Consider the following 72,089-nt stretch of genomic DNA (forward strand, 5'->3'; position numbering starts at 1 on the left):
AAGTTTAACTGCATAAATAGTCACGGGTAATGATGTCTGCACTACAGGAAGCAGCTGACGCTGCCATCCCCTCGCCCCTCACCTCCCCAACCCCTCGTAAACCTATCGTTCCCCACAAACACCGCGCGATTCGTCGACAGGCAGTAGTGGGAGGACTTAAGGTTGACTGAAGTTAAGGGAGGGTGAGTGACGTAGAGCCGATGCAGTGGGGGAGGGAGAGGGGAAGAGAGAGAGTGAACTAGAAAAAAGTGTGGATTGTGCTATCTGTGAAGAGTTTGAAGTACCAGTTCATTGAAATTGAGTGGTTAGTTCACACTTCACTGGAGTGAAGCGTTCATTTGAACGACTCATTCACGAGCTCCCCATCACTACCTGACAGTAGAACTGTCTTGTGAGCTGTGCAAATACGCAAGACTCTTCTGTGTACAAAACATGGATGTGGAACGACTAATAGAAGAAGTTCATAAGTTTCCTGTTCTTTACGATCAGGGAAGTGAAAACTACAGGAATATCTAGTGCAAAGGCAGAGTTTGTCATCAAGCTAAAAGAGGATTTTTTCCAATTGTACAAGACTTTGAGGTGAAGCAACTCATGAATGACGTATCAGTCCATCAATTCACTCCATCGTCCTCCAATTCCTCAGCAAAATCTGCTTCACCACCATATCCTTCACCTGTGGAAAACGAGTCAACAGAACCTACACAGCAGCTTTTGGATCTGCAAAGGGATTCCCACAATTCGTATATAAATAACCAAAGCGATCATCCTCCAAGTTCCCCTGCATCCTCATCAGCTTCAGAAACTAATTCACTGAATAGTCCTCATTTGTTTTTCTTAGGGTAGTAGAAATTTAACTGTATTATTTACTAACTTATGTATTTATCTTTCAATTACTAAAGTAATAAAATAAAAATGATGTCCTTAAAACTTCATATTTATTTGTGTTCTGTGTACTTTTCTTTAACCTACCTTAAAATTCCAGTCGTTCTTTGGGTGAAACTGATACTCTCCAGAAAGTGTCGTATTTTCTCAGTCTTGGTTCTAGTTTCTTTAAAAGTTCACAGAAGCTGTACTGCGTCATCCTATAATATTCATAAAACTTAGTCTCATCATCTATGAGATGAGAAAATAATGTTCGAAACTCTCCCTGTACTGGTCTTGTTTTCTAGGCACTGTGGATCCATAATTTTCTTCTTTTTTTTTTGCCTTGGTTCTTTTTCCTCTTCGTCTAAAGGAATTGCTATAAGTCCTAATTCACTATTACGAAAATTAGTGAACATGTTTTACAGCTTTCACAATCACAAACACAGATCACCGCGTCCGAGTCACTACAAGGAACAAGAGAGACACGGGCGTGCCCCGGTCATGTGTGGCCCCTGCAGGAACGGACCGGAGCACGGCCGTCACTCGTCCGACGCTCGGCCCTGACACGGCCCGGACGTGTGTGTCCCGACCTTTATGGTTCCAAGGCCCTGGATCCGACCAAGGGTTTTGGGAGGTTATTGGTTGTCAGGCGTAGGCTGAAACTGGTAAGCCGCTCTCATTAATTTCCATTTGAAATACTTCGTTTGTTCCTCTATCATCTTGAATGATAATTGACTGACTAGAACCGCGACTCTTAATGGGTGAACCTCGAACAGACCGCTCCCCTTCTAGGAGTGGGAAAAAGGAAACTAGTCGGACAATGAGCCAATATACAGGGTGTTAGACAACGATACCGCCAAAGTTGAGGGGCTGTAGAGGGTTTCCTGAAGTAAAAACTGAGGATTCGTGTCCGGAAACGTCATCCAATGACGTTACAGGGCGTTGAAGTCATGAGTGCGGGGGCCTGCCCCTAGCCAACCTGTTAGGCAGCAAACGTGACTGTATGCTGGCAATATTTTCTCATGTAGAGATCGCCATGATAGCCAGTAGAGAAGGTGGAGCCAGGTAGCTGTTACATAGACAGGCCAGGGAATGCGATGTTCTGTTGCCTTAGCTGATAACGGTTTCGGGCACAGACTTCCATCCACACTTCATTTTTCTCGTGTACAACCTCTAGTACATCCATAAAACGTAGCAGATTTTAGAGAAAAAATAAACTGCAAATGGAAACACATGTCCAAAACTGTTACCCACTGAGGCAACAGAGCATGACATTCATAGGAAACAAGGGCTCTCTATGCAGCAGCAGGAAGATCCATCTTCTCCACTGGCGAACATGGCGATCAGTCTCAACCTCTGAGTAAACAAACAACGTTGAGAGATGTTCCACCTACGGTGCGTCAGCGTGAAGTCACATTAGCTGTCAAAAGGGTGGCCTAGTGGCAGGCGCCGACGCCTATAACTTTGACACACTGTGGCGTCGTTGCATGACGTTTCCGTACAGGGTATCCTAACCTCAAATTGTTCATCAATACACGCTCTACAACTCATCGAAGTTCGTCGGTATCATTTTGTAACACCCTGAAGAATGCAAATACACTACTGGCCATTAAAACTGCTACACCAAGAAGAAATGTAGATGACAAACAGATATTCATTGAACAAATATATTATACTACAACTGACATGTGATTACATTTTCACGCAATTTGGGTGCATAGATCCTGAGAAATCAGTACCCAGTACAACCACCTCTCGCCGTAATAACAGCCTTGATACGCCTGGGCATTGAGTCAAACAGAGCTTGGATGGCGTGTACAGGTACAGCTCCCCATGCAGCTTCAATACGGTACCATAATTCATCAAGAGTAGTTGTAAGTAGGCTGTTTATGTTTTCTTTATGTAAGTTTGCTGTTTATGTTTTCTTTTTGGCAACGTTATGTAGCGCTCTCTGTATGAAAATCACTGGCTGTGCTGTGTGCAGTATGTGGCTAGTTTGCATTGTTGCCTGCCATTGTTGTCATGAACTGCTATAGCTGGATGTGAACAGCAGATTGCGTTGGGCAGTTGGAGGTGAGCCGCCAGCAGTGGTGGATGTGGGGAGAGAGATGGCGGAGTTTTGATAATCTGTAAGACTGAATGTCAATTATGAATATTAAGGTAAATACATTGTTTGTTCTCTATTAATATCTTTCATTTGCTAACTATCCCTATCAGTAGTTAGTACCTTCAGTAGTTTGAATCTTTTATTTAGCTGGCAGTAGTGGCGCTCGCTGTTTTGCAGTAGCTTGAGTAGCGAAGATTTTTGTGAGGTAAGTGATTTGTAAAAGGTATAGGTTAAAGTTAGTCAGGGCCATTGTTTTGTAGGGGTTATTGAAAGTCAGATTGCGTTGCGCTAAATAATATTGTGGGTCAGGTTAAGCACAGGCTTGTGTAATTGTTCTAAGTGGACGTTTCACATGTAAAATTGTTCTAAGGGGACGTTTCATATGGCGACCCTGCCAGGATACCTCACTGGAATCTTCTGATTTTTTCTTGTAGTTTGTGTATTTAGTGTAGCTTTTGTTTATTGCTAGTGCGTAATTGTAGAGAGAATCTCCTTTGTAGTTGCAGTCTTTCATTGTTGTACAGTAAAACAGTTGTGGCATGCATGTAGCTTTGCGCCAAGTATTTCGCTGCTGCAATTAACTAGATATTATTTTCAGTGCTATGTTAATGTGTTCTCTTATTTTTGCTCTTCAAATTGTGCTTTTGTGTGTTATCGTGTGAAATATTGTCTCAATAATGGCGTGTGAAAAACGTAACACTCGGCTCCAAAGTAAACTAAGAAACGACAGTGAAGACGAAAGCAATGTGTTAGCGCCACTGTGTAATGAGTTAACTAATGTTCAAAGTAGTAATTTGGTAACTGTGCATAGGGAAATGGAGCGGGCGTCAAACAATGGCGTAGACAGTCAAACAGGTAGTGAACAGGGAATCATTATCGATCGATCGGTCGGCAACAGCTCGCCTCAGGAATCCGAAATGGTAGGACACAATTTTGGAGGAGGAGGAGATTAGTATTTAACGTCCCGTCGACAACGAGGTCATTAGAGACGGAGCGCAAGCTCGGGTGAGGGATGGATGGGGAAGGAAATCGGCCGTGCCCTTTCAAAGGAACCATCCCGGCATTTGCCTGAAGCGATTTAGGGAAATCACGGAAAACCTAAATCAGGATGGCCGGAGACGGGATTGAACCGTCGTCCTCCCGAATGCGAGTCCAGTGTGCTAACCACTGCGCCACCTCGCTCGGTACACAATTTTGCAAATACTGTAGATTCAGGTTTTGCGTCCTCACCGGTTTCTCAAATGAGTCAAGACACATTTTCTGCTTGTCAAAATGTGAATGCTGCCGGTGAAAACGCACTGCCAAAGAGCATAGAGAAACAGATTCCAGACACTAATACATTATTATTGCAATTAATGCAAAAAAATGGAACAAAATCAGAAACAAACGCAGCAACAGTTAGATACAATGGGACAAAATCTGCAAAAGTTAGACACAGTGGAACAAAATCAGAGACAAACACAGCAAAAGCTTCAAAAGTTAGACTCATTGGAACAAACGCTTGAACAAACACGTGAAGATTTAACTACTGAGTTACATAAAATCGAATAGAAATGTCAAAAAGTCTGTAATGACGTAAAAACACAAATTTGTGAGCATTTCCAACCTATTTTTTCGCTGCATGAAAATGCATTACAGAATCACGAAGCAGCCATAAAAGAGCTGCAAACCATTGTTCATGAAAATCATGAGACCTTGTGGGCTAAAATTGACTCAGTTGCATCTACCGATTCGGTAACGCAACTTGCAAAAACTCAGGAAAACTTAAAGGACTCAGTAGAAAGACACATGGAGGAAATTAGTTCATTATCAGAGAAAGTAGCCGAACTTTCGGATCAGGTCACTAATTTATCTACAAAGGTAGATGATGATCTGAATGACACAAGACCCGTAGCCTTCACTGACACAGAAGAGTATGAACAAATAAGAAAATTCAAACAAAATCAGAATCAAATTAATACGCAATACAAAAGAGAAATGCGGGAAGTACAAGATCAGCTGACACAGGTAATACAAGAATTACGTATTTCAGAGGACACTCGCGCCCCAATAAGGGAAGAGGGACATAGAAATACGGAACAGCCACAAAATAATAACACAGGGCATTTCGGTAATTATGAAAGAAATTGGCAAGGTACACCGAATTTTGAGATGGAACCGCCGACACGACGTAGCAATGACCGACATGCTACTCGCCGACATGATGATTTTGACTATAAGCTGTTCATTACTACACGTAAATTCAAAACATTTAAGAATTCTGGCAACGACATTCATCCACAAGCATGGCTCCATCAATTCTCTCATTGTTTCCCTCCCAACTGGTCATTGGAGCACAGATTAGAATTTATGTGTGGCTACTTGGAGAATGAACCAGCTGTAAGAATGCGATCGGTCATTCACGATTGCCACAGTGAAGGAGAGTTTTACCATGCCTTCCTCTCAGCATATTGGTCTCAAGCCACACAAGACCGCGTAAAACATAGCATCATGATGATGAAACACTTTGAACAATCTGAATTTTCCAGTCTTGTCAAATATTTTGAAGACATGTTGCACAAGAATCAGTACCTGTCAAACCCATACAGCCCCTCAGAACTCATCCGCATTTGCTTAATCAAACTGCCTGAACATTTACGACATATTATTTTAGCAGGACGTTGCAAAGACGACATTGAAGCTTTTCAGGGACTGTTACAAGAACTGGAAATTGACACAGACAGTCGCGGGATGCGAAAACGGGAAAACAATCACTACAGGGCACATCCGTCACAATTCCGTGACGACAGAAACAATAAATGGCCACGACAAACCTATTCTTACAACGTAAATCTTGACCAAAACAGACACCACCCGTATGACAACCGTTGGCAGAGTAGTAATAATTACAGGGAAAGATCACCTCTCCGCAGTAATGACTATCACAGAGACAATCAGAGAAACAGACAATATGGGAACCAAAATAACTATTATCAAGGGAGACAGAATAACTTTAGACGCAACGGTCCAGCGCGTAGTTACGATTCAAGGAGAAATTCTCCACCACGTGACCGACAAGAAAGAAACTATGGAATCTACCGACAAAACGACAGACGTGAATTTCATCAGAACTGGCGAGCTTTAAACAGAGCTGGGCCCCCTCGGCAAGGCGAATTTGTGGAAGTTAGGCCTCCTAACCCCAATAACGGCGCGCACCAACAAAGAAACAGACAATGACTCACACCGCAGGCAGCTGCGTGCGCCGGCTGGCTCCGAGAAAAATAACATTGACGCTAACCTTGAGCAAAATTCCCGTATTCTTTACGGACGAATACCGCATGATAATTGCGTTGAAGTTGAAACTCTGCGTACTAGGAAGAGTAAAGGTTTACACCACATTTCTCATGTAAAACCATTTATTGACAGATAATCTGCTTTTTAACTTAGTCTTTGCAATTGTCACTTCACGCTACTTGTACAATTTGTCCCACTGAGAAACTGTTAACATGCAACTATGTTTTTAAAGTTAACTAACCATCCAGTCAAGAACATAGGTAACTTAGACAAGTAATTGCGAATGCATTGTTATTGCGAACAGACGACACAGTGTTGTTATTTATACATTCTTCCTTGTTAGTTGCACGATTACATAACGAATATACGGCTTACATACTTAGAACATATACCAGCACTGCTAATGAAATTTTCATGCAACATTTTGGTTTGCTTACGAGTGGATTCTGGATTTGAGGTGCTTTGTGTGAAATGCCAGATGACACAGTGGTTAGTTTATGTGACAGCTACACGATTTTATCACGACGCTGCTAATGCGTGACAATTTACAATGTTGCTTTTGCGGTGTATCTGTTTTATATCTGCACAGTTTTTTCTGAATTCTTCTATAAAGTGAGACATGTTTTAGTAGTAACTTTTGTGGTATAGCTACAATGAGACAGCCTTTTCCGTAGCACAACAATACTTTACAGCACAATAATTCCTTCATCGCGGCAATAAGCGTAATAACTAAGTTATCTATACGCAAAGCATTTCACTTTGTTTATCATGAGGTAAGTACATTGACTTCTGCAGAACTTAGCTTTCGGAGGACAATAACTACGACACTTCCCAGAGATTATCTTACAGCAAGACGCACATTTAGCGCTACAGGACACGTATTTGAGTGATTAATTTTGTACTTAAAACATTTATTTTTACAGATTTTTGAATTACAAAGAAAGTTTTTCGCAATACATTTCATTCCATTGCTGTAATCTGTAACACCTGAGGGTATAATTACAATAAACCTCAGGGGGGTACACGCCTACTTTGTGTACCATGTGTCTGGCAAGCACAAGGAGCCCTAGCTAATATGGTATTTGCTTATACAATTTAACACATCGTTACCATATTTCTCTAACACATAAATTACACACCTATCTGATCATTTAACAGAGAAACAAACATCCTTTTACTACGTCAGTGACACATGTTTACGCAATTACAGAGTTGGATTACTTCACACTTAAGAAATTGTACTTTGTCTGCACTTTGTGAACTGTTCATAATTTTTTTGAAACCATTGTGATACTATGAGAACTTTGAATGATGTATTTGGTAAGGGAGTATGATTTTAAAGTACGTTGGAGGCAGATGACACTTTTGACATGAGCAGAGAATTTTGTTAGGTTTTGAAATTATTGGAGGAAGCTACGACGATTTTGAGATTTGACTGAGGTGTTATGGTGTTATTTTTACGATGACTATGTGTATTATGCTGTTGCGGTATGTTTATGATCAATAAGCTGTTGCTATATGAGTTATTTGAGTATGCTATGTATCTGTTATGATGAAATATTGAAGAAGTGTCGACGAATAAGGTAAGGAATAATGAGTAGTGGTTAGGGACTCTGGTTTGTGAAAAAGGTTGTTGGAAACCAAGAATCGTACTTTAAGAGTTATGAAATGTATGTAAATGCGTGAATGTATTACAATGCCGACGAAAATTTTTTGGACTCTGTTATGTCAATTGGATTTTGTCTCTACAGATTTGTAACGCAAATTCTTGACCTGTGAAATATTTTTATATGAGACTGTCACTGTAGCGGAAACTGCTGTCGTAAATATTTCCGTAAGAAAGTTAAGTGACCACCTGCACATAATGCGACGTGGGCACCCAGGTGTGTCAGACACCTGGAGAACAAGCCTTTTCAGACGCTCAGGTAGAAAAGAAAGCCATTAGGATGTGCCTTTCATCGCTAATGCGACACCCTCGTTACTTAAAAATTTATGATATTTACTGAAATGCCTAACAAAATGACAAGAAATATTTTTACATCTGCACACCTGATTATGACAAGTGTCTTTCTACGAGAGTTGAGAGCCATTAACTTATGAAATGAAATGTCACATAACTACTGAATGATATTTTTATGCTTTGGTTTGTGTAATTGCTTATTTCATTTGATATCTGGTTTCCAGCTGTGTTGCAGCATTGCTTTTATAAAATGAGATGCATTTGCTAATGTGAACTCTTTCTGTCAACAGATCTATTAAATGATAATTTTGTAATCCACATTCTTTAAAAAAGGAGCACTTGGAAAGGAAAGAACAATAAGAAGTAACTAGTAACAGTAACACTTAATTTTCTTTTCAGGTACATGGTAATATTTTTTTTACAATCAGTCGTTATGGTGCACCACTTTAATTACATAGACATTAAGATGTGAATATGCATTTCCCTTGTCTGCATTGTTGTTTTTACTGTAATATTTTTTCTGCTTGAGCTATGTCATGTCTAGATATAAGTTGCTGCTGTTTGCCAGGCATAGTGTTATTGAATTTGACTTTTGCTAATTTCTTAATGCTGCTTGCTTCGCAAATCTGCGTTTTTTTTCATTGCTGTTTATATTAACTGTGTTATGTGATGCTGCATTGCCTCGTCCCTTGGTATATATATCTGAGCTCAGTAGATTTAAGTTAGCTTAAGAGGGGGTAGACTATAAGAAACTGACTATGGAGAATAGGTAAAGAATGCATTGCGAAGAAAGATTTGGGCCCCAATGAGTATTGTACAATCAGAAATAATTATTTTGAAAGAAATATGAATCGAATACAGGAAGGAGGTATAGGTAGGATTTTCTTGGAAATAAATGATGAGGTAAGCAATGTGTGAACATATAAATACAGAAAGCATGCTTAGATAGAATTTTTTTGGTGGAAACAAAGGATGAAATACGAGGAAAGATATATGAAATGAAGTTTTGGGGTGGACTGCAGTACCAAATGTTACACTGAAAACAAACCCTGTCCTTTCCTTTTGTGTTATTCCGCTATATGTTTGTGTACCTTTGTGTATTTGTGTTTTTCCTGTCTTTATGTGTTTAGCTGATGAGAGCTATGCTGTAGAATTTTTCTAATACTCTGTTATTTTCTTTGTAAAGATGTTAGACATTTAGACATTATTTATTCTGTTTTGTTTTAATGCTCATGTGTGAAGTTGACGTTTCAAAAGTGATTCTGATCTTTTATTTTTGTACTCATGTCATCATTCCTGTAACACTGATGTATATGTTTATTTCTATTCTTTTGTAAAGCCCCTATTACTACAAATGTTATCTGTATTATTATGTTTTTAATGATGTATTTTGTACCTTTGTAATTGTATTCTTATGTTATAATATTGTGATTGACACCAGTTCATCTAATCAAGTAACTTGGAAGTTCCATTTCACTGCACACATTTCTGTTGGTCATAGTATATGGACAATATGTGAGAAGTAGGGACTGATAGTGTTTGCACATGTGTTAATAATTCAGCAAGGGACTGGATAACAGCATTGCTGGTTCTAAGGACAATTCCACAAACTTTGTGAGTGCACAAGTGGGGGTATATGGACTTGCTATCTTCTCTGCAAGACTCTTCGATGGTGATTGTGCACCTGCACAGTCGCAGCAGATGGCTGCTGGCCGTCTCTACAAGGACTACAGTGGGTCTGCATCTCTGATGACCCACCAATACCATTATTTCTACAAGGACTGCAGTGGGTCTGCATCTCTGGTGGCCCACCAATACTCTCTACCAGGACTACAGTGGGTCTACTCTGTGATGACCTACCTACCAATATTCTTCGAAACGTCGACTGACTCTGCTGGGGGTTTGCTCTGTTGTGGCCCATTACCTGTCAGCATGTCAAGAGTCAGCACTGTCTTTCCGTTGGAAGGACAACACTACTTCTTCAAGACTGCATGGAAATCCACTACTTCTGTGTGCAATTTCTTTTACTAATGAGACTTTGTGAAAAAAACTGTAATTACTATTATGATGAACGATCAGGACTGTCTTTATGGACTGTGAGAAAATTTTAGCTGTTGACCAACATTGTATCAATAAGTGTGTGCATTGGATATCTTTGTTAGTGTAATTATGAAAAATTTTATCAAATCATTATTGGCCACTGGCCAAAAACATTTGTAAAATTTTTTGTGGGGAGCATGGGGGCTATGTAAGTAGGCTGTTTATGTTTTCTTTATGTAAGTTTGCTGTTTATGTTTTCTTATTGGCAACGTTATGTAGCGCTCTCTGTATGAAAATCACTGGCTGTGCTGTGTGCAGTATGTGGCTAGTTTGCATTGTTGCCTGCCATTGTTGTCATGAACTGCTATAGCTGGATGTGAACAGCAGATTGCGTTGGGCAGTTGGAGGTGAGCCGCCAGCAGTGGTGGACGTGGGGAGAGAGATGGCGGAGTTTTGATAATCTGTAAGACTGAATGTCAATTATGAATATTAAGGTAAATACATTGTTTGTTCTCTATTAATATCTTTCATTTGCTAACTATCCCTATCAGTAGTTAGTACCTTCAGTAGTTTGAATCTTTTATTTAGCTGGCAGTAGTGGCGCTCGCTGTTTTGCAGTAGCTTGAGTAGCGAAGATTTTTGTGAGGTAAGTGATTTGTAAAAGGTATAGGTTAAAGTTAGTCAGGGCCATTGTTTTGTAGGGGTTATTGAAAGTCAGATTGCGTTGCGCTAAATAATATTGTGGGTCAGGTTAAGCACAGGCTTGTGTAATTGTTCTAAGTGGACGTTTCACATGTAAAATTGTTCTAAGGGGACGTTTCATAGTGACTGGCGTATTGTGAAGAGGCAGTTGCTCGGCCACCATTGACCAGACGTTTTCAGTTAGTGAGAGATCTGGAGAATGTTTTGGCCAAGGCAGCAGTCGAACATTTTCTGTATCCAGAAAGGCCCATACAGGACCTACAACATGCGGTCCTACATTATCCTGCTGAAATGTAGGGTTTCGCAGGGATCGAATGAAGGATAGAGCCACGAGTCGTAACACGTCTGAAATGTAACGTCCACTGCTCAAAGTGCCGTCGATTCGAACAAGAGGTGCCCGAGACGTGTAACCAATGGCACTCCATACCATCACACCGGGTGATTCGCCAGTATGGCGATGACGAATACATGCTTAATGTGCGTTCACCGCAATATCGCCAAACACAGATGCGACCATCATGGTGCTGTAAACAGAAACTGGATTCATCCGAAAAAAATGACGTTTTGCCATTCGTGCACCCAGGTTCGTCGTTGAGTACACCATCACAGGCGCTCCTGTCTGTGATGCAGCGTCAAGCGTAACCGCAGCCACGGTCTCCGAGTTGATAGTCCGTGCTGCTGCAAACGTCGTCGAACTGTTCGTGCAGATGGTTGTTGTCTTGTAAACGTCCCCATCTGTTGACTCAAGGACCGAGACGTGGCTGCACGATCCGTTACAGCCATGCGGATAAGATGCCTGTCATCTCGACTGCTAGTGATACGAGGCCTTTGGGATCCAGCACGGAGTTCCATATTACCCTCCTGTACCCACTGATTCCATATTCTGCTAAACAGTCGTTGGATATCGACCAACGCGATAGCAATTAGCAATGTCGTGATACGATAAACCGCAATCGCGATAGGCTACGATCCGACCTTTATCAAAGTCGGAAACGTGGTGGTACACATTTCTCCTCCTTACACGAGGCATCAGAACAACGTTTCACCAGGCAACGCCGGTCAACTGCTGTTTGTGTACGAGAAATCAGTTGGAAACTTTCCTCATGTCAGCACGTTGTAGGTGTCGCCACCGGGACCAACCTTGGGTGAATGCTCTGAAAAGCCAATCATTTGCATATCACAGCATCTTCTTCCTGTCGGTTAAATTTCGCGTCTGTAGCACGTCATCATCGTGGTGTAGCAATTTTAATGGCCAGTAATGTATAACAATGACAATACCTCATTTGAACATTCAGTTTCATAATTATAATAGTATTATCGTAGTTTAACATATAGAGTCATGACACTCCCTGCAGAAAAAACTGTTACTATCTGATAAATCGAGCCAAACCAGCACACTCAGCAGCGAGAAAGCCTGCCTTTTATTAACGAGAAATGTGTCAAAATAATTGTGTTTCTCATTAATTCTTTTTCTACTTCATTTACGAAATAATAGTTCGTTTTTCAATGTCCAGTGGTAATAAAATATCAAGAAACATGAATAACAGTAAAATAACTGCAAACGGAGCAAATAATTACGAATGAAATGATGTAAGCTAATTGTACCTTACACCGAAGTGAATGAGAATATAAACACACTATTTGTTGTAACATAAACATACCTTACACATGTAAAAATGATCGATAGCAAAACGAAGTTTTATAGTGTTTTATAGGGGTTAACATGCCTCCTGCCAAAAATAAAGCTTTTCCTTTTATTATTGTGTGTGTTCTTCCTGTTAAATGTAGAACCTTGATTCAGACTTCGGTGTAACAGATAGAATACATTATAGTTAACAAAACCATACATATTATGTTAATGGTTCTCAGACACTGCATAATGTCCAGCAGGAAAGAGACAAACATTATCTTTAAGGCAAGAAAGAAGTTAGCAGCATAAAAGGAATTAAGTACACACACACGTACCTAACAATTTAGCAGCTTAGATGTGCCAACCTCATCTTTTTATGTGTTTCACTCAAATAGAAAAGTCTCCCTTCTTCGATTGGTTTGTATGATACCACCTTCCAACTCTGATTCTTCGAAGAATCGAACTTCCATGTATAAAACAGCTTTCGTTCCTGATTACGTTAGAAATGAGTTACAGTGATACATATCTGACGTTAAGCTTGTAAAATACTTGTAGTTTTCACTCATCTCAGTGTTTATGACGTCGTATCTCCTGATCTATGAGCTGTACAATGATACAGTTTATAGCTACATTCGGTGATATATATAGATACAGTCTGCAACGTGTTTTGTGAAGTGAACATTGTTTGTAGTAAAGAAAAAATAAAGTAAATCATGATACCTCATGCTGCAGTTTTACTGCATCAACAGCAAAAATGTACAGGGTGTTTCAAAAATGACCTGTATATTTGAAACGGCAATAAAAACTAAACGAGCAGCGATAGAAATACACCGTTTGTTGCAATATGCTTGGGACAACAGTACATTTTCAGGCGAACAAACTTTCGAAATTACAGTAGTTACAATTTTCAACAACAGATGGCGCTGCAAGTGATGTGAAAGATATAGAAGACAACGCAGTCTGAGGGTGCGCCATTCTGTACGTCGTCTTTCTGCTGTAAGCGTGTGCTGTTCACAACGTGCAAGTGTGCTGTGGACAACATGGTTTATTCCTTAGAACAGAGGAATTTTCTGGTGTTGGAATTCCACCGCCTAGAACACAGTGTTGTTGCAACAAGACGAAGTTTTCAAAGGAGGTTTAATGTAACCAAAGGACCTAAAAGCGATACAATAAAGGATCTGTTTGAAAAATTTCAACGGACTGGGAACGTGACGGATGGTTGTGCTGGAAAGGTAGGGCGACCACGTACGGCAACCACAGAGGGCAACGCGCAGCTAGTGCAGCAGGTGATCCAACAGCGGCCTCGGGTTTCCGTTCGCCGTGTTGCAGCTGCGATCCAAATGACGCCAACGTCCACGTATCGTCTCATGCGCCAGAGTTTACACCTCTATCCATACAAAATTCAAACGCGGCAACCCCTCAGCGCCGCTACCATTGCTGCACGAGAGACATTCGCTAACGATATAGTGTACAGGATTGATGACGGCGATATGCATGTGGGCAGCATTTGGTTTACTGACGAAGCTTATTTTTACCTGGACGGCTTCGTCAATAAACAGAACTGGCGCATATGGGGAACCGAAAAGCCCCATGTTGCAGTCCCATCGTCCCTGCATCCTCAAAAAGTACTGGTCTGGGCCGCCATTTCTTCCAGAGAATTCATTGGCCCATTTTTCAGATCCGAAACGATTACTGCATCTCGCTATCTGGACATTCTTCGTGAATTTGTGGCGGTACAAACTGCCTTAGACGACACTGCGAACACCTCGTGGTTTATGCAAGATGGTGCCCGGCCACATCGCACGGCCGACGTCTTTAATTTCCTGAATGAATATTTCGATGATCGTGTGATTGCTTTGGGCTATCCGAAACATACAGGAGGCGGCGTGGATTGGCCTCCCTATTCGCCAGACATGAACCCCTGTGACTTCTTTCTGTGGGGACACGTGAAAGACCAGGTGTACCGCCAGAATCCAGAAACAATTGAACAGCTGAAGCAGTACATCTCATCTGCATGTGAAGCCATTCCGCCAGACACGTTGTCAAAGGTTTCGAGTAATTTCATTCAGAGACTACGCCATATTATTGCTACGCATGGTGGATATGTGGAAAATATCGTACTATAGAGTTTCCCAGACCGCAGCGCCATCTGTTATTGACAATTGTAACTACTGTAATTTCGAAAGTTTGTCTGCCTGAAAATGTACTGTTGTCCCAAGCATATTGCAACAAACGGTGTATTTCTATCGTTGCTCGTTTAGTTTGTATTGCCGTTTCAAATATACCGGTCATTTTTTAAACACCCTGTAGTAAGGGCTTGGCGTTTTCCCTTCCATCATTTTGTGAGTGTGACAACGAGAAAACATTTGCAGAGGTTTTAAATCAGATTTAAGGATTTTTGGCAGTCGCTGTCAAATACTATACGAATATCTTCTTCTTCCTGTAACGTTTCTGTTTATGCAGTTCGTTCACAGAGCCTCTTACAAGTTTCTCTTTTCTCTCACAGTCTGTCACTTAGCATGTCCTCCCACTGAAGCCCTCTGCGGCTCACATCATCCTTTACTTGCTCTCCATCTTGTTCACAGTCTTCCAATTCGCCTTCGTCCAGATTCTGTCCAATCTAGGGCTCTCCTCGGAAGTCTTTCTGGTCCAATTCTCCTGAAGTGGCCAAACCATTCAAGCCTGTTACTCTCCATTGTTTGTTTTAGAGCTTTGATCTGCAGGGTTTTCGTACTATTTTATCTCTTACCCTGATCCTTTTCATCTTACCGCGGAGTGGCCGCGCGGTTTGAGGCACCATGTCACGGACCGCGCGGCCTTCCCGCCGAAGGTTCGAGTGCTCCCTTGGGCTTGGGGAGTTAGTGTGTAAGTCTAGGGACCGATGACCTAAGCAGTTTGATCCCTTAGGAATCCACAAACATTTGAATATTTTTATTACCGAGGATCCCTGGTAGAAAGCGCACCTCTTTTGTTTGTATTCAGCTCAGATCAATAATAAAATTTCGAACAATTTATATGGTCTGCGAAATTCGATTCTTGCTTAATTTACTTCCTAGATACTTCAAAGCATATACCACATATACCAGTATTTCTTCAATAATATTTCCATTGCAATTCATATCCTTCACTTTTTCATTTTTCCTGATGGCTTATTACTTCATTTTTTAAGCTCATTTTCATGCCTGCTTCCTCATTTATTCTCTACCAGGTGTTTAGATGTTCTTTCAATTTCTGCTCATTTTCTTCCCAAATCATCAAATCATTTGTATATGCTATGATTTTCATGTCATCAACTGTTGATCCTTGGCGAACTTTCGTTATGATTTGCACGATTAAAAAAGCTTTCGCAAAAGCACACTTTCTTTCCGAACCTCTCTGTCCTATACAAAGCATCCTGACTTTTGCCGTCTGTTATAACACAATTCAGGCATTTTTGTACATTTTTCTCAAAGAATTCACACTCATTTGAACAATTTGAGTTACACTGCCTCAACATATGCAAACAATTTCTAACAGCAATACTTTCGTTACTGTGTCAAACTTTTAACAAGAGATTATACCTATAAATGAGTAGATTATGACAGAGTTTCATCCGGCCGCTGTGGTTCTAGGCGATTCAGTACGGAACAGAGCGGCTGATATGGTCGCAGGTTCGAATCCTGCCTCGGGCATGGATGTGTGTGATGTCCTTAGTTAGTTTTAAGTAGTTCTATGTCTAGGGGACTGATGACCTCACATGTTAAGTCCCATAGTGCTCAGAGCTATTTGAACCATTTGACAGTGTTTTAAGTTTTTAAACTCGAGCAATATTCGTACGAAATATTGAAAATTAAATGTTTTCTTTTTTGCTCGTGGTGGCCATTAGATAGGCAGCCTGCAAGTAGGATGATGCACCATGATCGCCGCACTACGTTATTAGTTTAGTAACATACATACCATAACTCATAATGTATCTGTCCTGTGGGGGTCACGAAGACAATGATACGTCACACACTGAGGAATTTAGTCAGTAATTCTTCTCGCCTTCCATACGCGAATGGCAAGGGGAGAATGCCCGAATATGCTATGCACTTCACTGCAATTTGAGGACTATATATGTAAATACACCGATGAGCGAAAACGTAATGACCACCTATTTAGTAGCGTCAACTTTTCAACCACAGTACAGCAGCGATTCTGCTTGGATTCCAGAAGTGTGTGGCATCGGATGTCTACCCACAGGTCAAGTAATTCCCGCAAATTATGGGACTTTTGTTTGCGGGCGCCCGATATGTGGTCCACAGGCATTTGCAATTGCAATTGCATTTGCAATCGATGTGAATCCACTATCATGCTCTTCAAACCACTGCAGCTCGATTCTAGCCTTGTGTCGCGGAGGGTTATCCTGCTGGAAAATGTCACCGCCATCAGAGAAGACTTCAACCATCAAAGGGATGCAGGTGGTCTGTAGTAATGTCCACGTAGTTCCCTGCTGTCATGATACCTCTGGTTATCACCACAGAGCCCATGGAATCCCAACACAGTGTATTCTAGAGCATAATGCTGCCCTCGCTGGGCTGAAGCTATAGGGCAGTGCGTGTTCGTGCAGCCATTCGCCTGGATGACGCCGTGTAAGGAATCAGCCATCGACCCGGTGTAACTAGAAATGCGATTCATTTGACAGGCGACACGTTTCTATTGATTCACGCTGGAAACTCAGTGATGCTGTGCCCTCTGCAGTCGTAGCTGGCCATGTGGTTAGGCCAACACAGGAACACTCAGGGGTCGTGTGATGTTGAGCTCCATGTTTGACAAAGACCTTTCAACAGTAAGCTCCGAAACAACCAGCATTGTATTCTATCGTCAGACCTGCTTATGCTGAATTACACAGTGGGTGAACCTCCCATCTTTACGTTTTGTGATGCGTTTTGGACGTCCAGTACATCTACATCTACATCTACATTACTACTCTGCAATTCACATTTAAGTGCTTGGCAGAGGTTTCATCGAACCACAATCATACTATCTCCCTACCATTCCACTCCCGAACAGCGCGCGGGGAAAACGAACACCTAAACCTTTCTGTTCGATCTCTGATTTCTCTTATTTTATTTTGATGATCATTCCTACCTATGTAGAATGTGCTCAACAAAATATTTTCGCATTCGGAAGAGAAAGTCGGTGACTGAAATTTCGTAAATAGACCTCACCGCAACTAAAAACGTCTTTGCTTTAATGACTTCCATCCCAACTCGCGTATCATATCTGCCACACTCTCTCCCCTATTACGTGATAATACAAAACGAGCTGCCCTTTTTTGCACCCTTTCGATGTCCTCCGTCAATCCCACCTGGTAAGGATCCCACACCGCGCAGCAATATTCTAACAGAGGACGAACGAGTGTAGTGTAAGCTGTCTCTTTAGTGGGCTTGTTGCATCTTCTAAGTGTCCTACCAATGAAACGCAACCTTTGGCTCGCCTTCCCCACAATATTATCTATGTGGTCTTTCCAACTGAAGTTGTTCGCAATTTTTACACCCAGGTACTTAGTTGAATTGACAGCCTTGAGAATTGTACTATTTATCGAGTAATCGAATTCCAACGGATTTCTTTTGGAGCTCATGTGGGTCACATACCATACGGCCTACTCGTTATTTGACCTTTCTTTAAGCACGTTCCGTAGGTGCTCACGACAGTAGTACGCAAACACCTAGCCGCAGTGCCACAACAGGTGACCTTTGTGAAAACCGCTCGTATCAGTGCGTCTCAACATTTGTGGCCCGTATCTTCACTATAATAACTGGTTATTCGTCTCTCTTCTGCTTACATTCCTTCCTTCGCATGCCCGGAACACCACCAGAAGCCATTTAACCACGTGGTCGGCGGTGATCATAACGTTTTAGCTTATCACTGTGTAGTCGTACTGAACCTTGGATAAATGCGTTGTAAGTTGCTACGGTGTCTCCTGATCCCCTGGTGGGGAGAAAAAAAACGCATGTCCCCATCGCTTCCTGCGCAGACAGCCAAACGGTAAGAAACGCCTCTCCCTGCTGGAAGGACTTCTCGAATTCGAAAATCTTTTTCACCCGATACATCGCAGCGGGCATTTGACGTAACAACTGCTACTCACATGCCGCTTATTTTTACGCTTTCTTCCTCAGCGTTAACTTCGCTGAAATGTTTACGAATGTCAGCAGCCTCTCTAAATAGACGAGTGAGGTAATCCTCAACTTTAGGCAGGACTCGCGATTGCCACCACACGGTGTACGTTTAGACACGACAGAATTTTTCGCTTGTTCTTGTCAGCGATGTATACTGCGCTCGCGCCAAACTCTTCTGGGGCTTCCAGTTGCGTGAAGCAGTTGATCCCCCACTCCTCGCCCAGATTCCAGTGTCCAGTGTCAAATCACTGTCGTTTCTCCGATGACATTTTGTTTTTGTATACTTATCGATAAAAATGTATTAATTGAAAAGCTCTAGTTTGCTTTTGTTGTGAAGTGTTACTTTTATTGTGTTAACCACTTTTCGGCTTACAAGGCCATCTTCAGACATTTATGAGATGCATTCAAGTTCTAGGGCCTCCGATATTTTTTCTTTGGACTGGAAAGAGATAGAAACCAGCGCATTGCTTTAAAATGAGGCCGCGTTCATTGTCAATACGTCCCAGAGATGGCAGCACCGTACGGCAGATGGAATTTTACCGCCAGCGGCGAGAATGAGAACTGTTTTAAATACTTAAAATGGCACATTTTTCCTTACTTGAACAGCGTGCAATCATTCGTTTTCTGAATTTGCGTGGTGTGAAACAAACTGAAATTCATCGACAGTTGAAGGAGACATGTGGTAATGGAGTTATGGATGTGTCGAAAGTGCGTGCGTGGGTGTGACAGTTTAATGAGGGCAGAACATCGTGTGACAACAAACCGAAACAACCTCGGGCTCGCACAAGTCGGTCTGACGACATGTTCGAGAAAGTGGAGAGAATTGTTTTGGGGGATCGCCGAATGACTGTTGAACAGATCGCCTTCACAGCTGGCATTTCTGTGGGTACTGTGCACACAATCCTGCATGACGACCTGAAAATGCGAAAAGTGTCATCCAGGTGGGTGCCACGAATGCTGACGGACGACCACACGGCTACACGTGTGGCATGTTGCCAAGCAATGTTGATGCGCAACGACAGCACGAATGGGACTTTCTTTTCGTCGGTTGTGACAATGGATGAGACGTGGATGCCATTTTTCAATCCAGAAACAAAGCGCCAGTCAGCTCAATGGAAGCACACAGATTCACCGCCACCAAAAAAATTTCGGGTAACCGCCAGTGCTGAAAAAATGATGGTGTCCATGTTCTGGGACAGCGAGGGCGTAATCCTTACCCATTGCGTTCCAAATGGCACAACGGTAACAGGTGCATCCTACGAAAATGTTTTGAAGAACAAATTCCTTCCTGCACTGCAACAAAAACGTCCGGGAAGGGCTGCGCGTGTGCTGTTTCACCAAGACAACGCACCCGCACATCGAGCTAACGTTACGCAACAGTTTCTTCGTCATGACAAGTTTGAAGTGATTCCTCATGCTCGCTACTCACCTGACCTGGCTCCTAGTGATTTTTGGCTTTTTCCAACAATGAAAGACACTCTCCGTGGCCGCACATTCACCAGCCGTGCTGCTATTGCCTCAGCGATTTTCCAGTGGTCAAAACAGACTCCTAAAGAGGCCTTCGCCACTGCCATGGAATCATGGCGTCAGCGTTGTGAAAAATGTGTACGTCTGCAGGGCGATTACGTCGAGAAGTAACGCCAGTTTCATCGATTTCGGGTGAGTAGTTAATTAGAAAAAAAAAATCGGAGGCCTTAGAACTTGAATGCACCTCGTACTGAGTGGTGTATTACACCACCCGTTCATCTCGAAATTCATGACTCCGAAAACAAAAACTGGTTCTGTGTGTGTGTGTGTGTGTGTGTGTGTGTGTGTGTGTGTGTGTGTGTGTGTGTGTGTGTGTGAAGAACACCACAATTATAATAATAATAATTTGATAACCGCCTCTTCAACCCTTTAGATCACGTAACATCAACAGATACGAAGAAAGTAAATTGGAAAAAGAAAACACTACATGGCAAGCACCCGTATCATCTAACACAGTCACACATCGATCAAGACGCATCCAACACATGGCTAAGAAAAGGCAATATATACAGTGAGACGGAAGGATTCATGATTGCAATACAGTATCAAACAATACACACCAGATATTACAGCAAGCATATTATTAAAGATCCCAATACCACAACAGGTAAATGCAGATTTTGCAAACAACAAATAGAAACAGTAGATCTCAACACAAGCGGATGTAAAATGCTAGCAAATACAGACTACCCCAGAAGACATGACAATGTAGCAAAAATAATACAACATAAACTAATAAAACAACACGTTCCCACATACAAGTATGCACCACAAAATGTACTGGAGAGTAATGAATACTAATTATACTGGAACAGAACCATTATAACAGATAAAACAACACCACATAACAAATCTGACATCATACTCACCAATAAAAAAAGAAATTAACACAACTAATCGAAATATCCATACCCAATACAACAAATATACAGAAGAAAACAGGAGAAAAAATTGAAAAATATGTCCAACTGGCTGCGGAAGTCAAGGACATGTGGCATCAGGATAAAGTTGACATTATACTAATTATACTATCAACTACAGGAGTCATACCACGCAATATCCACCAGTACATCAACGCAATACTGCTACATCCGAACTTATATATACAACTACAGAAATCTGTAATTCTTGATACATGTTCAATTACCTGAAAGTTCCTAAATGCAATGTAACATATACCGCATAATTAAAAAGAAGTCACGCTTGATCAAGGTCCGCGTCGCTTTCCGTTTTTAACCAGACATAACGTCTCAGAAAGGGATGTATAACAATAATAATGAAAAAACACGTTTGTGTAACGAAAAAATAGTCTGTTTCCGACGGGGAGTTCTAGTAGCACTGCTCAGCAACGTCAATAAGAGCTTGATGAACCCAGTGAAGGGAAGCAGGCTTAAATGCGTCGCGGCATACCATCTATGAGAACGTAAAATCGTCCCCGTCTTCAACGGCGATTTTGCGTGCAGAGTACGAGGTCGCTGACGACGTCGACAAGCATCTCGTATCAATCGATCCCACGCATGTTCGATTGGGGTCGTTTCTGGGGAACAGGGAGGTCCACTCGATGCCTGAAGGAGCATGTTCACGAGAACACGAGTTGTCTGTCATCCATCAAGACGAAAGAGTCACCGAAATGTTCTCGACGCGATCTCACTATTGGTTGCACTGCCCTACCGCCGTCACTTTCTCCTCAGCGGGTATGCATGACGTTTGTCTGTCATACGTGGCCACCCATCCTATACCTCCTTCTTTGATGACTCCTTTGATCGCCTGGAGTCCGCTTTCGACTCTTGCTCCTTCAGGCTTCACGCTACCAGCCACTTTCCCGGTGGGTGTGAAGCACCCACCACCTTGGCTTCGTGCGGCTGCCCGTGTGCACTTTGTCTTTCACTTGCTTCCTAGGGACACCACTCCAACCTCGCTCTATCGCCTCCTGTTTCTCGACATTCGCATGGAACTTAGCGATAGTACCTTTGGCTCTCGGACTGACTGCTGTGTTGGATGTGCCTTCGTCACTTGCACCAGTATCTGCTTCCCGAACGCTGCTCAGTATTTACAGCAGTGCTCTTCGCCCTGTATCAAGCCACGGAGTACATCCGGCGGCACAGGCTTCTCAATTGTGCCCTCTGCTCAGACACTCTGTTGTGTACATAGTTCCTCGTAGTCAGCGCGTACACAACTTTCCCACTAGAGCGCGCCCTGCTAAGCACAACAGCGAAGGCGCAGCGCTCGTCCGTCTCTGCACTACGAGATGGCGCTGCTTTAGAGACGGACCAAATTCTGCTTCCGCCGATCCACATATTAATATGTAACGCAGCCAATGAGATTGCTGCTAATGTAGAACCATTTCCCCTCACGGATCACACTCGCGCAGTAATACCTGAAAGCGCGAGGTATTATAACGAGTGTACAGACCTCCGATCAGTCAGTCTGCATTTGTCTGCATTAGTCTGTACCAGTCTGTATTAGTCTGTTCCAGACTATAATCAAGTTTCAGTCTGCGCCTAATAAGATTACCATATTCCTGTATATAGCCATGAAGATAAGTCAATAGACACTTTGTCAAGTATCAGAGATATGTGAGAATAAGATTAACATACCAAAACCAAAGAAACTTCAGATTGTCAATTGTAAACAGCATCCAGAATCAAGTTACGTAAGGTTTATGCTTGTTACTATTTTAATAAATGTATGTGAAAATTAATCAAGTTCTGTTTAAAGTTGGTCACCGTCAGTCTGCTGCTCTAAGCATTCAAGTGGCATTTCTATTGTCTGACCTAACGGCAGAAGATAAACACGCCACGATAAGACCACGAGACATATTGCTGACACTCGCCTACGTCGTTAGAGAGACAAGTCAAATAATCTGATGGTGTGTGTACCGAAGGTCCTACAGTACGCACACCACACACAGCGCCCTTCGAAGTCTTAGTGCGCTGTGCACTGCCCATTCCTTACTGCAACGGGTGCAGGAAGACTGCCACTTGCTCCCTCTTGATGGAGCCACTGTGATGTTTACGTGGGTTCCTGCTCGCGTCAGTCTGATAGGTCACGTCAGGCTGCTGACGCTGTTGCAAAGGCTGCAGGCCTCGCACCTCATCCCACTAGTTCCCATATTCCCTCCAATGACGTGTTTCGGCGTGACAAGAGGTACTGTCACTTCGACATCGCCATTGGCCCTTCCTTCATGGCAATAACGTCCTCAATATTAAGGATCTGCCAGAGGCTTGCACCACCTCCTCTCGGCCCTCCCGCCGGGAGGAGCGTCATTTTAACTACGTCTGAGTTATCGGCTGTTTTAGTGAACGGCGCGCTGGCTGTCGGCTGTCGACCGCGTTTTAGTTTTTATCCTTCGTAGCAGTATGGCGAAGGAATTTAAAATTTTTAGTTATGGACCTCCAGTTCTCTATGGTATATGTTATAGCGCTTTCTCAACGTCCCTGTTTTTAGCTTCTTACGTCGATTGAGATTGACGTAGTCGCTTTTTAATTCCTCTCTGCTCTATAATTTTGACGTTGGGAAAGCGCTATGACATACACCATAGATAACTGGAGGTCCAGAACTAAAAATTAAATTTCGTTCGCCATACTGCTGCGACGGATAAAAAGTAAAACGCGGTCGACAGCCGACAGCCAGCGCGCCGTTCACTAAAACAGCCGATAACTCAGACGTAGTTAAAATGACGCTCCTCCCGGCGGGAGGGCCGAGAGGAGGTGGTGCAAGCCTCTGGCAGATCCTTAATATTGAGGACGTTATTGCCATGAAGGAAGAGCCAATGGCCGTGTCGAATTGACACCACCTCCTGTCAGGCGGAAACACCTCATCGGAGGGAATATAGGAACTAGTGGGATGAGGTGCGAGGACTGCAGCCTTTGCAACAGCGTCAGAAGCCTCGTTTCCTGTCAGACTGACGTGACCAGGAACCCACGTAGACATCACAGTGGCTCCATCAAGAGGGAGCAAGTGGCAGTCTTCCTGGACCCGTTGCAGCAAGGAATGGGCAGTGCACAGCGCACTAAGACTTCGAAGGGCGCTGGGAGTATGTGGTGTGCGTACTGTAAGACCTTCGGTACACTCACCATCAGATTACTTGACTTGTCGGTCTAACGACGTAGGCGAGTGTCAGAAATATGTCTCGTGGTCTTATCGTGGAGTGTTTATCTTCTGCCGTTAGGTCAAACGATAGAAATGCCACTTGAACGCTTAGAGTAGCAGACTGACAGTGACCAACTTTAAACAGAACCTGATTAATTTTCACACACATTTATTAAAATAGTAACAAGCATAAACCTTACGTAACTTGATTCTGGATGCTGTTTACAATTGACAATCTGAAGTTTCTTTGGTTTTGGTATGTTAATCTTATTCTCACATATCTCTGATACTTGACAAAGTGTCTATTGACTTATCTTCATGGCTATATACAGGAATATGGTAATCTTATTAGGCGCAGACTGAAACTTGATTATAGTCTGGAACAGACTAATACAGACTGGTACAGACTAATGCAAACAAATGCAGACTGACTGATCGGAGGTCTGTACACTCGTTATAATACCTCGCGCTTTCACGTATTACTGCGCGAGTGTGATCCGTGAGGGGAAATGGTTCTACATTAGCAGCAATCTCATTGGCTGCGTTACATATTAATACGTGGCTTGGCGGAAGCAGAATTTGGTCCGTTCTAAGGCAGTGCCATCTCGTAGTGAGGAGACGAACGAGCGCTGCTCCTGCGCTGTTGTGCTTAGTGGGGCGCGCTCTAGTGAGAAAGTTGTGTACGCACTGACTACGCGGAACTATGTACACAACAGAGTGTCTGAGCAAAGGGCACAATTGAGAAGCCTGTGCCGCCGGATGTACTCCGTGGCCTGATACAGGGCGAAGAGCACTGCTGTAAATGCTGAGCAGCGTTCGGGAAGCAGATACCGGTAATGGTGCAAGTGACGAAGGCACATCCAACACAGCAGTCAGTCCGAGAGCCATCAGTGTACACAAAGGTACTATCGCTAAGTTCCATGCGAATGTCGAGAAACAGGAGGCGATAGAGAGAGGTTGCAGTGGTGTCCTTAGGAAGCAAGTGAAAGCCAACGTGAACACGGGCAGCCGCACGAAGCCAAGGTGGTGGGTGGTTCACACCCACCGGGAAAGTGGCTGGTAGCGTGAAGTTAAGCTGAAGGAGCAAGAGCCGAAAGCAGAGTCCAGGCGATCAAAGGAGTCATCAAAGAAGGAGGGATAGGATGGATGGCCACGTATGACAGACAAACGTCATGCATACTCGCTGAGGAGAAAGTGACGGCGGTAGGGCAGTGGAACCAATAGTGAGAACGTGTCGATAACTTTTCGGTGACTCTTTCTGTTTGATGGATGATAGACAACTCGTGTTCTCGTGAACATGTTCCTTCAGGCATCGAGTGGACCTCCCTGTTCCCCAGAAACGTCCCCAATCGAACATGCGTGGGATCGATTGATACGACGTCGTCAGCGACCTCGTACTCTGCCCGCAAAATCGCCGTTGAAAACGGGGACGATTTTATGTTCTCATAGATGGTATGCCGCGACGGATTTAAGTCTGCATCCCTTCACGGGGTTCATTCAAGCACGTATTGACGTTGCTGAGCAGTGCTACCAGAACTCTCCGTGGGAAACAGACTATTTTTTCGTTACACAAACGTCGTTTTTTCATTATTATTATTTTTATTATTATTATTCTGGTGTTCTTCAGTCACAAACACAGAGTCAGTTTTTGTTTCCGGAGTCATGAATTAAGAGATGAACGGGTGGTGTAATACACCAGTCAGTAAATGTCTGAAGATGGCCTTGTAAGCCGAAAAGTGGTTAACACAATAACAATAACACTGCAGAACAAAAGCAAACTAGAGCTTTTCATTTAATACATTTTTATCGATAAGTATACAAAAGCAAAAAGTCAACGGAGAAACGACAGTGAGTTGTCACTGGACGCTGGGCGAGGAGTGGCCCTACGACCAGTTGTTTTTACGCGCTAAAACAAAAGAAAACAAACAAACAGAAAATCGTCCCTGTGCCATAGGGCAGTGTGATTACCCTCAACAAACGCTAAAGGTGTACGGTGGCCCCATGTAATGCCACAAGAGAACATTACTCCGCCACCATGATGTACCTGTGGGACAACATGTTGTAGGCGTTCTAAAGTATCGGGTTGTCTCCAAACACGTTGTCTGCGATTATCAGAGTACAAGCAGATCTAAGTTTCGTGTGTATAAGAGGCTTGTTCAAAAAAATTCCAGAACATTCGTAATTTCGCGCCAGTGGTGGGTGTTCTAACAACCCTACCACAACAAAGGTCAAAATTTAACAATGATTGTGGTGTTGCTCACGCTGCTAAATACTGCATTTTAGGGCAACAACAAAGTTATTATGTGGCAGGTGTCATTAGAGCACAGTTAATAAAGTCATTTCATGTAATAATGAATAAACTAAGCACTCATCTTTTCGTGTTTCCCACGCTTGGTCTCGTTGGGAGCTCATGGCTCAATCGTCGAAAATCTAGGTAGTGATGATTCCAAGCTCGGATGCCAAGAGGTCTAGGTGTTATTCTGCTATATACTAAAGTTTTGTAGATGCGCTTTACAAACCATTCTTGAAGATTACACTTTTGCAGGACAATGGTGATGTAAAAAAAGTAATCAGCACTCCGAATTTAAGTTACACTTCCTTTTAATTACTTTTTTTGCAATATCACGTAACACACAAAACATCAGTTCACAATACAAAACATACTTGAAAACATCTTCCTCACTGTTAAAGTTCACATTTTATAAGCTGACTACGTTATGCGTCTTTCCAACATGACGTCCAAGACTTGACTTTTTCAAGGTCCGACTCTAACTAATAATCGCTTACGCGCCCAAAAATCAGAGTTACAAGTACGTCAAAGATCATAGTGACAAAAGAAAGAATACACATAAGAATAATATCATTCCAATATAAACATATCGACGTATCAAAAATGAAATCAAATCTGAATGTTGTCTCAGAAATATGTTAAGTAGTTAACAGAAACACAGTAGAATATTGCTGGTATAGAGAGGTTGAGTTGAGGTGCCGTAATGGTTGCGTAATTCAAGTACCATTACAGTGTGTTGAAGCGAAATGCGGTTGGCATATCTGCACACGCCTGTGTTTAATGTGTAACTGCCGGAAGTTTCATTGTTGTATATCTGTTAGTTATTATTCAATGCTGTACTGAGTAGAACATTATTTCGCATAGTTTGCAAATTTCGAAGAAAAATTTGGAAATTTGTGGTAAGAACTATGGGGACCAAACTGCTGAGGTCATCGGTCCCTAGGCTTACGCACTGCTCAATGTAACTTTAACTTACGCTAAGGACAACACACAGGCACCCATGCCCGAGTGAGGACTCGAAACTCCGACCGGGGAGCCGCGCGAACCGTGACAAGGCCGAACCGCACAATAACCCTGGGTTCAGCGTGGGTCGGCGGTGGGGTGGATGGACTGTTGTTGGGTTGTGAACCACAGAGGCCTACGGCGGGGACGAAGCCTCTCCGTCGTTTCTAGGTCCCCAGTTCCATACAATACAATACCTTTATCTACTTGTACCACTTTAAAACGGACAAATTGACACGAGGAATAGAGTTCTTCAACGTCGATTTCCACCCTTTAGCACTGACTGTTCGCAATGCCCTAAAAGTATTACGCTCCCCGGTTGTAACATGATTCTTGAGCAGAGTTTCAAACAGCTGGAATCAATAGTGAAATACACGGATTTTTTTTTGTACACTCCTGGAAATGGAAAAAAGAACACATTGACACCGGTGTGTCAGACTCACCATACTTGCTCCGGACACTGCGAGAGGGCTGTACAAGCAATGATCACACGCACGGCACAGCGGACACACCAGGAACCGCGGTGTTGGCCGTCGAATGGCGCTAGCTGCGCAGCATTTGTGCACCGCCGCCGTCAGTGTCAGCCAGTTTGCCGTGGCATACGGAGCTCCATCGCAGTCTTTAACACTGGTAGCATGCCGCGACAGCGTGGACGTGAACCGTATGTGCAGTTGACGGACTTTGAGCGAGGGCGTATAGTGGGCATGCGGGAGGCCGGGTGGACGTACCGCCGAATTGCTCAACACGTGGGGCGTGAGATCTCCACAGTACATCGATGTTGTCGCCAGTGGTCGACGGAAGGTGCACGTGCCCGTCGACCTGGGACCGGACCGCAGCGACGCACGGATGCACGCCAAGACCGTAGGATCCTACGCAGTGCCGTAGGGGACCGCACCGCCACTTCCCAGCAAATTAGGGACACTGTTGCTCCTGGGGTATCGGCGAGGACCATTCGCAACCAATGAAGCTGGGCTACGGTCCCGCACACCGTTAGGCCGTCTTCCGCTCACGCCCCAACATCGTGCAGCCCGCCTCCAGTGGTGTCGCGACAGGCGTGAATGGAGGGACGAATGGAGACGTGTCGTCTTCAGCGATAAGAGTCGCTTCTGCCTTGGTGCCAATGATGGTCGTATGCGTGTTTGGCGCCGTGCAGGTGAGCGCCACAATCAGGACTGCATACGACCGAGGCACACAGGGCCAACACCCGGCATCATGGTGTGGGGAGCGATCTCCTACACTGGCCGTACACCACTGGTGATCGTCGAGGGGTCACTGAATAGTGCACGGTACATCCAAACCGTCATCGAACCCATCGTTCTACAATTCCTAGACCGGCAAGGGAACTTGCTGTTCCAACAGGACAATGCACGTCCGCATGTATCCCGTGCCACCCAACGTGCTCTAGAAGGTGTAAGTCAACTACCCTGGCCAGCAAGATCTCCGGATCTGTCCTCCATTGAGCATGTTTGGGACTGGATGAAGCGTCGTCTCACGCGGTCTGCACGTCCAGCACGAACGCTGGTCCAACTGAGGCGCCAGGTGGAAATGGCATGGCAAGCCGTTCCACAGGACTACATCCAGCATCTCTACGATCGTCTCCATGGGAGAATAGCAGCCTGCATAGCTGCGAAAGGTGGATATACACTGTACTAGTGCCGACATTGTGCATGCTCTGTTGCCTGTGTCTATGTGCCTGTGGTTCTGTCAGTGTGATCATGTGATGTATCTGACCCCAGGAATGTGTCAATAAAGTTTCCCCTTCCTGGGACAATGAATTCACGGTGATCTTATTTCAATTTCCGGGAGTGTAGTATTCGTCCTCTAATCACTTTTCGAGAAAAGCACCGAACGTTGAATGGACTAAGTTTCCTTTTATTTTACTATTTAATTTAATATTGTGATTGTATGTGTCTTCAAACTGAGTCAAAATTTTTCAATCTGTGCTCGGTTTCCACGTTTATTGCAGGAAATTATAGTAATACAAAAGCGAAAATTCTGTTAACCTGTTATGTTGAGCGACATTAACAGTCAGATTAAACTGGCGTGGAAAAACCGTTATAACCGAAAAGCGAATGTTTCTGCGATAACCCCCATCCATAGTGTGCAGTCGACGTTCGTAGACAACGTGTGACACTCTTCGTCGACCCCAAATACTGTAGGCTCACCATTTATCAAAACTGATTTCATTATGCCCTATTCTGTCTTTTAATTCGGCAAAGAAGTCGTAGAGCGTTATTTGGAGAGCGCCCCATAGGGTATGTTGAGCCGCTTATTGGGAAAGGGATTTCTTCTTCCGCGCTCAATGGTCCCTTCCCTGACGGTGTGTGGCAGCTGTTACGTAACCTACGACATTTTGAAGATTATGCAAATGTGTAGAACGAAATACTATTTGGAACAAGCTGGAAAAATACTCAAAAAAATGGTTCAAATGGCTCTGAGCACTATGGGACTTAACATCTGTGGTCATCAGTCCCCTAGAACTTAGAACTACTTAAATCTAACTAACCTAAGGACATCACACACATCCATGCCCGAGGCAGGATTCGAACCTGCGACGGTAGCAGTCGCGCGGTTCCGGACTGAGCGCCTAGAACCGCGAGACCACCGCGGCCGGCGAAAAATACTCAGATGTTTGTAAGATTTCAACGCGGTGCAACTTCCTTTAAATGTTACAACTTGCTTTAACGTTCACAAATGTAAAACTGCGCGCTTTAAAAAATGTGAAAATATGATGTCCTACCACTGAAGTAATTATGACTCTCATTTGGAATATTGATATGAGAGAGCTGACGAATACTCTAAAAGCAACAAAGAATAGAAAAACCACTGATTTAGATGGTATTAAAACGAAACTGTACAAATATGGAGAATTATTAGTACATCTAAGGTTTCTTCACATTTTTAACATATGTTGTCGACATAAGAAAATACCAAATGACTGTCTAAAGGCCAGCTAATACCTGTCTTTAAGAAGGGAGATAAAAATAAATTTAATAACTAGAGAGTTAGGCCTGTGGAATACAATATACAAATTATATCCAAAACACTGAATGCAAGACTAAAAATTATCGTGGAAAATCTAATATCTGAAGAACAATCGAGTTTTAGAAAGGAACGATCGACTATTGACAATATTTTTGCACAGCAACAAGTTATAGCAAAGAGGCGAGAATTTAATAGGGAAAAACATCTTGTTTCTATAGATTTTGAAAAGACATTTGATAATGTGAACTGAGAAGTGTTATGCATTACAATGGCTGAACTAGGATAGCCATCACATTTCACAAATGCTATCGAAACACAAATATCGAAACATTAAGGGAAACGAAAACACGAACCTATGAACACAAAGCGGTAAGACGAGGATGAATTGAACAATAGAATTTTGAATACAAAAAGAGCATTTTAAATCATGTCTCTAGACGAAATGCAATTCTATATGCAGGTGACCTGGCATTGACTCCAGAGAATGAAGATAACCTTCTCATGGCATAATGTAAGTTACAACAGGTAGTCTCAGCATTCTACTTAAAATTGGTTGTAGATAAAATGAAAGTCATAGAGTTTCAGGGCCTACTGCTGTAACATCAAAAGTGGTCTTCAATAGTAAAATGTTGGAGCAAATTAAATATTTCAAATACCTACAATGCGACGTCACATATGAAAACAACTATGATCTAGACCAAAAATTAAATGAGTTTACTTCTATATGCGGAATGATTCTAAAAAATTTGAAGAATAAAACAAGGAAATAGAGACGGGTGAATTTCCATAAAATCAAATCAGTCTCCACTCTTAGTCGAGTAAATGAAGCATGGCTGGCAACAAGACACCAAGAAAGTAAACACAGGGAAGAGGAAATCGTAAAAAAAAACGACGATATAAGCAAATATTTAGGAATATATGATCTAAACCAAAAAATAAAAGCAAATAGAGAAAATGGAAGGAACATGAAGACCTGATGGGTAGGCAAAGACTCCCAGTAAAGACACTCAACTATAAGTACACTGGAGGAGTAAGTGTATATGGTCATACGACAAATGGAGTACCACAACATGTAATTCGCCTATTACCTGAAGAAGTAGTTGGAATTAGTCAATTAATGCAAATACCTGAGAATAACGGTTTGTGGGAATCAATAATTGTGGGAATCAATAATTTTATTTTGGAACTCTTCCATGGGTCCGCATTTGCGTACAAAAACAACAGTTAGAGAATTTTCGGTCCACCTTGATGCGAAACACTTTTGTTATTTATTTATTCCCAAAACTAGTTTCAGCAACAAACATCGCCATTATCAGTGGGTTTTTTAATTATAAAACATGCAGAAATAGAATAGTTATAAAATGTTGTAAACCATTATTACGTATGTACTGTTTATTTTGTAAATATAGTTTTCTGTGAATACATTGATAACACTTTTTTTCCTTCGCTTGTGCCCTATCCTGCAGTTTTGGCAGGCAGGGTCGGCATTTTTACAATCAGGTTTGGCATGATTAATTGGAAGGAGTAGCTGGATGTCCTTCCTGCCACCACCCTGTATCCCCTGGGACGGAATCAGTGTATCCTAGCTGTCTGCATCTAGTGTAGATTATGAAATAGTAAGAACGTGTTACAAAGGTCTGCTAGTCGTGTAACTGAGGCGGGACGTGGGGACCAGCCCGGTATTCACCTAGTGGGATGTGTAAAACTGCGTAAAAACCACATCCAGCCTGGCCAGCACACCGTCCCTCGCCGCTAATCCGCTGGGCGGATTCGATCCAGGGCCAGCGCGCCTACCCACTGAATACATTGATAATACTATATTTACTATATATCACAGCATGGTCTTAAGAATTGTTGTCGCTGTTGTGGCATATTTTCTGTATTTTTCTGTTGCCATTTTCTCGGTATACATCGTGTCATCAGCAACAGTGTGAGCGGCTGTTAGTAAACGAACACAAAAACGTGAACCTACACTCAGTATGTTAGCGTCCTACAACTGCGATTACGGTAATGTTGTGGATACAGTTTTGGTGTGTACTAGGTTCTTACGTAGTTTTTCGTGTACTTACGTTCGTTGGACGGTTTGCAGCAATTTTTTGCTCATATACCCCGCATACGGCGACAACAATCTTAAAACTGTGCTGTGACGTACAGTATGTGACAGAAAACGATATATAAAAAACAAACAGTACATACGTAATAATGGTTTACATCCCTTCTTCTAGTCAAGTTGTGCCACAAGCTCCTCTTCTCCCCAATTCTAATCTGTTGTGGCGAAGCAAAACAGCCACGCCACTTTGAGGTAGCCGAAAGGCACGCGTACACACACGCCGGCTGGCGTGAGTTCTGGAACAGGATACTTGATGAATGCTATAGAGAAAAATATGCAGCTCCTTGAATACTTAACTTTAATTCATCCTTGTGGTACATCGCTATTGACGATACAAATGAGTATCTCCAGATACGGTTAATTACAATCACTGTAAGGCTAATGGCGCCTTGCTAGGTCGTAGCCATGGACTTAGCTGAAGGCTATTCAAACTGTCTCTCGGCAAATGAGAGGAAGGCTTCGTACGTCTAGTCGCTAGCAATGTCGTCCGTACAACTGGGGCGAGTGCTAGTCCGCATCTCTACACCTGCCATGTGGTAGCGCTAGGTCTGCAAGTACTGACAGTGGCGACACGCGGGTCCGACATGTACTAATGGACCGCGGCCGATTTAAGCTACCACCTAGCAAGTGTGGTGTCTGGCGGTGACACCACATTCCTCCCCCGCAAATCGGCGAACAGTCGTGTTATAAGGCTTCCGCCCGCCGTGGGGAGGGCCCCATGTTGACGTATGCGATGAGGTGGGGAGCCTAACAACAGGCGAGGCTGTGCCACCCGCACCCGGCCATTCGGTCCGAGGGGAGCTAGGAAACGCCTGGAAACCTACTCCAGGGTGCACGTCAACATGCGGCGTATGCGCCCGTAATGAGACAGGAGGTGCCGAAGGGTCGACCTCCATTGCGTCGGGGTATCCGACGCGCGATGACGCCATGTGGTCCGGAGCGGGCAAGAGTTCAATGGCGGAGGACAGCTGGTCACGGGAAGCGATCGGCGGCGCGTGACCCAGGGAGGCGGCTGGCGGCTGCAGCGAAGCGTCCTCTGTGGGCTGCGCCGGCGGCGGCTGTGGCGGCGGCGCGACGCCATGGAGCAGAATGGAAGGCATCGTCGGTAACACCTGGGGATGAGGCGAGCCAGTACATGGGTCCCCAGGGCGCTGACCGGACGGCTCCGTCGCTGAAAGCAGACGGGGAGCGGCAGAACCCAGGCGACGACAGAGGCGCAGCTGATTGAGATGCCGACGCACCTCACCAGAGGCCCCCAATACCAAATACATCGCGCGGCCGAGGCAGCGAAGAATGCGCCCTGCGAGCCAACGCCGTGAACCGCGATAGAATACAACGTCGCCTGGAGCAAAAGCAGGAGTCTGCCGCTGCACAGGAACCTGATGCGGCGGATGCAGCAAAGACATCAAGGTTCGATGAGGACGACCGTGAAGCAACTCAGCCGGCGAGCGACCATCGCGGGGCTGAGAGCGATACGAAGACAAAAAGAGCAACAACGCGTCCTCCCGAGAATGCGACTCTTTCAACTTCAACATCTGTGACTTGAAAGTCCGGACCAAGCGTTCAGCGGCACCGTTTGACTGAGGCGAAAACGGCGCGGATGTCAGATGTTGAATACCATTGGCCTTGCAGAATGACTGAAATTCTGCGGACATGAATTGTGGGCCATTGTCGGAAACAATAGTCTGTGGAAGACCTTCAATGCAAAAGATAGCGGACAACGCTTGGATGGTGGCAGATGACGTCGTGGAAGACATCCGGACAAGAAAAGGAAAATTACTGAAGGAATCTACAACAACCAACCATCGAGCATTCCAGAATGGACCAGCAAAATCTATGTGTAAGCGTTGCCAAGGGGAAGTGGCTTTTGGCCATGCAAAGAATTTCCGCGGCGGTGCGGATTGTTGTTCGGCACACGCCATGCAAGAAGAGCACATATTCGTAATCGCAGCATCGATTCCCAACCAAGTACAGTGCTGACGAGCAAGTTGTTTCGTACGCACTATACCTCAATGTCCTTGGTGGAGAAGCTTTAAGACAGAGGACTGTAACGAACGTGGGACCACGACCCTAGACTGATCATTATCAGAACGCAACAACAAAACACCACGTCGTACAAAAAGTCTCTCCTTGTGAGCAAAAAATCTGCGAACCAACGGATCCTCGATCCGTGACTTCGACAAGGGCCATTGCGTAGCAACAAAACGCAAAACGGGAGCAAGGACAGGGTCAGCAGCTGTGGCTGTAGCTACACGACGAAAATCAATCGGAAACGATTCGACCACGTCATCGGTTTCCGCATCAATGAACATGCAAGCAAGTTCGGAAGAATCGAATGCTTTATCCTCAGCAACTGGCAAACGGGACAACGCATCTGCGTTTCCGTGCTTAGCAGTGTACCGATACAAGATATCGTAGCGGTACTGCGAGAGGAAAATAGACCAGCAAATGAATTTCTGCGCTGTACGAGGAGGTACAGGCTTGTCCGGATGAAAAAGCGATGTCAAAGGTTTGTGGTCTGTGATGATGGTAAAGTGACGACCATACAAGAAATCGTGAAACTTTGTAACACCAAACACGAGAGCCAAAGCTTCCTTCTCTATCTGGGAATAATTGCGTTGCGCTGACGACAGCAATTTGGACGCAAAGGCAATAGGGCGATCATGCGAACCATCTTTGTGCGCAAGCACAGCACCGATCCCGAAATCCGAGGCATCGACCATCAACAAAAGGGGTTTCTGGGGATCGAATGGCGTAAGGCAAGTATTTGAAAGCAACGCCGATTTCAATTGGCGAAAGGCGCGTTCGCATTCCGTCGACCAGACGAACGGAACACCCTTACGGCGTAAGCGATGAAGCGGAGCTGAAATGGAAGAGGCATGCGGAATAAAGTTATGGTAGTAATTTATTTTTCCCAACACACTCTGTAGCTGCTTCAAATTCTGCGGCGAAGGCAAGTCCTGTATGGCACGGAGGTGCTCCGGACTCGGATGTATGCCTTGGGCATTAATGACATGTCCCAGATATGGCAAGTCACGAGCAAAAAACACACATTTGTCCTTCCTCAAGCGAAGACCATTCTGCCGCAAGACCTGAAATAATGTTCGGAGATTTTGTAAATGTTCCGCTTCTGTCTTTCCGGAGATCACTATATCGTCCAGATAGTTTGCTGCAGTAGGGACCGACGCACAAATAGTTTGTAAATATTGCTGAAACAATGCAGGGGCGGATGCACACCCGAATGGCAGTCTTTTGAATCTGTACAATCCAAGATGCGTGTTAACCACCAATACGCGCTGGGATTCTGCGTCCACCGGTATTTGCAAGTACGCATCGGCTAGGTCCAACTTTGAAAAATATTTTCCCGGGCACAGTTTGTCAAAAAGATCTTCCGGGCGGGGCAAAGGAAAAGTAGCAGTCACTAGTTGTGGATTCACTGTTGCCTTGAAGTCCACGCAAAGTCTCAATTTGCCGGAAGGTTTCTGCAAAATTACTAAGGGTGAGGCCCAGAGAGAAGCCTGCACACGTTCAATGACACCTTGCGATTCTAGATCGTTTAATGTTCTTGCGACCTCATCACGCAATGCGTGGGGAACATTGCGCGCTCTGAAAAAGTTCGGTTGCGCGTTGACTTTTAGTTCCAAATGTGCTTCATAGTTCTTAGCGCAACCAAGGCCCGGTGCAAAAATGTCTGCAAATTCCTCACATAGACGAGAAACACTGGCGGAAGGCACAGTCTGGTTCACTGATAGGACCTGATTTACTATTGACAAGTTAAACAATTGAAATAAATCTAAACCAAACAAATTCACTGCAGCAGAAGAGCGAAGAACGTAAAACGACACAAGTTTTGTTTGTCCCTTGTATGTTGCAAGAAGGCTGCACTGTCCTAACACAGGGATATTCTGTCCTGAATAACTAGTGAGCTGAACTTTTGCGGCACGCAACGGCGGTGCGCCCAGTTGTTTGTACGTGGCGTGATTGAGCAATGAAACTGCAGCTCCGGTATCGAGCTGGAACGGTATCACTTGTCCGGCAAAGTCCAAATCTACAAAAAGTTTATTGTCCTGCTGACGACAAGAGCGCCTGTTTTGTGCAACTTGAACAGACACTGGTACTGAATCACTTGCGACGTGACGGGATTGCCGTCGACGTCGACGCACACTTTTTTTGGGACAAACACAGTCACCGTTAGAGAGAGGAACACTGGGCGGAGTGGCATTAACGACATGAATGTCCATGGGCGATTGTTCCCGAGCCTGAGTGTCCTTGGTTCGATTCCGGCGCGAAGCAAAGGGCCTGGAATAGTTGGTAGGGTCCGATTTAAGCTTTTTCTGGCAAACACTTTGAACATGTCCTTTCCTATTGCAGAAAAAGCAAATAGCTTGGCGTGACGGGCAATTCTCACGCGAATGTCTAGTAGCACACCGCGGGCATGATTTCAGCACTGCATTTGCTCGCTTTCGCGGGACACGTGTTGTTGCACTTGGCGTGCGCGAAGGCTGTTTACAGTTCCTTGCAGCGCTCCCGGCGGGCCGGTTAATGCGACACACAGCTGGCGAAGTGGCAAATGATTCCTGAGCAAAGTCAAGTGTGTCTTGCCTATCCAATATGTCTATCACTTGTTGAAGGGAGGGATTAACTAGTTTCAAAATCTGTTCTCTTATGCGAACATCAGAAACGTTCTGTGCTATTGCATCACGCACCATTGTATCTGAATAAGGAAGGCCACAGTCACATTCAAATGCGCAGTCCCTAGTAAGGCCTTGCAAAGTTGCAACCCACTCCCGATTAGTTTGACCGGCCGTACGTTTTGTACGAAAGAACGTATACCTTTTTGCAACCACATTAACTGTTTCTTTGAAATAGGCATCTAAAGCCGACACAATTTCATCGTAGGACAGTGTAGCGACGTCGCGTCGGGGAAACAATTTCACTATCACACGGTACGTTTGCACGCCGACACAAGACAATAAGTGAGGCTGCCGCTCGTTACCTTGAATTCTGTAGGCGGCGAGATGGAATCCAAACTGGCGTGACCATTCTGGCCAGCTCTCCTGAGTTTGGTCAAACTGGCGAAACTGCGGTGCAACTGCATGTTGTGGCTGCGGGAGCGATGAAGCGGCGGCGGCCGCATCGTTTTGCAGCGCACGTTGACCCTGGACGAGCTGTCCAAGAGCATCCAATAACGCCTGCGTCTGCTGATTCTGCAAGCGATAAAATTCGGACAGTACATCTGGAGATTGTGGCGAAGCCATGACACAAGCAAATCAAATCAGAGCAAGTTACTATCAAAAGGACTGCAACGTGGGCGCGACACTTTTCCTCGTCGCCAATGTGTTGTGGCGTAGCAAAACAGCCACGCCACTTTGAGGTAGCCGAAAGGCACGCGTACACACACGCCGGCTGGCGTGAGTTCTGGAACAGGATACTTGATGAATGCTATAGAGAAAAATATGCAGCTCCTTGAATACTTAACTTTAATTCATCCTTGTGGTACATCGCTATTGACGATACAAATGAGTATCTCCAGATACGGTTAATTACAATCACTGTAAGGCTAATGGCGCCTTGCTAGGTCGTAGCCATGGACTTAGCTGAAGGCTATTCAAACTGTCTCTCGGCAAATGAGAGGAAGGCTTCGTACGTCTAGTCGCTAGCAATGTCGTCCGTACAACTGGGGCGAGTGCTAGTCCGCATCTCTAGACCTGCCATGTGGTGGCGCTAGGTCTGCAAGTACTGACAGTGGCGACACGCGGGTCCGACATGTACTAATGGACCGCGGCCGATTTAAGCTACCACCTAGCAAGTGTGGTGTCTGGCGGTGACACCACATAATCAATACCTCCTCATTAGTTATGTGACCTACCCATCTAATCTTCAGCATTTTTCTGTAGCACCACATTTCGAAAGCTTCTATTCTCTTCTTATCTAAACTATTTATCGTCCAAGTTTCACTTCGATACATGGCTACACTCCATACCAATACTTTCAGAAACGACTTCCTGACATTTAAATCTATACTCGATGTTAACAAATTTTTCTTATCAGAAACGCTTTCCTTGCCATTGCCAGTCTACATTTTATATCCTCTCTACTTCGACCATCATCAGTTATTTTGCTCCGCAAATAGCAAAACTCCTTTACTACTTTAAGTGTCTCATTTCCTAATCTAATTCCCTCAGCATCACCCGACTTAATTCGATTACATTCCATTATCCTCGTTTTGCTTTTGTTGATGTTCATCTTATATCCTCCTTTGAAGACACTGTCGATTCGGTTCAACTGCTCTTCCAAGACCTTTGCTGTCTCTGACGGAATTACAATGTCATCGGTGAACCTCAAAGTTTTTATTTCTTCTCCATGGATTTTAATACCTACTCCGATCTTTTCTTTTGTTTCCTTTATTATGGTAAAAATTGATTAAATGTAGTAATAGTGTGTTGTGTAGTTTAATAACTTCGTTTTACTAAGTGAATGATGTCATGAAAGCAGCTATTCGGATTAGCATTCGTTGATAGCGTTTTTGGATGTCCTGAAAGACATCATGCTAAATTATGTCCAACTGGAGCGTTAAATCGTCAAACTCATGATATGGTTGGAGGGTGCTGCCAATTCTGCGCCAAGCGTTCTCAACTGGGGAGAGATCTGGCGACCTTGCTGGGCGAGGTAGGGTTTGGCAGGCATGAAGTGGAAACTCTCACCATTTGTGGGCAGGCATTATCTTGCTCAAATGTAAGCCTAGGGTAGCTTACAATGAAGGGCAACAAAACGGGGCGTAGAATATCGTAGACGCTCCGCAGTGCCGTAAGGGTGCCGCGTATTGCAACCAAAGAGGTCCTGGTATGACAAGAAGTGGCACCCCAGACCACCAGTGCTGGTTGTCAGGCTGTATGGCAGGCGATGGTCAAGTTGGTATCCCACCGATTTCCTTGAGTCTCCAGGCATGTGTCTGGCATGGAATCTCATTGCCTGGAGTAAAAAGGTCTGGAGTTGTGAGCCCTGCGTCAGACTGCTTCCCAGTGACCAGCAAAGACGTGTCTGGAGATGCCCTCGACCTGAGTGTCGGGCACCATATGACCCAACAACCATGAGTGAGAGTCTGGGGTGGTCAACAATATCGCCAGATCTCTCCCCAAGGTTCTCATGATTTCGACGATCTAACGCGTCAGTTGGAAGGAATTTGGCAAGATATCCCACAGGACGTGTAATGTCGATGCATTGAGTTGTTCTGAAAGCGGTGTTGATATTCAAGATAATAAAAGCGGGTTAAAAGCTGTGAACTATCTGGGGAAGTTATCCTTGCATTATTGAGCAACTGTTTTACCAGGTATCCAGTCTAGCTTACCAAATTACCAACCAGACTAACATTAATTATAATCTTTTAATAGCCATCTTACAACAATATACTATATATATATATATATATATATATATATATATATATATATATATATATATATATATACAGGGTGAGTCACCTAACATTACCGCTGGATATATTTCGTAAACCACATCAAATACTGACGAATCGATTCCACAGACCGAACGTGAGGAGAGGGGCTAGTGTAATTGGTTAATACAAACCATGAAAAAACGCACAGAAGTATGTTTTTTAACACAAACCTACGTTCTTTTAAATGGAACCCCGTTAGTTTTGTTAGCACATCTGAACATATAAACAAATACGTAATCAGTGCCGTTTGTTGCATTGTAAAATGTTAATTACATCCGGAGATATGGTAACCTAAAGTTGACGCTTGAGTACCACTCCTCCGCTGTTCGATCGTGTGTATCGGAGAGCACCGAATTGCGTAGGGATCCAAAGGGAACGGTGATGGACCTTAGGCACAGAAGAGACTGGAACAGCACATTACGTCCACATGCTAACACCTTTTTATTGGTCTTTTTCGCTGACGCACATGTACATTACCATGAGGGGTGAGGTACACGTACACACGTGGTTTCCGTTTTCAATTACGGAGTGGAATAGAGTGTGTACCGACATGTCAGGCCAATAGATGTTCAATGTGGTGGCCATCATTTCCTGCACACAATTGCAATCTCTGGCGTAATGAATGTCGTACACGCCGCAGTACATCTGGTGTAATGTCGCCGCAGGCTGCCACAATACGTTGTTTCATATCCTCTGGGGTTGTAGGCACATCACGGTACACATTCTCCTTTAACGTACCCCACAGAAAGAAGTCCAGAGGTGTAAGATCAGGAGAACGGGCTGACCAATTTATGCGTCCTCCACGTCCTATGAAACGCCCGTCGAACATCCTGTCAAGGATCAGCCTAGTGTTAATTGTGGAATGTGCTGGTGCACCATCATGCTGATACCACATACGTCGACGCGTTTCCAGTGGGACACACTCTATTCCACTCCGTAATTGAAAACGGAAACCACGTGTGTACGTGTACCTCACCCCTCATGGTAATGTACATGTGCGTCAGTGAAAAATACCAATAAAAAGGTGTTAGCATGTGGACGTAATGTGCTGTTCCAGTCTCTTCTGTGCCTAAGGTCCATCACGTTCCCTTTGGATCCCTACGTAATTCGGTGCTCTCCGATACACACGATCGAACAGCGGAGGAGTGGTACTCAAGCGTCAACTTTAGGTTACAATATCTCCGGATGTAATTAACATTTTACAATGCAACAAACGACACTGATTACGTATTTGTTTATATGTTCAGATGTGCTAACAAAACTAACGGGCTTCCATTTAAAGAAACGTAGGTTTGTGTTAAAAAACATACTTCCGTGTATTTTTGTATGGTTTGTATTAAACAATTACACTAGCCCCTCTCCTCACGTTCGGTCTGTGCAATCGATTCGTCAGTATTTGATGTGGTTTACGAAATATATCCAGCGGTAACGTTAGGTGACTCACCCTGTATATAAAGAGAATTTAAATAAAAAGAAATAAATCAATTTATATTTGGACATTTATTTCAACATTGATCATTGTTCCGTTAAAATTTCAGCTTATTAAACTTGATTCATAACTAAACTGGTGCCTTATTTAGGACTGTGAAAATGTGAGTTTGTAATCTTACGGAACACATCAAATATGGAGCCAAGATTGGGAGACTACATACAACACTGCATTCATAAAATAACACACGAAGAACGTTGAAACATATGCAAGAGGAAATTAACCACAACCAACCGATTCAATTTTCACCGAAAGAAGTTACGGTCATAGTGCAATCCTGTCTGTCATGAAATCACCACACACTGGTATACTAAATTCATACTAATTGTCTGTGAAATCTTCTCGAAAAGAATAGCTGAGGGCTACTTTGATGATTACACCACATGCTTCACGTGGTCAACACAAAGAGTAACTGCACAATAATTTTGATAGTTAAAATAAATTACATCGAAACTCAATTTACAAAAGAAAAACCTCGAACTCATTACTATCGTCATCCTATTAACCTGACGGGTCTAACAATTGTATAAGCACGTGGTACTGGTCTCACAAAGTACACCACACGTGGGTTGAACATAAAGAAAAGCTGCTATATTGAAAAATATTGTCAAGAGGAGACGTTATAATCTCATGCACATCCGCATTTAAGATTGACGATCTTAGTTAGAGTTATGGATCATCATGGTTCCACTTTGGTCACAAAGTAGTGACAAAGCAAGTACTGGAAGATATTCTGAACTTCACACTCGAATTACACTGCGTTGCAATTTAAGACAACATTGTGGTGTCACCGCCAGACACCACACTTGCTAGGTGGTAGCCTTTAAATCGGCCGCAGTCCGTTAGTATACGTCGGACCCGCGTGTCGCCACTATCAGTGATTGCAGACCGAGCGCCGCCACACGGCAGGTCTGGAAAGACTTCCTAGCACTCGCCCCAGTTGTACAACCGACTTTGCTAGCGATGGTTCACTGACAAAATACGCTCTCATTTGCCGAGACAGTTAGCATAGCCTTCCGCTACGTCATTTGCAACGACCTAGCAAGGCGCCATTACCAGTTACTATTGATATTATGAATAATGTACAGTCAAGAGCGACGCTCATCATTAATGGATTAAAGTTAAGTATTCCACCTGCTACGTCCGTTTTTCTAAAATCTAATTTCCTTGTCCAGTTCCAGACCTCACGCCAGCCTGCGTGAGCTAAAACGCGTGCCTTTCGGCTTCCTCTAGTACCCGGTGTTGGCTCTCCTGCCAACCCACAACAAACATCAAATATTTTAGATATAAACCTGAAACAACGGTGATTAAATTTTAAGTTGGGCTCAACTTAAGAAATCCATTGTCTTACAGACTTAGCAGAGATGCGCTTAGCTGGAGATCTTGCCACTTCAGATGCTCACCGTGGACAGACTGGCATGGGCCCCTACCGAGGTTGCCTCACATATACAATCGGAAGTGATCAGAGAGGCAGGTTCCTATACCAACATGACAACGGATGGACAGGTAAATACCAAGAATAGAAACCTCTTTGTTTTTAGAAAGCATAGCTACCTGTTCCGAAGTTGGTCCTACTGTTTTCTAGCTGCCATCAAGCATGCAACTAGAAATACATTTGTTCATTCATCCTTTCACACAGAACCGAAGGGGGATGACAGTATCTTATCATATACACTATATAAAAGAAAGCGGATGTAGTTTCCATATGAGACTGTGTGACATGAATTACATATAAACTGTGTTTTAAAGTGTAGTAGTGTGACAGATCATTCTTGTTTGTGTGTAAAAGTCACATGTTCCACTGCTCAGTCTCCTTCCAGATAGTCAGAAACACCACAGTAATTTTATAAGTGGAATGTATGCCATAAATGACAACAGATTTAAGAAATTAACACGAAAGGAATCCAACAGAGGTCTTTCAGTGTCTGGAGATGCTCTGGACAGCGATGGGGTACCAGTCTGAGTGTCGGGCACCATCTGACTCAACAACCATGGGCGAGAGTCTGGAGTGCCAGTTCTTATCATAGCAGAACCCCTCTCATTGTAATGTCCAGCACTCTTACAATACGCTGGTACTTCGGCGACTTTCTACACACCGATTCGTAACCCTTCACAAGGCTCAGTGGGCTTACATTTCAACAAGACTATGCCTGCCCATACACAGCGAGAGTTTCTGTTGCTTGTCTTTTCGTACTCGCCAAATACTACCGTGGTCAACAATTTCGCCAGATCTCTCCCCACGGTTCTCATGATTTCGACGATCTAACGCGTCAATTGGAAGGAATTTGGCAAGATATCCCACAGGACGATATCCCAGTGCCAAGCCGAATAACTGCTTGCATAAGGGCCAGAGGTGAACCAAAGCGATTATTTTGTTCAATTTGTGAAGCTCTTTCCCTTGAGTAAGTCATACAACTTTTCTGAAATGGTGATCATTTGTTTGTGGTGCGTCGTTTTTTTATGTTAGACTGTATACACCTTTTCTTCAGCGTAGTGATGATTTCGGTGTCATCCAGAATCAAGGCGGATTTCCTTGAACAGCCCTTGTCGAGTTCCGGAAAGGAACCAATCCAACACTTTTGCCTCCACATTCCCGCGCCTATTATCAACATAAAATAAGCGTATCTGCTGTATATCTGCCCAGTATTCTATAAGGACACTCCCTCCTCCTACTGCACTGGTTAATCGCAACAGTAGTTTATCATTTGTGCCTCTGGTCAAAGAAGACCTGTCACGGCTTGCTGAGACCAGATTCATTGTTTCAGTCGTAGAGTCATTGTAGAATATTCTGAAGAATTCTATGTTGCTACAAGCAGCAGCGGCGCGTGATCAGAGGAAGCAAGGGAGTCCAGGCCTCCTCACTTTTCTATAGTCAAACTAGTAGTAGGAGTAGTAGTAGTAGCAGTCACTTTCATGATAAACCTTTAATCGCTTTTGTCAGCGAACGAGAAAGATGGTAGCTTTCCTTCGAAACCGCTAGCTGTAGAGAGCAAGTCAAAATGTGAAAGCTTAGACTTAACCGAAAGCAGATGGAAGTGTGAAACATGCAGAGAGAGGGCATAAGTCTGGCCACCTGTAAACTGTCGGTTGCTATGGTAACCGTTTGTTATTGCCTCGAAACAGGAGAGTAGAAATATAGTGCACACAGAATGCCATGGCCGGTTTATTTATTTATTCGTACGTCTAGGGCCCCCTGTTGGGCAGACTGTTCACTGGCTGCCGGTCTTTCAATTGGACATCACTTCAGCGACCTGCAGTCGATGACGATGATAGGATGACGATGAGGACAGCACAACACCCAGTCCCTGAGCGGAGAAAATTCCCCGACCCAGCCGGGAATCGAACCCAGGCCGAAAGGATTGACGATCCGTCACGCTGATCATTCAGCTACCGGGGTCGGAGAACCATGGCTGGTAGATGCGCACTTGGCAGGGCAGGCATGGGGTGAGCAGTAATGGTTGGGGTTACAGGCAGGCGCTGTAAGGGAAATGCTGAATGCTGGATGGAAGGTGCCGTTCTAAACGGAAGCCTATGCTACCTTTTCTTGTAAATGTTAAGTGGAGTTCCTCCACGCCCACACTTGCATGGTGACCAGTCATAAAGACGTGTCACCTCTGTTTTGATTAGTATCTAAAAAGAATTCCTCTGTGTGGTGTGCACACTGTAAGACCTTCGGTACACACACCATCAGATTATTTGACTTGTCGCTCTAACGAAGTAGGCGAGTGTCAGCAATATGTCTCGTGGTCTTATTGTGGCGTGTTTATCTTCTGCCGTTACTTCAGACGATAGAAATGCCACTTGCACGCTTAGAGTAGCAGATTGACGGTGACCAACTTTAAACAGAAATTGATTAATTTTCACACACATTTATTAAAATAATAACAATCATAAACCTTACTTAACTTGATTCTGGATGCTATTTAAAATTGACAATCTGAAGTTCCTTTGGTCTTGGTACGTTAAGCTCATTCTCACATATCTCTGATACTTAAAGTGTGTATACATCTATCTTCATGGCTATGTACAGGAATATGATAATCTTATTAGGCGCAGACTGCATACTGATGCAGACTAATGCAGACTGACTAATCGGAGGTCTGTAGACCTTGCACATTCAGGTATCACTGCGCGAGTGTGATCCGTGAGGAGAAAAGGTTCTACAGTAGCAGCAATCTCATTGGCTGCATTACATATTAATACGCGGATCAGCGGAAGCAGAATTTGGTCCGTCTCTATGGCAGCGCCATCTCCTAGTGCGGAGGCGGACGAGCGCTGCGCCTGCGCTGTTTTGCTTAGCGGGGCGCGCTCTATTGGGAAAGTTGTATACGTGCTGACTAGGAGGACCTATGTACACAACACTCTGAAAATGCAGCGATTTATTTTCAAAATGGTCAAATGGATCTGAGCACTATGGGACTCAACTGCTGTGGTCATAAGTCCCCTAGAACTTAGAACTACTTAAACCTAACTAACCAAAGGACATCACACACATCCATGCCCGAGGCAGGATTCGAACCTGCGTCCGTAGCGGTCGTGCGGTTCCAGACTGTAGCGCCTTTAACCGCTCGGCCACTCCGGCCGGCTGATTTATTTTCGCTGGCTTGTTAACCATTGTAACTTTCAGAAAAGCAAGGTGAGTGACGAATTTTGAGTAAAACTTACGTATTTCTCTTTTCGCCATTTTAAAATCTGTTTTCTTTTTCCGAAACAGTTCAGAGCCACAGTGTACCTCACAAACATGTTTTGTTGACACAATTACTAGAGGATTCTCAAACAGTGGTTTATTACGTTTATTAAGTGAGGAACTGTCGAAAAGTAAGGTCAGTAGCTTATTAAAAAACACATACTCGATAAAAAATAAACGTGTATTGTGTTCACTTATGTCGTTCCGAAATACACAGCATTTTTCGTGTATAACCCTAAAAATTACAGTCTTTCATCGTAAGTCTGTAGTTAGTGGATTAATACTGTAGATAATGGAGTTTTGCCTGGTAACAATACGGGAAAATACTTTCCACTTCGTGTACTGTCATTTGCTAAAACATGAGGAATGTTGTGGATATTTCATGATGGATTCATCGGTGGTGCGGCGCAGTCGCAAATGAGTGTCCTACATCAGATTAGTTTTCTTGAGACTGGTGATAGCTAGTGACCTCAACCCAAGTCTAACGAAAAATTCGATATTTCAGCTCAATGTCATACACGGCAAAGTATTATGTCATTTGCACCAAACGCAAAATCATAGCTACCCCTATTTTTCATTGCAAACTTCTACGAATTTCGATCAGTATGTTAATTCCATGTAAATATCACAATAACTATGACCATATACATGGTTACTATGCAATTCTCACTTAAGTGCCTGGCAGAAGGTTCATCGAACCATTTTCGTACTACTTCTCTACCGTTCCACTCTCCAATGGCGCGTGGGAAAAAGGAACCCCCAAATCTTTCCGTTCGAGCTCTGATTTATTTTATTATGATGATCATTTCTCCCTACGTAGGTGTGTGTCAACAAAATATTTTCGCATTCGGAAGAGAGATTTGGTGATTGAAATTTCGTAAATAGGCCTCGCGCAAAGAAGACCGCCTTTGTTTCAATGACTGCCACCCCAACTCGCGTATCATATCAGTGACTCTCAGCCCTACTAGGCGATAACACGAAACGAGGCCGGCCGAAGTGGCCGCGCGGTTCTGGCGCTGCAGTCTGGAACCGCAAGACCGCTACGGTTGCAGGTTCGAATCCTGCCTCGGGCATGGATGTGCGTGATGTCCTTAGGTTAGTTAGGTTTAAGTAGTTCTAAGTTCTAGGGGACTAATGACCTCAGCAGTTGAGTCCCATAGTGCTCAGAGCCATTTGAACCACGAAACGAGCTGCCCTTCTTCGCACTTTCGATGTCCTCCGTCAATGCTACCTGGTAAGAACCCTACACCACGCAGCAGTATTCCAGCAGAGGACGGAAAAGTGTAATGTAGGCTGTCTCCTTAGTGGGTTTGTCGCATCTTGTATTCTGCCAACAAAGCGCAGTCTTTGTTTCGCCTTCTCCACAATATTATCTATGTGGTCTTCACAATTTAAGTTATTCGTAATTGTATTTAGTCGAATTGACAGCCTTTAGATTTGTGCGATTTATAGTATACCCAAAATTTATCGGATTTCTTCTAGTACCTAAATGGATGACCTCGCACTTTTCTTTGTTTAGTGCTAATTGCCACTTTTCGCGCATACAGAAATTCTCTCTAGATCATTTTGTAATTGGAATTGATCGTCTGATGATTTCAATACACGATAAATTACAGCGTCAACTGAATACAGTCTAAGGGGGCTGCTCAGATTAGCACCTAGATCATTTATGTAAATCAGGAACAGCAGAGGGCCTATGACACTACCTTGCGGAACGCCAGACACCACTTCCTGTCTACTCAATGATTTTTCCCTAGTGTAATTTTTTCTTATGAGGAGTATTTAAACCGGTAGAGAAAGATCTCTCTGGCGGCAAATTAATTAAACCAACAAACACTTTTCCATTTTTTTATGACCAAGAGACAATACATTAATACAACCCAATTTCAATCGCAGTATATTTTCAAAATGCCTCCATTGACACGTAAACAAAGGTTACATCGTCGGATCATGTTCTGTCTGACACGGGCAAAAACCCCAGAGTATCCTGAATTGTTCCTGCTGTTGCTACTATCCAGGTAACCAGATCCTCTTCTGATGCAACAGGTGTTGCGTAAACAAGTTTGCGCATCCCTCCCCACACAAAAAAGTCCAGAGAGGACATATCTGGGGATCGAGCAGGCCATGGTGCAGGACCACCTCTGCCAATCCACGTTTCTGGGTGCCGTCGTTCCAGGAATCGACGCACATGACTGAAATGTGCCGGCGCCCCGTCATGCTGGAACCACATGCGTTGTCTTGTAGGGAGCGGGACGTCTTCCAGCAATTCTGGCAATGCTTTGGTGAGAAAATTGTAACAGTGTCTGCCATTTAATGGCCTAGCTAACAGATACGGCCCAATTAAACAGTCCCCAACAACTCCGACCCACACATTAACGAAGAACCGCAGACGGCCGGAGTGGCCGTGCGGTTCTAGGCGCTACAGTTTGGAACCGCGTGACCGCTACGGTCGCAGGTTCGAATCCTGTCTCGGGCATGGATGTGTGTGATGTCCTTAGGTTAGTTAGGTTTAAGTAGTTCTAAGTTCTAGGGGACTGATGGCCTCAGATGTTGAGTCCCATAGTGCTCAGAGCCATTTTTGAAGAACCGCACTTGATGAGCGCTAGTAACTGTGGCATGTGGGTTATCCTCACTCCAAACATGCGGATTGTGCATGTTGAAGACTCCATCACGCCGGAAAGTTGCTTCATCGGTAAACAACAGAGAGGATAGAAATGTAGATGCATTTGACAGTGTCCCAAATACCACTGCGAAAACTGTGCTCTGGGTTGATAATCAACTGGTTCCAGGTTGTGGACACGCTGTAAGTGAAATGGGCGTAACAATTGCTCTCGAAGGACTTTTCTTACATTGGTCTGATTCGTCCCCATGTTACGTGCAATTGCACGAGTGCTGATTGAAGGATCCCGCTCCACATGCTGCAAGACAGCTTTCTCAAATTGCAGCGTTCTTATCGTGCGACGGCGTCCCTGTCCAGGTAATCTGCTAAATGACCCGGTCTCACGCAGACGCTCGTACACAGCAGTAAAGGTCGTATGATGCGGGATACGGCGAATAGGATATTGTTGTTGATAAACCCACTGTAAAGCCCGTATGTTGTGGTGCGCTACGTAGTACGCACCAACCATACCAGTGTACTCACTCCAGGTACATCGCTCCATTAGAGACAATGCACTACTACACTGGTGGACAGCAGTTGCGTAAAACTGAAGAGCGTAATACGCCCTCTAACAACTGAAGATCGTAATACGGCCTCCACCGGTTTAAATAATCCTCATAGGAAAAAATGACATTAGGTAAAAAGATTTGTTTTGATGTCCCCTACAACCGCCCAGAGTTTGTCGGTTTAAATACTTTTCACCTTGTATAAGGCTATAAGCAACGCAAAAATGACCTTTTTTAGCGAATAGTTTCTGTAAAATCGTTTGAGAAAAATTACAGGGCATGTGCCTCGATTCTGTGACCACTGACCGGCTAAAAGGTGGAAAACATTTGTTGGCCTCCCCTACCCAACAAAATAATGAACTCGCCCAGCACTTAGGACGATTATTGGTGACCGCGCGTCGGCCACCATGCCCTGTGTGAACTGCACAGGCTGCCGTAACCACCTCTGCGCCACCGGAGGCCAGAAGCCGTGGTGCCTCCTCTCTAGCGTTCTCTTCCGTTAGTTGGCGCACATGCAGTGAACATGGCTGAGGCCCAGCTGTGCTGAGCGAGGACATCATTACTTCCTTGTAGGGTCTTCCGTTTTCAAGGGAATATGAGACTGAACAACATGCAAGTTTGAAGAAAGGACGACTGCGTTACACCTTCTTCAGAAAGATAAGATCAAAACAATTGCATTCCAAACTTGCGCCGTATGAGCAGCACAAGTGGTAATGTGCTAGCTATACAAAATGACTATTATTCTGTTGGACATATTTGCTCTGAAGCACTGAGGATTTCGACGCTCTGAGGAACGAGTCTAGAGGTTTGGCGTGACTTGTCTCTTCCAAAGATCATCTAAGTGGTCTTATATCATTTAAAGAACTATCCAAACAAGTGTTTATTATTTGTTGTTGTAAGTTGTGGTCTTCAGTCCTGAGACTGGTTTGATGCAACTCTCCGTGCTACCCTATCCTCCGCAAGCTTCTTCATCTCCCAGTACTTACTGCAACCTATATCCTTCTGATCTGGTTAGTGTATTCATCTCTTGGTCTCCCTCTACGATTTTTACCCTCCACGCTGCCTCCAATACTAAACTGGTCATCCCTTGACGCCTCAGAACATGTCCTACCGGTCCCTTCTTCTAGTCAAGTTGTGCCACAAGCTCCTCTTCTCCCCAATTCTATTCAATACCTCCTCATTAGTTATGTGATCTACCCATCTAATCTTCAGCATTCTTCTGTAACACCACATCTCGAAAGCTTCTATTCTCTTCTTGTCCAAACTATTTATCGTCCATGTTTCACTACCATACATGGCTACACTCCATACAGATACTTTCAGAAACGACTTAAATCAATACTCGATGTTAACAAACTTCACTTCTTCAGAAACGTTTTCCTTGCCATTGCCAGTCTACATTTTATATCCTCTCTACTTCGACCATCATCAGTTATTTTGCTCCCCAAATAGCAAAACTCCTTTACTACTTTAAGTGTCTCATTTCCTAATCTGATTCCCTCAGCATCACCCGACTTAACTCGACTACATTCCATTATCCTTGTTTTGCTTTTGTTGATGTTCATCTTATATCCTCCTTTCAAGACACTGTCCATTCCGTTCAACTGCTCTTCCAAGTCCTTTGCTGTCTCTCACAGAATTACAATGTCATCGGCGAACCTCAAAGTTTTTATTTCTTCTCCATGGATTTTAATACCTACTCCGAACTTTTCTTTTGTTTCCTTTACTGATTGCTCAATATACAGATTGAATAACATCGGGGAGAGGCTACAACCCTGTCTCACTCCCTTCCGAACCACTGCTTCACTTTCATGTCCCTCGACTCTTATAACTGCTATCTGGTTTCTGTACAAATTGTAAATAGCCTTTCGCTCCCTGTATTTTACCCCTGCCACCTTTAGAATTTGAAAGAGAGTATTCCAGTCAACATTGTCAAAAGCTTTCTCTAAGTCTACAAATGCTAGAAACGTGGGTTTGCCTTTCCTTTGGCTTTCTTCTAAGATAAGTCGTAGGGTCAGTATTGCCTCACGTGTTCCAACATTTCTACGGAATCCAAACTGATCTTCCCCGAGGTCGGCTTCTACCAGTTTTTCCATTCGTCTGTAAAGAATTCGCGTTAGTATTTTGCAGCTGTGACTTATTAAACTGATAGTTCTGTAATTTTTACATCTGTCAACACCTGCTTTCTTTGGGATTGGAATTATTATATTTTTCTTGAAGTCTGAGGGAATTTCACCTGTCTCACACATCTTGCTCACGAGATGGTAGAGTTTGGTCAGGACTGACTCTCCCAAGGCTGTCAGTAGTTCTAGTGGAATGTTGTCTACTCCTGGGGTCTTGTTCAGGAGATATGTCATCATCAACAATGAGACGCCTGAAAGACTAGCTTCTCTAAAAACGCAGGAGATGAATTTCTTTAAATTTTTTTTTGAGGGGGGGGGGGGGGGACATGTTACATGCCTGGTATCTGTGTAGCGAAGGAAGTAACATTTAGTTTCTGCACTTCATAAAACTGCGATAGAACGAATAAACTCCAATATTTTGGAGTGGAACAGCTAAATCTCGTTACATTCGCTTATTAATGCCAACAATGTTCTACTTACGGGCCAGCAACAACGTATTTTCAACGCCTACCATTTGACATTTACTGCTAGATAACAGCGACTACTATGCGACTTCAGCGCTTAAACTTTGTACAGGGGCTGAACAAAAGTACGGAAACACCAAAAAACACAACACATTACCATGCTTAATATGGTGCAGGAAAAACGTTAAAACGTTGGTATTCAAAACACTTTCCATCGCCTTGGAATGTATAAATAGGTCTTGTATTGCTTTCAAGGGAGTGTGATACGACTCTTTTTCTTATTTATATGACATTCCGAGAAGCAACTCGATTTAACCACCAATAACACATAGGTACAATGTACATACAATTGAATGAAATAAAACAGAAATGCATATTTACAAGTAGAGAAATCTCAAACCGTCACAGCTGTCTCCATTATATTTTTACAACAACTATATTAAAAGGTAGCTAAAATTCTGTCGAGCTACAGTTCACACCATTACTGAAATATCTCCAGAGGCAGAACAGAAAAATAGAATATGAACACCATTAAAACCTACAGATTATGCCCTGTACTCTTAAGGAAGTTGACAATTACTTTATAAAGGCCAATGTCTTTGGTAAATGAAAGAGAAGTAGCTGATTGAGGAAGGTGGTATTCCGTACTCAGCAACGTCACCAGAAAGTCCAACCGTTCGCAGTCAGATCTGAGACACACAAACATGTGGTGGTTGGCATCGATTCAGACACCCACGTTGATGCGATGTAGATGTTGAGGAAAAGAGGCGTGACTGAAGCGACGTCCTATGATATTAGAAAGCGTGGATCGATCCAAATAGGCCCTCATGAACCTCGGGTGTGAAGAAATCCAAGGTTGGAGCACTGCGTAAAAACCGCCTTTCGTTTGCTGGGAAGCGTTCCACATCTCTTGCCATTGTTGGTTTGCGTGACCCTTGACATCACATAAGTAGTCTCAGTAACGTAATTCCAGGTCCAGGACAGTGCCAAAGCATATCGCTTGCTTGGCTAATGCGTCAATTTCCTCATTATATAGGATACCTGCGGGGGAAGGCACCGACTGAAAGTGGATGGTCCGGCCCATCAGTATGCTGCGAATATATTCCGAAACAACATCCTAGATATAGCGGTTATTTGTCTTGTTCCATCTCCTGTGTTGAATGTTGTGAAGGACGCTTGAGAGTAGTGGCGGATACAAAAAAACCTCAAGCAGGGTATGCTAAGGAGATCTTGAGCTACCTTTTGTTTTACTGTAATCAAAAATAATCAAGTAGCATGCAAAGTTTAAGACAGCTTTATTTAAACTGGTTATACAGTTACACAAGACAATGTCATCTTATGATATAAGAAAGTGGCAATTGTAGTTCCCTTCCTTAAATGATAAATTCTATGCGTCTATTCTTACTGGCAAATTGGTTAATTACTTCGTCAATAGGACAATCAATGTCAGGGTGAGTGTTCAACAGAGCTACGCCATTACGTCGATCCTCCTCCATTGTAGACCTCAGCCATGTCTTTTTACGTCGCAATCTTGAAAAAATTCTTTCTACAATAGAGTAAAGGCAGGTAGACAAGCAAATATTTTGTACAGCATGTGCAAAATAGGACAGTCAGATCTAGGACAAACAGGCAACGTGATCACTCTCACTCTTCACTAATCTTCACACTTGCACTTGCCACAACTAGGACTTTTTACTGATTCATTCTTCGGTCTAAATTTTTCTGCTTCTGAATGTAAACCAGCTGTCTATTCGGCGAAGAGTCCGTATTCATAACGCTTCGTATCGAAGGTTCTCTGTACAAGAAAATAGCAGAATATTCGCGGGTTTTTTCAGACGAGTACCAGACAGAATAACGATTCAAGATCACTACAATGGCCACAACTTTTCACGTCCGTTTGTGTTAACTACCTACACTACTGGCCATTAAAAATTGCTACACCAAGAAGAAATGCAGATGATAAACGGGTATCCATTGGACAAATATATTATACTAGAATTGACACGTGATTACATTTTCACGAAATTTGGGTGCATAGATCCTGAGAAATCAGTACCCAGAACAACCACGTCTGGCCGTAATAACGGCCTTGATACGCCTGGGCATTAACAGAGCTTGGATGGCGTGTACAGGTACAGCTGCACATGCGGCTTAACACGATACCACAGTCCATCAAGAGTAGTGACTGGCGTATTGTGACGACCCAGTTGCTCGGCCACCATTGACCAGACGTTTTCAATTGGTGAGAGATCTGGAGAATGTGCTGGCCAGGGCAGCAGTCGTACATTTTCTGTATCCAGATAGGCCCGTACAGGACCTGCAACACGCGGTCGTGCATTATCTTGCTGAAATGTAGGGTTTCGCAGTGATCGAATGAAGGGTAGAGCCACGGGTCGTAACACGTCTGAAATGTAACGTCCACTGTTCAGAGTGCCGTCAATACGAACAAGAGGCGACCGAGACGTGTAACCAATGGCACCCCATATCATCACGCTGGGTGACACGCCAGTATGGCGATGACGAATACTCGCTTCCAGTGTGCGTTCACCGCGATGTCGCCAAACACGGATGCGACCATCGTGATGCTGTAAGCAGAACCTGGATTCATCCGAAAACATGACGTTTTGCCACTCGTGCACCCAGATTCGTTTATGAGTACACCATCGCAGGCGCTCGTGTCTGTGATGCAGCGTCACGGGTAACCGCAGCCGTGGTCTCCGAGCTGATAGTCCATGCTGCTGCAAACGTCGTCGAATTGCTCGTGCAGATGGTTGTTGTCTTGCAAACGTCCCCATCTGTTGATTCAGGGATCGAAACGTGGCTGCATGATCCGTTACAGCCATGCGGATAAGATGCCTGTCATCTCGACTGCTAGTGATTCGAGGCCGTTGGGATCCAGCACGGCGTTCCGTATTACCCTCCTGAACCCACCGATTCCATATTCTGGTAACAGTCATTGGATCTCGACCAACGCGAGCAGCTATGTCGGGATACGATAAACCGCAAACGCGATAGGCTACAATCCGACCTTTATCAAAGTGGGAAACGTGATGGTACGCATTTCTCCTCCTTACACGAGGCATCACAACAACGTTTCAGCAGGCAACGCCGGTCAACTGCTGTTTGTTTATGAGAAATCGGTTGGAAACTTTCCACATGTCAGCACGTTGTAGGTGTCGCCACCGGCGCTAACCTTGTGTGAATGCTCTGAAAAGCAAGCATCTTCTTCTTGTTAGTTAAATTTCGCGTCTGTAGCACATCATCTTCGTGTTGTAGCAATTTATTGGCCAGTAGCGTATGTGACAGAGAGAAACGTATAAGATACGATGACGCAGAAGCGCGTGCTACATAGGAAAGCACAACTACTCGATTCAGTCGAGTAGACTGACGAAAGAAACGAACGAGCAGCAATGCGGGCTGCCCCGCAAGGGGGTCGGGGCGCCCCCCCCCCCCCCCTCCATATGTATCCGCCACTATTTGACAGTGACAAAGAATATTTTGGAGAAGGAAGTGGAAGACACAAACTTACGAGCTTTCAGAAGTGCCACTATCTCCGTCGTAAAAACAGAAGCGCCTGACGGCAGTTTGAAGGTTTTCCGGATCTGACGGAGAAATGCACATCCCGCATAATCTTCTTGCGGCCTTTTGGATCCGTCGGTATATACACGGAAAACCAGGCTGCTGAGCTACACCTAGATCACTGGATCCACTACTGACATTAGCGCTTTCCTAACAGTTTGTATTAAAATCATAAACTGGAATGTGACAGCTGAGTGTGTGAGTAACGTAGTACAAAAGAGGCAAACGCGATGAGCATCGTATAGAACATACAGTGGGTGATTAAATGTCAAAGCTGGTACAAACACCCGGAGCTTTATTCCGTCTGTAGGAGGCAGTCCATAACCGGTAAACGCAGTCCTTAGTTTGGTAAGCAGAACTGTCCACAAAGGCCATGCCTTGACTGTAGAATTTATCAGATAACGTTTGATGTCTAATGCTCCAGGGCATCTCCGCTGCTTCTACGAGGTGCATTTAAGTTCTAAGGCCTGCGATTTTTTTTCTCCGGACTGGAAAGAAATAGAAACATGCGCATTGTTTTAAAATGAGGCCGCGTTCATTGTCAATACGTCCCAGACATGGCAGCACCGTACGGCAGATGGAATTTTACCGCCAGCGGCGAGAATGAGAATTTTAAATACTTAAAATGGCGACGTTTTCCTTACTTGAACAGTGTGCAATCATTCGTTTTCTGAATTTGCGTGGTGTGAAACCAACTGAAATTCATCGACAGTTGAAGGAGACATGTGGTGATGGAGTTATGGATGTGTTGAAAGTGCGTTCTTGGGTGCGACAGTTTAATGAAGGCAGAACATCGTGTGACAACAAACCGAAACAACCTCGGGCTCGCACAAGCCGGTGTGACGACACGATTGAGAAAGTGAAGAGAATTGTTTTGGGGGATCGCCGAATGACTGTTGAACAGATCGCCTCCAGAGTTAGCGTTTCTGTGGGTTCTGTGCACACAATCCTCCATAACGACCTGAAAATGCGAAAAGTGTCATCCAGGTGGGTGCCACGAATGCTGACGGACGACCACATGGCCGCCCGTGTGGCATGTTGCCGAGCAATGTTGATGCGCGATGACAGCATGAATGGGACTTTCTTTTCGTCGGTTGTGACATTGGATGAGACGTGGATGCCATTTTTCAATCCAGAAACAAAGCGCCAGTTAGCTCAATGGAAGCACACAGATTCACCGCCACGGAAAAAATTTCGGGTAACCGCCAGTGCTGAAAAAATAATGGTGTCCATGCTCTGGGACAGCGAGGGCGTCATCCTTACCCATTGCGTTCCAAAGGGCACTACGGTAACAGGTGCATCCCACGAAAATGTTTTGAAGAACGAATTCCTTCCTGCACTGCAACAAAAACGTCCGGGAAGGGCTGCGCGTGTGCTGTTTCACCAAGACAACGCACCCTCACATCGAGCTAACGTTACGCAACAGTTTCTTCATGATAACAACTTTTAAGTGATTCCTCATGCTCCCTACTCACCTGACCTGGCTCCTAGTGACTTTTGGCTTTTTCCAACAATGAAAGACACTCTCTGTGGCCGCACATTCACCAGCCGTGCTGCTATTGCCTCAGCGATTTTCCAGTGGTCAAAACAGACTCCTAAAGAAGCCTTCGCCGTTGCCATGGAATCATGGCGTCAGCGTTGTGAAAAATGTGTACGTCTGCAGGGCGATTACGTCGAGAAGTAACGCCAGTTTCATCGATTTCGGGTGAGTAGTTAATTAGAAAAAAAATCGGTGGCCTTAGAACTTGAATGCACCTCGTACTAAAAGAGTTGGTGTGCGTCGATCGCATGGCTCTAACAAGGAGACAGCACGACTGGTGAAAGAGGACCCCTAACACCTCACGTGGTTAAAATATTGGGACGCACTACTTGGAAAATCCCTAGAAAAATTGATCCAGAGTTTCTTAGGTGCCTTATGAGTATAAAATGTTAGCACCTTGACGAGCCGCCGTTTGGCCTACATGGTTAGCGTTCGGACTATTATGCCATAGGTCTCGGGTTCGATCCCTCGTCCAGCACATTCTTTTTCTTCTGTTGCTTGCAAAGATGCAGCGCATGGTTACAGGAGAATCATGAAATTAATTCCCGGGAAGATTGTATAAAAATTCGTTCTATAATTCACCATCAATTATTGTCACCAATATTCCGAGACATGATTCAGTATTCCTGGTTTGCCTCAAAATTATCAGAAACTCAAAACATTTTCGTAAATGTTAATGGGGCTTGTTTTTGTACAGATTTATTGCAAACGCCCTGTGATTGTAAAAAATCCACTTTCGTATGTTGTGCAAGATGTCACAAAAACTATTGCTTTGTTTGTTTTTAGTATAATTACCACTGCGGTTCTTGTTTATAATTATTATATGTATAAAAAACGAATGTTTCTCAATCGACTTTGTTATTCTGATTAAAAACCCAATGTTTCTTGTCATATACTTTACAATGAAAAATGGAAAACTCCACCGCCATGAATTATGTTGTTGGACAAAAACAAAATAATTTTTATTCAATAATGTAACTAATTTGTTAAAGATAACGTAGGTTTGGGAAACTTTCTGAATAATTGGTGGAATAACAAAAGAAAATGAAACAGAAGGGAAAAAAGTGCCAGAGGAGGAATCGAACCCGAGACCTGTGGCGTAAGAGTCCTAAACATGTAGGCCAGATGGCACCAAGGTAATGCACTAACATTTATACTCATAGGGCACCTAAGAAACTTTGGATCGATTTTTTCCGGGATTTTCCGGAAATTTTATTTTAACCACGTGAGGTGTTAGGGGTCCTCTTTCACCACACAAAATTTCAGACCAATCCCCGACCCCACGATCGTGCCGTCTCCTTGTAAGACAGGTACGGATGGCTCTGTTTTGAAGAGTATCCAGTTTTGTGAGATGAACCTGGGCGCATTGTGGTACAGTGGACAGCCGTGGTCTAGAGCGAATAATCCCCCGGTACGTGGCGAGTGCGCTCCACACACACACGGGTTACATTTAAGCCGTCTTCGCACTTCGTAACAGTGGGTCGAATGTGAGGCGCCCAGCTTAACCGACAGTCAACAATCGAGCATGTGCTTTTATGTGGTAAGTGTACATTCCGAAGGTAGTGTGACCATCAATGCGAGCCGATGTCGACTTGTAAGAAGGACGATTATTGATTTCATGTTTTCTTCAGCTTGTTGTTGTTGTGGTCTTCAGTCCTGAGACTGGTTTGACGCAGCTGTCCATGCTACTCTATCCTGTGCAAGCTTCTTCATCTCTCAGTACCTACTGCAGACTACATCCTTCTGAATCTGCTTAGTGTATTCATCTCTTGGTCTCCCTCTACAATTTTTACCCTCCACGCTGCCCTCCAGTACTAAATTGGTGATCCCTTGATGTCTCAGAACATGTCCTACCAACCGATCCCTTCTTCTAGTCAAGTTGTGCCACAAACTCCTCTTCTCCCCAATCCTATTCAATACCTCCTTATTAGTTATGTGATCTACCCATCTAATCTTCAGCATTCTTCTGTAGCACCATATTTCGAAATCTTCTATTCTCTTCTTGTCTAAACTATTTATCGTCCACGTTTCACTTCCATGCATGGCTACACTCCATACAAATACTTTCAGAAACGACTTCCTGACACTTCAATCAATACTCGACGTTAACAAATTTCTTTTCTTCAGAAACGGTTACCTTGCCATTGCAAGTCTACATTGTATATCCTCTCTACTTCGACCATGTTATTTTGCTCCCCAAATAGCAAACCTCCTTTACTACTTTAAGTGTCTCATTTCCTGATCTAATTCCCTCAGCATCACCCGACTTAATTCGACTACATTCCTTAATCCTCGTTTTGCTTTTGTTGATGTTCATCTTATATCCTCCTTTCAAGACACTGTCCATTCCGTTCAAGTGCTCTTCCAAGTCCTTTGCTGTCTCTGACAGAAATACAATGTCATCGGCGAACCTCAAAGTTTTTATTTCTTCTCCATGGATTTTAATACCAACTCCGAATTTTTCTTTTGTTTCCTTTACTGCTTGCTCAATATACAGATTGAATAGCATCGGGGAGGGGCTACAACCCCGTCTCACTCCCTTCCCAACCACTGCTTCCCTTTCATGCCCCCAGACTCCCCTGCCACCTCCAGAATTTGAAAGAAAGTAGTCCAGTCAACATTGTCAAAAGCTTTCTCTAAGTCTACAAATGCTAGAAACGTGGGTTTCCCTTTTGCTTAATCTTTCTTCTAAGATAATTCGTTAGGTCAGTATTGCCTCGCGTGTTCCAATATTCCAACGGATTCCAAACTGATCTCCCCGAGGTCGGCTTCTACCAGTTTTTCCATTCGTCTGTAAAGAATTCGCGTTAGTATTTTGCAGCTGTGACTTATTAAACCGATATTTCTGCAATTTTCACATCTGTTAACACCTGCTTTCTTTGGGACTGGAATTATTATATTCTTCTTGAAGGCTGAGGGAATTTCGCCTGTCTCATACATCTTGCTCACCAGATGGTAGAGTTTTGTCAGGACTGGCTCTCCCAAGGCTGTCAGTAGTTCTAATGGAATGTTGTCTACTCCCGGGGCCTTGGTTCGACTTAGGTAGGCAGGAATTGCCTGTTACGGTACGCATCACTGTCAGGGTCTTCTTCTGTTTCTTCTCCCATGGCACTTATAATTTATTGCCTTTGAGAGAAGTCTCTCACTCTCCATTCTTCGTAGATGTTCGTTCCATTTTCTTCTCCAATGTCGAATTTTATCATTGTGACTAAAGAGTCGCAGTTCTTCTCTAATATCTTGATTTCTTAGCCTGTCTTCTCTTGTGCAACCTTTAACACCTCTAAGGAATTTCATTTCTCGTGCCTGTATCGCGCCTTCTTGCTTCTGGGTAATCACCCAGGTCTCACTTCCATAGAGCAGTATGGGAACTGCAACACTTCTGGAAAATTTAATTTGAGTGTGTCTCCTGGTTTTGCTTTTTGGGATTCTATTAATTGTTCCGCATACTTGGCTGAATTTACTAAGCATAATTTCAATATCCCTGCTGTAGCCATATGTCATTTCACATCTGAGGTAACTGAAATCGTTTACTTGCACTAAAATCTTCTGAGCTATCACTATTTTGGTTCTGATTGGTTCTTTCCCCATGAAGGTCATTGTCTTAATTTTTCCTTCTGAAATTTCCATGTTAAATTTTGATAATTGACTAAGCCGAAATGTCCAGCCCGTTAGCAAATCATTGTATGCAATGGTTGTAAAAAATGTCGTTTTAGCCTGAAGACACTAAACGAGTGTCGAATAAACACAGACGTTATCTACATAGCGCAATATTTTTGGGATGGGGAGTGATGATGCCCAGTAGATCATTTGAATACAGAGGAGGCTTAAAATTGCAAATACAACTCTTCGTGCTAAATAGTGGCAGGTTCAGATAATTTGGCCTGCAATTGGAAACGGTATGAAACAAGACCCATCTGACCAAATGACTTTCTTCAATTCCTTCATGGGCTAGGTCTTACGGATTCCGCACCACATTTTCCTGTTAATGGCATTTGCACCACTGATGGGGTAGCTTTCGAATTGCAGCTCGCCCTGCATTTCGCTTCTTATGGAGCTCCATTCGTATTATTTTCGTACTGACAGGATCCGCGAGTGCGACATCCAGTTCTGCAGTGATTTTTACAGCTGTTGTGCTCTTGTTTTTCGTCACAATACTCTTCAATGAACTTCGTTCCCGATCAGTCAACGCATACTTTCGCCCATGTTGTGACGTAGGGGATCCGCTTTCCGAGGATGCGGTGTAAATCTTCGATACGGTGCCTCTTGAGACACCAAACACCTTGGCTACTGTTGCAACGTATTGAGACAATTCACAAGTGACGGTGGTGAAACGCAACAGCACAAAATCCATGCTTGAATAGCAGCGGTTATATGTTCATGCATAAGTGACTTCAACTCTCTTATGTGCAGTTACTTCTCCATTAATTTTGCCTGGTAAATAGTGTAAATCTGCAAGACTACACCAGCTCCGTTATGAGTGAATGCACTGTCCCGCCCCATTGCAAAAAAGGGAAAGTAATTATTTTGACAAGCGTGTTAGTCCTCGTTAGTTTTCTGCAACTGCTCCATCGCTGACGACCTTGACGTCGACAGGATGTTGAGACGTAAACATTCTGTTTCTACCAGCGCCTTACTATACACTGTAACCCTATTCTAAGCGCCGGTGTGTTGACTCGTCTGCCATCTCTTGGCGGTGGATCGCAAGATGACTCTCCGCAGCAGACGGGTCATGTCCGCCATCTAGCGCTCAAAATGTACACCACTACCTCCCAAAGTCGCCGAGAGGTAGCTCTGCAGTCCGAACCGATCTAAATTCGGTGAGTAGGTTGCTTGTAGGTCGTGACGCACGAAAATACAATGTTGAGTAGGGCTACGGGCTTTGTAAAACAAACAAGGAGAAAAAAGTTCTGGTAGCTGCAGTCAGGCAGATGATAAAACTAAAAATTTGGTACATCTACATGAATACTCCGCAATTCACACTTAATTGCCTGGCAGATGGTTCAAGGAGTTACCTTCACAATAATTCTCTATCACTTCAATCTCGGGCAGTGCGCGGAAAAACAAACGCCTATATTCTTCTGAGGGAGCTCTAATTTCCCTTATTTTATTATGATGATCGTTTGTCCCTAATTAGGTAGATATTAGCAAAACATTTTCGCGTTCGGAGAAAAAAGTTAGTGATTTAAACTTCGTGAGAAGGCTCCGCCGCAAAGAAAAACGCATTTGGTTTATTAATGTCCACCCCAACCGCTTCATCATGTCAGTGACACACTCCCCTATTTCGCGATAATACAACACGTTCCACCCTATTTTGAACTTAAGCTAGTGTAGACAGTCTCTTTAGTAGATCTGTTACATTTTCTAAGGGTTCTGCCAATAAAACGCAATCTTTGGTTTGTTCTATGTGTTCTTTCCAACTTAAGTTGTCCGTGATTGTATTTCCTAGGTATTTTGTTGATTGACTATTCGTGTAACCGAAGTTTAACGGATTCCTTTTAAGGCTCATGTGGATGACCTCACACTTTCCATTATTTACAGTCAATTGCCGATTTTCGCACGGTATATTTTCTAAATTGTTTTGCAGTTTGCTTTGATGTTCTGATGAGGTTACTAGACGATAAAACAACCTAACAACCTAAGACGTCTGCACAGATTTTCTCCTAAATCATTTCTATACAGGGTGTTACAAAAAGGTACGGCCAAACTTTCAGGAAACATTCCTCACACACAAATAAAGAAAAGATGTTATGTGGACATGTGTCCGGAAACGCTTAATTTCCATGTTAGACCTCATTTTAGCTTCGTCGGTATGTACTGTACTTCCTCGATTCACCGCCGGTTGGCCCAATTGAAGGAAGGTAATGTTGACTTCGGTGCTTGTGTTGACATGCGACTCATTGCTCTACAGTACTAGCATCAAGCACATCAGTACGTAGCATCAACAGGTTAGTGTTCATCATGAACGTGGTTTTGCAGTCAGTGCAATGTTTACAAATGCGGAGTTGGCAGGTGCCCATTTGATGTATGGATTGGCATGGGGCAATAGCCGTGGCTCGGTATGTTTGTATCGAGACAGATTTCCAGAACGAAGGTGTCCCGACAGGAAGACGTTCGAAGCAATTGATCGGCGTCTTAGGGAGCTCGGAACATTCCAGCCTATGACTCGCGACTGGGGAAGACCTAGAACGACGAGGACACCTGCAATGGACGAGGCAATTCTTCGTGCAGTTGACGATAACCGTAATGTCAGCGTCAGAGAAGTTGCTGCTGTACAAGGTAACGTTGACCACGTCACTGTATGGAGAGTGCTACGGGAGAACCAGTTGTTTCCACACCATGTACAGCGTGTGCTGGCACTATCAGCAGCTGATCGGCCTCCACGGGTACACTTCTACGAATGGTTCATCCAACAATGAGTCAATCCTCATTTCAGTGCAAATGTTCTCTTTACGGATGAGGCTTCATTCCAAGGTGATCAAATTGAAAATTTTCACATTTGTGGGCTGACGAGAATCCACACGCAATTGTGCAATCACGTCATCAACACAGATTTTCTGTGAACGTTTGGGCAGGCATTGTTGGTGATGTCTTGATTGGGCCCCATGTTCTTCCACCTACGCTCAATGGACCACGTTATCATGATTTCATACGGGATACTCTACCTGTGCTGCCTTTACAAGTACGATACAACATGTTGTTGATGCACGATGCAGCTGCTGCAGATTTCAGTCGAAGTGTTCGTACGCTTCTCAACAACAGATTCGGTGACCGATGGATTGGTAGAGGCGGACCAATTCCATGGCCTCCACGCTCTCCTGACCTCAACCCTCATGACTTATTTATGGGGGCATTTGAAAGCTCTTGTCTACGCAACCCCGGTACCAAATGTAGAGACTCTTCGCGCTCGTATTGTGGACGGCTGTGATACAATACGCCATTCTGCAGGGCTGCACCAGCGCATCAGGGATTCCATGCGAGGGAGGGTGGATGCATGTATTCTCGCTAACGGATGACATTTTGAACATTTCCTGTAACAAAGTGTTTGAAGTCACGCTGGTACGTTCTATTGCTGTGTGTTTCCATTCCATGATTGATGTGATTTGAAGAGGAGTAATAAAATGAGCTCTAACATGGAAAGTAAGCATTTCCGAACACATGTCCACATAACATATTTTCTTCCTTTGTGTGTGAGGAATGTTTCCTGAAAGTTTGGCCGTACCTTTTGTAACACCCTGTAGATAAGGAACAGCAGAGGGCCTGGAAGACTACCTTGGGGAACGTCAGAAATTACTTCTGTTTTACTCGATGACTTCTGTCAATTACCACGAACTGTGACCTCTCTGATTGGAAATCACGAAACCAGTCACATAGCTACAATGTACCGAATCTATGAATGACTTCCACAGGAAAGGAATAGTAATCTTCAAGAAGTAGTTGCTAAACTGTACATACCAGCATAGAAACCGTCATCATACTAAGTACCCACAGCTGACATGGAGTGTTCCCTGCGCTATGCACGCGAGCCATTTGAGAAATGATTCCAGGTTGGAGATGGCACATGCTGTAATACCAAACATTTTCCCCTCGTTATTATAAATTTATTCAAATCTATACTTTTGTGACACACACCGTGGTTACGGTTACTACAAGCCACACCACAAGTTGGGGAACGGGGCCAAATTTCTAGTAGTTTACTGTACAGTTGGGATTTTCACAAACGTTTTATTGGTATCTTACAGAAACTAGCAGTACGGCAATAAACAGCCTTTTAAACACGCCGTTAATGGCATTCAAGTAATTTATAGCAAAACAACAATTTAAAAACAATAAAAAAACACACACACACAGAAGCTAGCACCTTTTAAAACACGCCGCTAACGCCAATCAAAGTAATTTATAGCAATACAACAATTTAAAAAAAATTTAAAGAACATTAGTAAACAGGCTACTAAAGTAAATACAGAACTTTGTTAATAAGGTACGGTGAGGTAGTGAAGCTGTAAGTAGGCTGTTTATGTTTTCTTATTGGTAACGTTACGTAGCGCTCTATATGAAAATCACTGGCTGTGCTGTGTGCAGTCTGTGGCTAGTTTGCATTGTTGTCTGCCATTGTAGTGTTGGGCAGCGGCAGCTGGATGTTAACAGCGCGTAGCGTTGCGCAGTTGGAGGTGAGCCGCCAGCAGTGGTGGATGTGGGGAGAGAGATGGCGGAGATTTGAAATTTGTAAGACTGGATGGCATGAATTGCTATATATATTATTATTATTAAGGTAAATACATTGTTTGTTCTCAATTAAAATCTTTCATTCGCTAACTATGCCTATCAGTAGTTAGTGCCTTCAGTAGTTTGAATCTTTTATTTAGCTGGCAGTAGTGGCGCTCGCTGTATTGCTGTAGCTCGAGTAGCGAAGATTTTTGTGAGGTAAGTGATTTGTGAAAGGTATAGGTTAATGTTAGTCAGGGCCATTCTTTTGTAGGGATTATTGAAAGTCAGATTGCGTTGCGCTAAAAAATATTGTATGTCAGTGTAAGCACAGTCATGTATAATTGTTGAAAGGGGACGGTTTCAAAGCTACCTATACAGCCATAAAAAAAATTAAACAGGTCTTAGCAAACACACGATTAATGGCAATAAAAGGAATTTACAAACTTGGAAGCATTTAAAAAACATTTTAAACAAAAGTGTCCTGGAATATCATCAGAACATAACAGATATGACGGACCCGTGTAAGGCGGCCACAAATCACCCATTCAGGGATGCTCAGGCTAGACAGAATACTGACCAATTTAAATACGCCCGTAAACACAATTGCCACTCTCAGGCTGGTCACTGCACCGACTTTTAGCCAGCGAAAACTTGTTATAAGATGGCTTAACTTGCTGACAGAATTAGAGCTAACCTCGTGCAAGGAAACATTACACCACACAGTCCTGAATGAGCGACCACGTGATCAACCAACAAGAAGCATGATACTCATAACACACGACAGAATAGCGAAACAAACTGTCAAAACTACACCTCCCATCGGACAGTGACGAGAAGAGGAGGAAAGATCACTGTCTTCAATTACACCGGTGCCACGGACAGGAAACCCGGTCGCCGGAGGCCACAAGGCAGAAGAGACGCTGCTTACGCAAAATTATTACTTAATGATTAGACCTTCCACTAAGTTAAATTGCAATTATGCTCGAACAAGCAGTACACGACCTCCGATGGCAAGGATCCACACATCCGACCGCGCACGCGTCGCCAGCGTACCCAACACTCCACGGTCACGCGACAACACGCTCTGTCACCGGAGTTCACGTCTTCTCTACAATCTTGACGGGTGGTGACCGCTCCTTCATGTTAGGTGTCTCCTTTTAAACTCCAGTGTGGAACGGAGGATTTAAAGACGCTTGTTAACGTCCCACCAAGGCGAAATGAACAGCAACTACTCGTGGGGCGATTCTGTATACAACCAACACGCGGGGAGCTCTTCCGTCAACTCGACCCGCTCGTTACACACAACCGACACACATCACGTGGCGACTCGGTACAACCGACCACGCCTGCTTCGCGCTGGAGAGCCACACTGCCCTCCCGTGTCCACCACACTCTCTGCGCGCAACGCCCCTACTTCCGCGCCACCACACGAGGTTACAACCCCGGTCAAAAATCTCACTTCCTCCATAGCAGTTTCCCGGAAGCAAAAACGCAGATATCGATAGCAGAGAGAAAAGACAACCAAGCAGCCACTTAATGACAGACAACATATCAAACAAACATGTCAGGGGAAGAAAAGGAAAACCAATGCAATCTAAACACAAGGTGTAGCACGAGTCGATACGCGGCTCATTTTGTATTAGGCTAAAACGGTGAACAAATTTAGTTGCAGGCGGGCTGTCTATGTCCAGCTACAGCAAAAACTATGATTTTTCAATACAATATTATTGATTGAACTTCAGAATTTCCAAAGCTGTCATAATCTACTCATTAACAGAAATAATCTTACGTTAAATGTTTAGCACAATAAGTCAGATATTGCCGTTAGAAACTTCGTATATTTGTTGAGGGAGTGTGGCCTGTGGCACACAGCTTACCTGGACTAAGCATGGTAAGACAGCTAAGACAGGACACCCTAAATACATCCAGAGTGGAAAAATGAATGACATCATGTCACTTGTAGATAAACCTCATTGTCGACGTCCATAAACTGCCCGAATCGACGAAAATACTGAAAAAATTCGAGATCTTTTGCTTACAGGCCATAGACAGACAAGTGATCAACTGTCAGAGGTTAATGGGTCATCTTGGAGCTCGGTTCAGCGAATTTCAACGGGAAATTCGGGAATGAAAGGGTTTGCTACCAAATTTGTTCCTCGAGTGCTGACAATCGAAAGGAACGTCGAGTTGAAACACGTCGTTCTTTGAAACAACAGCTTGAAACTGATCCAAATTTTCTGTCAAAGGTTATTACTGGTGATGCGTCAAGATGCTATGGTTACTACTCAGAAACTACTGCGAAAGCAAAGAGAGCTTCACTGCAAGTTTAAACGCAGCCAAAACCTCTCAGACAAACAGAAGGTAAAGGATGTTAAAGTTAGCGTAAGGAGGGCTATGGGTGAAGCGTTCAGTGAATTAGAAAGTAAAATTCTATGTACTGACTTGACAGAAAATCGTAGGAAGTTCTGGTCTTACGTTAAATCAGTAAGTGGCTCGAAACAGCATATCCAGACACTCCGGGATGATGATCGCATTGAAACAGAGGATGAACTCGTAAAGCTGAAATACTAAACACCTTTTTCCAAAGCTGTTCCACAGAGGAACACCGCACTGCAGTTCCTTCTCTAAATCCTCGCACAAATGAAAAAATGGCTGACATCGAAATAAGTGTCCAAGGAATAGAAAATCAACTGAAATCACTCAACAGAGGAAAGTCCACTGGACCTGACGGGATACCAATTTGATTCTGCACAGAGTACACGAAAGAACTTGCCCCCCTTCTAACAGCCGTGTACCGCAAGTCTCTAGAGGAACGGAAGGTTCCAAATGATTGGGAAAGAGCACAGGTAGTCCCAGTCTTCAAGAAGGGTCTTCGAGGAGATGCGCAAAACTATAGACCTATATCACTGACATCGATCTATTGTAGAAATTTAGAACATGTTTTTTGCTCGCGTATGATGTCATGTCTAGAAACCCAGAATCTACTCCGTAGGAATCAACATGGATTCCGGAAACGACGATCGTGTGAGACCCAACCCGCTTTATTTGTTCATGAGACCCAGAAAATATTGGATACAGGCTCCCAGGTAGATGCCATTTTCCTTGACTTCCGGAAGGCGTTCGATACAGTTTCGCACTGTCGCCTGATAAACAAAGTAAGAGCCTACAGAATATCAGACCAGCTGCGTGGCTGGATTGAAGAGTTATTAGCAAACAGAACACAGCATGTTGTTCTCAATGGAGAGACGTCTACAGACGTTAAAGTAACCTCTGGCGTGCCACAGGGGAGTGTTATGGGACCGTTGCTTTTCACAATATATGTAAATGACCTAGTAAATAGTGTCGGAAGTTCCATACGGATTTTCGCGGATGATGCTGTAGTATACAGAGAAGTTGCAGCATTAGGAAATTGCAGCGAAATGCAGGAAGATCTGCAGCGGATAGGCACTTGGTGCAGGGAGTGGCAACCGACCCTTAACATAGGCAAATGTAATGTATTGCGTATACATAGAAAGAAGGATCCTTTATTGTATGATTATATGATAGCGGAACAAACACTGGTAGCAGTTACTTCAGTAAAATATCTGGGAGTATGCGTGCGGGACGATTTGAAGTGGAATGATCATATAAATTTAATTGTTGGTAAGGCGGGTACCAGAGTCCTTAGAAAATGTAGTCCATCAACAAAGGAGGTGGCTTACAAAACACCTATACTTGAGTATTGATCATCAGTGTGGGATCCGTACCAGGTCGGGTTGACGGAGGAGACAGAGAAGATCCAAAGAAGAGCGGCGCGTTTCGTCACAGGGTTATTTGGTAAGCATGATAGCGTTACGGAGATGTTTAGCAAACTCAAGTGGCAGACTCTGCAAGAGAGGCGCTCTGCATCGTGATGTAGCTTGTTGTCAAGGTTTCGAGAGGGTGCGTTTCTGGATGAGGTATCGGATATATTGCTTCCCCCTACTTATACCTCCCGAGGAGATCACGAATGTAAGATTAGAGAGATTCGAGCGCGCACGGAGGCTTTCCGGCAGTCGTTCTTCCCGCGAACCATACGCGACTGGAACAGGAAAGGGAGGTAATGACAGTGGCACGTAAAGTGCCCTCCACAACACACCGTTGGGTGGCTTGCGGAGTAAAAATGTAGATGTAGATATAGAAGCCAATGGAAGACGTTATCGTCACCCCATCCAAAAAAATGTTGTCAAGTCAAATCAAACATCAAGCAATGCTAATTTGCGTTTTTGATGACGAGGGCGTAGTTCATTCAGAATTTGTTCCCCCACGTGATACCACCAATCAAAATTTTTATTTGAAAGTTTTGAGAACATTGCCCAATAGCGTTCATCTAAAAAGACTCGATTGGTTTTTCCACCACGACAACGCACCTGTACAGATAGGCATCTCTAGAAGACAGTTCTTGGTTAAAAATGGCGTGGTTCCGCTGCCCCACTCAACTTAGTCGCCTGACCCATTCCGTGCGACTTTTTCTTATTTGCACCCATGAAAAGGACACCGATTTGACAACATTGAAGAAGTCCAGAAAAAAACCGAGGGAGAAGCTGTCAACCATTTCTAAAGATGAATACGAAAAAACTGGTTCAAATCGCTGTGAGCACTATGGGACTTAACATCTGAAATCCTCAGTCCCCTAGACTTCCCCATCGCACCCCCCTCAGATTTAGTTATAAGTTGGCACAGTGGATAGGCCTTGAAAAACTGAACACAGATCAATCGAGAAAACAAGAAGAATTTGTGTGGAACTGTGAAAAAAATTAGCAAAATATGCAAACTGAGTAGTCCATGCGCAAGATAGGCAACATCAAGGACAGTATAAGCTTAGGAGCGCCGTTGTCTCGTGGTTAGCGTGAGCAGCTACTGAACGTAACGCCCTTGGTTCAAGCCTTCCGTCGACTGAAAAGTTTAATTTTTTATTTTCAGACAATTATTAATCTGTCCGTCCGTCCCCCCGATGCGATCACTTTTTTGGGAGTGATTATCACATTCATAAGAAAACCTAAATCGGGCGAGGTAGAAGTATCTTTTTACCCATTCGCCAAGTGTACAAGTTAGGTGGGTCGACAACATATTCCTGTCATGTGACGCACATGCTGCCACCAGTGTGGTATAGAATATGTCAGCCGTGTTTTCCTGTGGAGTAATCGGTTGACCTATGACCTTTCAATCAAATGTTTTCGGTTCGCATTGGAGAGGCACGTCCTTTCGTCTACTAAACGCACGGTTTTGCGGTGCGGTCTCAAAACACAGACACTAAACTTATGAACAGAGACGTCAATGAACGAACGGACAGATCATAACTTTGCGAAAATAAAGACAGTATACTTTTCACTCGAGGGAAGACTTGAACCAAGGACCTCTCGATTCGCAGCTGCTCAAGCTAACCACGGGACCACGGCGCTCCTGAGCTCATACTCTCCTTTATGTTGCCTATCTTGCACATGGACTACTCAGTTTGTATATTTTGCTAATTTTTTTCATAGTACCACACAACTTCTTCCTGTTTTCTCGATTGATCTGTGTTCAGTTTTTCAAGGCCTATCCACAGTGCCAACTTACAAGCAAATCTCAAGGGGGTGCGATGGGGAGGTTCCCTTGTTAGAACTATTTAAACCTAACTAACCTAAGGACGTCAAACACATCCATGCCTGAGGCAGGATTCGAACCTGCGACCATAGCAGCAGCCCGGTTCCGGACTGAAGCGACCAAAACGGCTCGGCCACAGCGGCCGGCTTTGGTTCTCATTTTGTTCATTATTGTTCGTTGTATTTGTTTGGGGCGGACGTCTCATGACGCTTGTTCAAATTCATCGTTGATCCATTAACTCAGGTTTTTATTATTTTTTTATTATTGCAGAGGGCAGCTATCCCTCTGACCGAACACGCTGAGCTACCGTGCTCGGCCACAGCGGCCGGCTAAAGATGGCCACAAAAAAATATTTCGAACAGTGGAAGCACCGATGGGACAAACGTGTTATTTGTAATGGAGAGTAGTTTGAAGGGGATACGGTTGTTTTCGTCAAACTGTAACGGACAATATGACGAATTTCCTGGCGTTCGCAAGCAATTTTTATCGTTCACAGGCTCGGAAGTACGACACCGATGTAGGTTTTATCTGATGGAATTATGTACCTTTTTTCTGTGCATTTGTAAGGAGCTTCTAAGAGAAATTCAACGACATAACATTTATGGAACTTGATCAAATAGTTTCAATATAAAAGCGGCCGCAAACCACAGCAGAAGAAGAGCTTCCAGTAACGTCTGCCATATTATACCAAATGTAAGGAAACACGTAACTCAGTTATGGGTCATGTGTTTACCCGTGTCGCATCAGTCTGTGGTCTGCTGCTGTAGCCAGCACATTACTTGCTCGTAAAGGTGTTGACACATTCACAATGTATACGAGAGTCGAAAAAGTTAATACTGTGTGTGGTGAATGTCGCCAAACTATTGGAACAGCGGGCGGTTGTATGCTGAGCAGCGTCCAGATCGTACCAAGCACTCATGATCTGTCTTTGCAAACATTTTAGAAACTGGAAGTGTGGAGAGCAAAATACACCAAGGTAAACGAAGAGCAACTGATGGAAGAAATGAAATATTTTAGCAGCAGAAACACATAATGGAAAGTCGCTAAGAGACGTC

The sequence above is a fragment of the Schistocerca cancellata genome, chromosome 10 (assembly GCF_023864275.1).
Source record: "Schistocerca cancellata isolate TAMUIC-IGC-003103 chromosome 10, iqSchCanc2.1, whole genome shotgun sequence".
NCBI lineage: Eukaryota > Metazoa > Arthropoda > Insecta > Orthoptera > Acrididae > Schistocerca > Schistocerca cancellata.